Here is a 72,089-nt window from a genome sequence, read left to right on the forward strand (position 1 = left end):
ACTGACTTTTTGCACTGCCCTAAAAACTGCTGCCATCCATACATTGCCCTACATCCTACTGACTTTTTGCACTGCCCTAAAAACTGCTGCCATCCATACATCGCCCTACATCCTACTGATCTTTGTGCACTGCCCTAACTACTGCTGCCATCCATACATCGCCCTACATCCTACTGACTTTTTGCACTGCCCTAACTACTGCTGCCATCCATACATCGCCCTACATCCTACTGACCTTTGTGCACTGCCCTAACTACTGCTACCATCCATACATCGCCATACATACTATTATTATTATTATACAGGATTTATATAGCGCCAACAGTTTGTTCAGCGCTTTACAATATAACGGGAGACAATACAGCAACAATAAAGTTCAATACAAGAGGGAAAGGAGGGCCCTGTTCCTTGGAGCTTACAATCTAGGAGGGAGGGGCTAGTGGTACAAAAGGTAGTAACTGTGGGGGATGGACTAGTAGGAAGAGTAGAAGCTTCCATTATTAGCTGAGGGCAGGATAGGCTTCCCTGAAGAGATAGGTTTTCAGAGATTGCCTAAAAGTGAGCAGAGTAGGCTATAGTCTGATAAATTGGGGTAGAGAGTTCCAGAGGATGGGGGAAGCTCTGGAGAAGTCCTGGAGACGAGCATGGGAGGAGGAGACAAGGGGCTAGAGAGCAGGAGGTCTTGCGAGGAGCGGAGAGTATGGTTCGGGTGATATTTAGAGACAAGATTGGTGATGTAATTTGGGGCAGAGTTATAAATGGCTTTATACGTTATTGTTAATGTTTTAACTACTGCTGCCACCCATACATCGCACTACATCCTACTGACCTTTGTACACTGCCCTACCCGCTACTGACCTCTGGTGCCTTTCGGGTTTAAAAAAAAAAAGCTGCAGCACCCTGGTGGTCTTTGCTCTCTTCCATGTTGTCAAGGTAGATCTCCACCTCTCAAAGGTTGACTACCCCTGATGTAAAGATTCCTAAGAACTGCTGTATGCCTAAATGAGAAAAAACAAACAATTAAAAAAAAAACACTCAAAGTATTCCATTAAAATAGAAATCCCTGTTCTGTGGGGTCTCAGCGGGAAAGTTGTAGAGCCGTAGGAGAGAGAGAGGCCTGAGTTTTCTTTACAGCCATCCAATCAGGCCATCACAGAAAATACAGTATTTCAGCATTCTTATACAAAATTTCTATACAGAAGCACATACAAAACATATGTCTTGAGCAAAAGTGAAAGCACTATGCAAAGCTTTATTATTGAACAGTAAGCACCACAGCGATTTTACAAGTGGTATATAAAACATGGAAATACATAGTAAACTACAATTCACTAAAGATCTCCCAAACAAAATAAATTTTGAAAGCAAAGAAGTATTATTGATTGTGTACATCTGAGGATTCTCCTGTACATTTTTCTTGCAACCATATTCCTAAGAAAAGTATTACACCAAAATCATTATTGACAAAAAAAGGACACATTAAGATATTAAATCCTGTGTGTTGGCATAACTATGCAGAATGATACTGTATATTTAAAGCTGTATTAAACGCAAAACCTAAAATTTAATATAGTGCAGTTCACCAATCATTAGATGTGGTGGATGCGTCAGTTTTCTTTGGCTTTTTCCTTCTGTTTTCACCTTGTGATCTGGCCATTAATAAGACGCCACTCTGGATGAATGAGCACAGGAGCCATAGCAGGCAGCAGCATTGTCAGTCTGGGGGGGGGGGGGGGGGTGGTTGTAGCATTAATGTATTAGCAGATTTAATCACACTAAACAAAATGAAGCCAAACTCCAGCTCACACTTTATAATCAGTTACAGCAAACAGCTTTTTACTCGTTTTGGGATAAATGTTTTGCACAAATAAATAAAAACTGATAGTTTTAATCACCCCTGCCAGTGTTAAGTGGATTCTGCTGCAGAGCTTGTGCTTTTGCAAAACAACAAACTTGCTGGCTGGATCACCAATGAAAATAGAAAAGAAATGAAACCCTAAAAAAAGGAAACCAATACAGCCATCACATCTAAAAATTGGTAAGCTGGAATATAATGCTTGCTTTTGGGTTTAATATTGCTTTAATGTTTAACTAAATTGATGCCCCTAAATTATACAATATAAATCTAATATGGACTGCGATGTCTGATATAAAGTGCCTTGAAAAAGTATTCATATCCCTTGAAATTTTCCACATTTTGTCATGTTACAACCAAAAATGTAAATGTATTTTATTGGGATTTTATGTGCTAGACCAACATAAAGTGGCACATAATTGTGAAGTGGAAGGAAAATGATAAATGGTTTTCAAAATTTTTTACAAATAAATATGTGAAAAATGTGGTATTTGTATTCAGCCCCCTTTACTCTGACACCCCTAACTACAATCTGGTGAAAGCAATTGAGAAGTTGCCTAATTAGTAAATAGAGTCCATATTTGTGTAATTTAATCTCAGTATAAATACACGTTCTGTGAAGCCCTCAGCGGTTTGTTAGAGAACATTAGGGAACAAACAGCATCAAGGAAGGCCAAGGAACACACTAGATAGGTCAGGGATAAAGTTGTGGAGAAGTTTAAAGCAGGTTTAGGTTATACAAAAATATTCCAAGCTTTGAATATCTCACGGAGCACTGTTCAATCCATCATCCAAAAATGGAAAGAGTATGGCACAACTACAAACCTACCAAGACATGGCTGTCCACCTAATCTGACAGCCTGGGCAAGGAGAGCATCAATCAGAGAAGCAGCCAAGAGGCCCATGGTAACTCTGGAGGAGCTGCAGAGATCTACAGCTCAGAAGGGAGAATCTGTCCACGGGACAACTATTAGTACACAAATATGGCCTTCATGGAAGAGTGGCAAGAAGAAAGCCATTGTTGAAAGAAAGCCATAGAAAGTCCCTTTTGCAGTTTGCGAGAAGCCATGTGGGGGACACAGCAAACATGTGGAAGAAGGTGCTCTGGTCAGATGTAACCAAAATTGAGTTTTTTGGCCTAAAAGCAAAGCGCTATTTGTGGCGGAATACTAGCACTGCACATCACCCTGAACACACCATCCCCACCGTGAACATGGTGGTGGCAGTATCATGTTGTGGGGATGCTTTTCTTCAGCAGGGACAGGCAAGCTGGTCAGAGTTGATGGGACGATTGATGGAGCCAAATACAGGCCACTCTTAGAAAAAAACCTGTTAGAGTCTGCAAAAGACTTGAGACTGGGGCAGAGGTTCACCTTTCAGCAGGACAACGACTCTAAACATACAGCCAGAGATATAATGGAATGGTTTAGATCAAAGCATATTTATGTGTTAGAATGGCCCAGTCAAAGTCCAGACCTAAATCCAATTGAGAATCTGTGGCAAGACTTGAAAAATGCTGTTCACATATGCTCTCTATTCAATCTGGCAGAGCTTGAGCTATTTTGCAAAAAAGAATGGGCAAAAATTTCACTCTCTAGATGTGCAAAGCTGGCAAGGGACATCCCCAAAAAGACTTGCAGCTGTAATTGCAGTGAAAGGTGTTTCTACAAAGTATTGACTCTGGAGAGCTGAATACAAATGCATGTCACACTTTTCAGATATTTGTAAAAAGTGATGAAAACCATTTATCATTTTCCTTCCACTTCACAGTTATGTGCCACTTTGTGTTGGTCTATCTCATAAAATCCCAATAAAATACATTTACGTTTTTGCTTGTAACACGACAAAATGTGGAATATTTCAAGGGGTTTGAATACTTTTTCAAGGCACTGTACACTATATTGCCAAAAATATTTGGCCAGCCCTCCAAATCACTGGATTCAGGTGTTCCAATCACCTCCATGGTCACAGGTGTATAAAATCAAGCACCTAGGCATGCAGACTGCTTCTATAAACATTTTTGAAAGAATGGGTCACTCTCAGTGAATTCAAGCGTGGTACCGTGATAGGTTGTCATCTGTGCAATAAGTCCATCTTTGACATTTCCTTGCTACTAAATATTCTACAGTCAACTGTTAGTGGTATTATAACAAAGTGGAAGCAACTGGGAACAACAGCAACTCAGCCACAAAGTGGTAGGCCACGTAAAATGACAGAGTGGGGACAGCACATGATGAAACGCACAGTGTGCAGAAGTCGCCAGCTGTCTGCAGAGTCAATAGCTAAAGACCTCCAAATTTCGTGTGGCCTTCAGATTAGCACAACAGTGCGTAGAGAGCTTCATGGAATGGGTTTCCATGGCCGAGCAGCTGCATTCAAGCCTTACATCACCAAGTGCAATGCAAAGCGTCGGATGCAGTGGTGTAAAGAATGCTGCCACTGGACTCTAGAGCAGTGGAAATGTGTTCTCCAGAGTGACGAATCACGCTTCTCTATCTGGCAATCTGATGGACATGTCTGGGTTTGGCAGTTGCCAGAACGGTACTTGCCTGACTGCATTTTGCCAAGTGTAACATTTTGTGGAGGGGGGATTATGGTGTGGGGTTGTTTTTCAGGGGTTGGGCTTGGTCCCTTAGTTCCAGTGAAGGGAATTCTTAAGGCGTCAGCATACCAAGACATTTTGCACAATTTCATGCTTCCAACTTTGTGGGAACAGTTTGTGGATGGCCCCTTCCTCTTCCAACAAGACTGTGCACCAGTGCACAAAGCAAAGTCCATAAAGACATGAATGAGCGAGTTTGGGGTGGAGGAACATGACTGGCCTACACCTCAACCCGATAGAACACAGACTGCAAGCCAGGCCTTCTAGTCCGACATCAGTGCCTGACCTCACAAATGTGCTTCGGGAAGAATGGTCAAACATTCCCATAGACACACTCCTAAACCATGTGGACAGCCTTCCAAGAAGAGTTGAAGCTGGTTAAGCTGCAAAGGGTGGGCCAACTCAATATTGAACTCTATGGACTAAGACTGGGATACCAAGTTTATGTGCGTATAAAGGCACGCTTCCCAATACTTTTGGCAATATAGTGTATGTAGCTCAGAAGACAATTTATGAATCTCCATGACTCCTAATTATCTGAATGAGTGTGTTTGGTATATACCTTTTTTATTTTTTACATAAAACCTTTTAGTGTCAAAAGGAAACTATCATGTCTTTAATGTGGTAGCATACAAGAGCCCTCCCATAGGAGAGCACTATGATCTTCTGGATTATCAGTAGTGATCAGTTTACTGTCAGGAACCTGGTCTGAATCAGACAGCAAGATCTAAACATACCTCTGAAGCAGAGATGCCCTGTTCAACTGGTTCTTGGTGATTTAACTTGAACTTGTCTTGAGGATCACGCACCTGTGTTTTCAGTCACTGTAGGATAATAGTGACTGGTAGCTCTGAATCACCAATACATTACTGAAGTCGCCATTGCATGAAAAACAACACAAGTAAGACTCTGTATTACCACTTCAAGTCCGGACACTTTCACCGCCTTCCTGTCCAGGCCAATTTTCAGCTTTCAGTGCTATCACACTTTGAATGACAATTGTGCGGTCATGCAACACTGTACCTATATGAATTTTTTAGCATTTTTTTGAGACAGATAAAATTTTGGTGGTATTTATTCACCACTGAGATTCTTATTTTTTTTCTATATAAATGAAAAAGTCGAAATTTTTTTTTTAAAAAAGTGTTTTTCTTATAAAATTTTGCAAATAACCTTTCTTCATAAATTTTGACCAAAATGTATTCAGTTATTGTTTTAGCATTATATATATATATACAGTGGGGATCGAAAGTTTGGGCACCCCAGCTAAAAATTTGTAATAATGTGCATAAAGAAGCCAAGGAAAGATGGAAAAATCTCCAAAAGGCATCAAATTACAGATTAGACATTCTTATAATATGTCAACACAAGTTAGATTTTATTTCCATCATTTACACTTTCAAAATAACAGAAAACAAAAAAATGGCGTCTGCAAAAGTTTGGGCACCCTGCAGAGTTAATATCTTGTACTGCCCCCTTTGGCAAGTATCACAGCTTGTAAACGCTTTTTGTAGCCAGCCAAGAGTCTTTCAATTCCTGTTTGAGGTATCTTTGCCCATTCTTCCTTACAAAAGTCTTCCAGTTCTTTGAGATTTCTGGGCTGTCTGTCACGCACTGCTCTTTAAAGGTCTATCCATAGATTTTCAATTATGTTGAGGTCAGGAGATTGTGAAGGCCATGGCAAAACCTTCAGTTTACGCCTCTTGATGTAATCCCCCGTGGATTTCGAGGTGTGTTTAGGATCATTATCCATTTGTAGAAGCCATCCTCTCTTTAACTTCAGCTTTTTCACAGATGGCATCAAGTTACCATCCAAAATTTGCTGAAATTTTATTGAATCCATTTTTCCTTCTACTCGTGAGATGTTCCCTGTGCCACTGGCTGCAACACAACCCCAAAGCATGATTGATCCAACCCCATGCTTAACAGTTGGACAGAGGTTCTTTTCATTAAATTCTGTGCCCCTTCTTCTCCAAACGTACCTTTGCTCATTCCGGCCAAAAAGTTCAATTTTAACCTCATCGGTCCACAGAACTTGTTTCCAAAATGCATCAGGCTTGTCTATATGTTCATTTGCAAAGTTCAAACGATGATTTTTGTGGTGAGGACGTAGAAGAGGTTTTCTTCTGATGACTCTTCCATGAAGACCATATTTGTACAAGTATCTCTTTATAGTGGAATAGTGTACCACAACTCCAGTGTCTGCCAGATCTTTCTGGAGGGATCGTGCAGTCAAACGTGGGTTTTGAATAGTTTTTCTCACAATCCTGCAAGCTGTTCTGTCTGATATTTTTCTTGGTCTTCCAGATCTTGCTTTAACTTCCACTGTTCCTGATGACTGCCATTTCTTAATTACATTCCGAACAGAGGATATTGACATCTGAAAACGCTTTGCTATCTTCTTATAGCCTTCTCCAGCTTTGTGAGCGTCAACTATTTTCAGTTTCAGTTTTCTAGACAACTGCTTAGAAGAACCCATGGTGCTGATTGTTGGGACAAGGTCAGATGAGTCTGGGCATTTAAAACCTTTTGAGATTGACATCACCTGGTCTTCCCAGACGATGATTGAGAACAATCCATGACACTGGCAGGTCTCAGCTTGGCAAAGGGGGCAGTGCATACTATAAATTTTGCAGGGTGCCCAAACTTTTGCAGACACCATTTTTTTGTTTTCTGTTATTTTGAAAGTGTAAATGATGGAAATAAAATCTAACTTTTGTTGACATATTATAAGAATGTCTAATCTGTAATTTGATGCCTTTTGGAGATTTTTCCATCTTTCCTTGGCTTCTTTATGCACATTAATACAAATTTTTAGCTGGGGTGCCCAAACTTTCGATCCCCACTGTATATATATATATATATATATATATATATATATATATATATATATATATATATATATATATTATATCCAAAATTAATTTATAACCAAAAATGATAATTTTTCAACATTTTTTTAATTTAAATTTTTTTATATTATTAATGTATTTTTTTTTACATACTGTCTCCTTAGCAGTAAAGTGTCACCATAGTGACACTGTACTACTTGTGGGGGGTAATGAAAGATTTTTTTTTTTTTTTTGCACTGATTGCTTTTACACCCATAAAGGCTGTAAAAACAATCATTTATCCTTCTCTCTGGCTGCATTCTTGCAGCCATTGAGAAATACTGTGTGAGCTGTGATTGGTCACAGCTTGTCACAGGGTACAAGGCTGTTGTGAATAGCCTTGTACCATGTGATCTCTGTGATTATTCACAGATTTCACATATAGTAAGCAATGTCGTCAGAAATGACATATTGCTTGCTACTATTCATGTGATCACTGATTGGCCAATCAGTGATCACATGATCGAGACCTCACACAGGAGGTCCCGTAGAAGGATCGGTGTTCCGCTGTGTTCGGAGGACACAGCAGGCACCCGATCGCAGTGCTGCACGCTCCCAGGGAGCGTGCACAAGCAGGGAAGTGGGGAGGACGTTTATAAAAGACCTCCCGCCCCTGCACTGCTCCCTTCCGGCTATTTATATACAGTTGCAAGAAAAAGTATGTGAACCCCTTGGGATTACGTTGAGTTTTGCATGAATTGGGCATAAAATGTGCTCTAAACGTCATCTAAGTCACAACAATAGAAGAACACAGTCTGCTGAACATAATACTACACAAACATTAGATGTTGCCATGGTTTAATTGAACATAACATGTAAACACTCACAGTGCAGGGAGGAAAAAGTATGTGAGGCCCTAGCTTAATGACTTCTCCCAGAGCTAATTGGAGCCAGGAGTGAGCCAACCTTGACTTCAATCAGTGTGATGATATTGGATGTGTTGCTGACAGCTGTCCTGCCCTTAAAAAACACACGCCTGTTTTGGGTTTACTGGTTTCAAGAAGCACTGTCTGATGTGAACCATGCCTCGCAGAAAAGAGCTCTCAGAAGACCTACGATCAAGAATTGTTGACTTGCATGAAGCTGGAAAGGGTTACAAAAGTATCTCCAAAAGCTTTGATGTTCATGTGTCCATGGTAAGATAGGCTGTCTACAAATGGAGAAAGTTTAGCACTGTTGCTACTCTCCCTAGGCGAGGTCGTCCTGTAAAAATGACTGCAAGAGCACAGCGCAGAATGCTGCATGGAGTAAAGAAGAATCCCACAGTGTCAGCTAAAGACCTACAGAAATCTCTGGCACATGCTAACATTTTTGTTGACACATCTACAATAAGGAAAACATTAAACAAGAATGGAGTACATGGGAGGACACCACGGAGGAAGCTATTGCTGTCCAAAAAGAATATTGCAGCACGTTTGAAGTTTGCAAAAGAGCACCTGGATGTTTCACAGCACTACTGGCAAAATATACTGTGGACAGATGACACCAAGATTGAGTTGTTTGGGAAGAACACACAACACTATGTGTGGAGAAAAAAAGGCACAGCACACCAACATCAAAACCTCATCCCCACTGTAAAACATGGCGGAGGGAGCATCATGGTTTGGGGCTGCTTTGCTGCCTCAGGGCCTGGATGGATTGTTGTCATTGATGGGAAAATGAATTCCAGAGTTTATCAAGACATTTTGCAGGAAAACGTACGACCATCTGTCCGCCAACTGAAGCTCCGCAGAGGATGGGTGATGCAACAGGACAATGACCCAAAGCATACAAGTAATTCAACAAAACAATGGCTGCAACAGCACAGAATAGGCCTTCTGGAGTGGCCCAGTCAGAGTCCTGACCTCAACCCGATTGAAATGCTGTGGCATGACCTTAAGAGAGTGATTCACACCAGACATCCCAAGAATATTGCTACACTGAAACAGTTTTGTGAAGAGAAGTGGTCCAAAATTACTCCAGATCGTTGTGCAGGTCTGATCTGCAAGTACAGGAAATGTTTGGTTGAGGTTATTGCTGCCAAAGGAGGGTCAACCAGTTATTAAGTCCAAAGGTTCACATACTTTTTCCTCCCTGCACTGTGAATGTTTACATGTTATGTGCAATTAAACCATGGCAACATCTAATGCTTGTGTAGTATTATGTTCAGCAGACTGTGTTCTTCTATTGTTGTGACTTAGATGACGTTCAGAGCACATTTTATGCCCAATTCATGCAAAACTCCACGTAATCCCAAGGGGTTCACATACTTTTTCTTGCCACTGTACATGGGCCAGACAGGAAGTGGTTAACAGGGAAAATATAATGGTTTATTTTAGTAACTAATGTGGTTATAAACTTGATTTTACGTTAATGCATTCTCTGTAGAGCTGTGTGTTCCTACAGGCATGCACAGTCCGGCTCAGGTACGCACCCGCATGTGCGCCCCCTTAGCACACAGCCTGTTATTGGGGCACACGCAGGAGATAAAAAGCAAATAGCGCTGATCTGGGGACTGCAGAACAAGAAGGGGCCACTTTGTGCAACACCATTACACAGACCAGGTAAATATAACATCTTTTTTAATTTAAAAAAAAAATTAGGTTTACAATCACTTTAGGTTTACACTCTTGTACATTTTGGCCAATGCTATTGAGCTCTGTGAACAGGATGCTTTCAACAAAAGGAGCTAAGGAGACATTAGATATTGATTCTGATCACAAGCAATAAAAATGGTGTTTATAGCCAAAACAAGGAGGCACTGTGATATGAAAATTGTGAGAATAGGTGATATATTGTATAAATGAGAACCTGAGAATGTACAGAGAAATTTACACTAAAATAAGCTTCGTATGACATAGACCCATATACCATACCCCACACAAAAAACAAAATAAATGTAATGGACCATGTATATCCCTGTTTAATTTTCACATAAAACTGAAAATAAAGGCAACGTCTATCATCACTTTTTTTTCTAAGGTCCATTACATGAACAAGCAATCATCTGAACAAACAGAAACTCATACGAGTGATTATTGCTAGCAGCTAAAGCCACTGGCAATGATTGCATGATAATTCCAACAGGCTGGCTGTACCCAAGTCATACAATTGAATTAGATACAATCAGCCCGCCCTGCACATAGATGGTCCCTTCTGAACCGGCTGCGGCTGAGATTCAAACCTTCTATGGCCGGCTTAACAGATGGGATTAAAACTAGGCAGTGGAAATTTGAGGGCTTCCAGAAGGAATGACTATCATCCTACAGTTATGATAGCACTAGCCTGTCTAAAAGAATTGCAGCAAAGTTGATGGTCCTCGTCCTTATACACGGATCATTTGAAGGGGTAAAACAACAGGTGGGGAAGATACTGTTGGAACGAGTAAAGGACAACTGCTGTTTTTTCAAAGAGCACTCAATTTTTAACAATGTTATATTTATTAGTCTCTAATGCTGTACTGAAGATGCCTTGGCAAACTTTCCATATGACAAGAAAAGCAGCAAAGGTGTGTGTGTAGGGGCAACTGAAATGTTCTCGGCCTACCCATGAAGCATTTGTCTTAGCCCAGTTTTATTTTTGCTACTCATAGTACATATCTTTGCAAGGTTCCATACCAAATTTCTCACAAATAGCTTTTTCTTTGTTTCAGTTATTGAAGACAGAAGCGCAGGTCATCATTGTCTGAAAGATGGAGAAAGTGAGCAAACGTGCTGTTATCCAATAACTGCTGAAAAAGGGAATGAGCGGACAGGACATCCACAAGGATATGATGGAAACATTAGGGGGAGAATGCCCCTTCCTATTCCACCGTTAAAAAGTGAGTGGCGGAATTCAAGAGGGGGAACCCCTCTGTTCAAGATGCCCCTCACAGTGGAAGGCCAGCAACTGCCTGTACGGAGGAAAACATCACAGCAGTCCAGGATCTTGTAATGGTAGACAGGCGTGTGACAGAACGTTTCATCACAGAGAAAGTGGGCATATCCCAGGAACGTGTTGGACACATTTTAAACAGTAGTGCAGGACATGCACAAGGTGTCAAGTCGGTGGGTCCTGAAAATGTGGACTGTTGAAAACAAATGCAACAGACACGTCACGTCTGCCTCAAACTTGACCCTCCTTGAGGCAGATCCTGTGAAATTTCTCAAATGTTTTGTGACCATGGACCAAGCATGGGTTCACCTCTTTCAGCCAGAGTCCAAGGTGCAATCAAAACAGTGGAAACACCCCTCCTCCCCCACCCTTAAAAAGTTCAAGTCAGTCCCATCAGCTGGCAAGTTTATGGTCTTTTTTGAGATGCGGGGGGGGTGTCATCTTGGCTGACTACCTCAAAAAGGGTGAAACTGTGAACGGTGCATATTATGCTGCTCAACTGAAGCATTTGCGGGAAGCCATCAAAGTGAAAGTCCTCGGAATGTTGAAGAAGCGTGTCCTTTTCCACCAAGACAACGCACAAGTCCACCATTGCAATGTCAGTCATCGAGTCCTGTGGCTTCGAACTGCTTCCACACCATCCCTACTCGACAGATTTGGCTCCCTTGGACTTTCATCTGTTCCCTAAGCTCAAGCAACATCTAGCTGGAACCCACTTTCCATCAGGTGACAATGTCATGGCTGCGGTGGAGTTTTTTGACATGCAGGAAGAAATGTTCTACAAGGAAGGAATAATGGGCCTGCAGCACCAGTGGCAAAAGTGTGTGGCTCTGAAAGGGGACTATGTTAAAAAATAGCCATGAACGATTGAGCTCCCAACAAGCTTTCATTGGTAGGCTGAGAACTTTTCAGCCGCCCCTCGTATATTTAAAAACTGGGCCTCACAGACAGATTTGCAAGATACATACCCAAGTGTGCGCCTACCCAAGCTACTGTAAACAGTTGATAAAAGGTGTTCCATCAATAACATTTTTCCATCTCATACTGATATTAAAACATTTATATTTATTTGGTTTTCAACTCACTTTTACATTAACTTTGGTCTAGTGCTGATCTGAAAAAAGAATGGCTCAAGGTGTCTATTGCTCCTTCATCCATAGTATAGGTACCCAATACAGGAAGCGTGTTACTGACCAGATCACCAAGTGAAAATAAAGGGAAGAAGCCTAAAAAAGACACTAAGACAGCCACAGCATTTAAGGATTGGTCAACTGCAATATATTACATTTTTTGTTTTGGGTTTAATGCCGCTTTAAGAATAGAGAGTGAAAAATCTGGTGCAGCTCTGTAAAGAAAAATCAGCTTTCAGGGTTTAGGTTTGGTTCACACTACTGCGACCTGAAAGTTTGCCAGGCGACTTCCTGGTGATTTGTTCGCAACTTGAGTCGGACTTTGACGCGACTTGATGTGTAACTTTCATGCCATGTGACTTTGCCTGGGTAATCTTCCAGTATGGTTGGATCCAAATCACATCAATATAGATGAGGATCTGACTTGGAGGCGCCTTCTATTAAAGTCTATGTGCACAAGTCGGATAGAAGACGCCTTTAAGTAGTATTGGAATCTTTTCTAAAGTCGGAGTGACTTCGATTGTGATAAATAAGACATTTGTCATTGACTAACATGGGATTTCAGATGTTATGCGACTTGGGATCTCACAATTCGGATCCCAAGTCCCGGCAGTGTGAGCAGAACCTTATTGTCAAAGCTTAATTTGACAAGCTGACAATAGAAGTTTCACATGTGCGGACCGTTTGTCCATTTTTCACTCATCCGTTGGATGAAATAAAACGGACATAAATGCATCACTATGGAAAAAACTTCTGTAAACAGATGATCATCTGTTTACATCTGCATCTGTCAACATCTGTTTTTTTGGAACTCAACAAAGCCCTATTCTTATTCTATTAAAAAAATGGAACGGATGAAAAAGGGATGTAATGGGACAAATGGTCCATTTTTGCATTGGTAGCGGATCTAAAAAACTGATGTAAAGACTGATGTAAACTGATGAAAAACAGATATAAACTTTTTCTTTGAAAAAACGAGACTGAACTAATGAAATGAAGGGTCCGTACATGTGAAAGTGGCTTTTTTTTCCCCCACTTTGAGTCACATAAAGGGACATTTATCAATCCTGTTGCAAGGTAGAGCTCCCATGCCTTCCCTAGGTCTTCTGAAATGTGGAAAGCTGTGAAAGTCAGCTGCAGCAGCAATTTTGCTTAGTATTTCAGTCTTTCATGATTATTAAAGTCCAACTATGGATGCAACTACTTGCATGATTTTTATCTTTAAAGTGTTACTAAACCAGGGACCCTGCATTCACTATATCCGGTCTCCCACAGTACACAGAACATGGAAATGCAATTATTTTAGTAAATATAAACTGCTAAATACCTTTTCTCACCAGCAGTTAGAGCAGTCTTGTGACTTCTATCAGTGTCCAGCTGAGCACTGGTTAAAGCTTGTAGTAGTTTTCATTCTGCCCTAGGATGCAGAACCCTTGACCCCTGTCTGTACAGTGCTGATTTGCCCTATGCTGATCACCCTCCCAAAAGAAAAAAAAAAACTCTCTAGCAATACATACTAAACTGAGCATGTGCTGCGTGACTCCTAGAGCTCTGTACTATCAGATGGATTGGGGACAGTAGAAGGGGAGGATCAGAGAAGACAGGATCAAACAGCACAACTTTTTACACAATGCAGATCATTAACCCCTTAGGTTCCACAGTAAATATATGCTTTATTGCATATACAGACTGATTTTACTTTTGTGGGTTTAGTAACACTGTAATTAACACATTATTAGTCTCCTGTTTTCACTTTTTTTTTTTTCTTTAGAAGCTCTCCAAACTCCTCTGGGATCTCCTGTAATATGCTCCCCACTGCCTCTATGAACAAGTTTCAGTGTTCGGTCTCTGCATCCTTTACTCTGCTGTGCCATTTATAAAGCACAACATAAATGTGACCACTATGCTGTGCTTTATGAAGGTGGAGGCACAGCACTAAAACTGGTGTCAGACACTGTTCGGATGCATTGTGATACCAAAAGTGTGATTTCTCACTGTAAATAACATGAGCTCTCAAAGGAGCTAAGAGAGCTCCTAAAGTAGTAAAACATGAGGATGTCAATATGCAAATTTACAAAAAAAAAAAAAAGTTGGGCTTTAATTCATGCATCCCAGCAAAGGTACATACCTGCTTTAAATAATCACAGGGAGCGTACATAAGGTTACGTAGAGGAAAAAGATTACATTCCTTTATGTATAGAACAAGTATTGGGTGACATATTTCAAGTGCTGTCTTATCTTACCCAAAAGTACACCAATGCTGGGATACAATATGAACTGCATCGTCAAATGCATATAGCAATGCTCCACAGCAATACTTTTCTGATTACTTCAGAAACCAATTAACCACTTCAATACCGGGCACTCTTACCCCCTTCCTGCCCAGGCCAATTTTCAGGTTTCAGCGCTCTCACACTTTGAATAACAATTGCGTGGTCATGCAACACTTTACCGAAACTAACATTTTATCATTTTGTTCACATTACTAGAGCTTTCTTTTGGTGGTATCACCACTGGGGTTTTAATTTTTTGCTAAATTAACAAAAAAAACCAAACTGAAAATTTAGGAAAAAAAATAAACACGTTTTTCTTTGTTTCTGTTATAAGTTTGTATATACATAATTGTTCTTCATAAATTTAGGCCAAGATGTATTCTGCTACATTTCTTTGGTGAAATTAACCCAAATTAGGATGTATTTTTTAGTTTGTAGGAAAGTTATAGAGTTCACAAACTATGGTATAGATCTGAAAATTGATCAATCCTGAAGTACTGACGGCCAATCTAAATTTCTTGAGGTCCAAGAATGTCAGAACAGTACAGATATCCCCCAAATTACCCCTTTCTGCAAAGTAGACAGTCCGACGTATTTCAAAAGAGGCATGGCGAGTTTTTTGAAGTTGTAATTTTTTTGTCATAATTTTTCGGAAATTAAGAAATTAAAAAAAAAATGTTCACAATTTTTTTTACATACTGTCACCAGTGCAGTACAGCGCCATCATATAACTGGTGTGGCAGTGATCAGGGACACTGACTGGTGACAGTACGAGAAAAAAAAGCATATTTTTTTCAATTTTTATATTTTTATTATTTTTTATTACATTTTTCCTCTTTAAGATTTATTTTTCATATTGTACTATGAGCAAAGTAGTATAATGTTACCATAGTAACATTGTACTACTTTGGGAAAGTGAGCAGTATTTTTTTTTTTTTACACAATTTGATTGCTTATAGCAAATAATTTCTTTGCTATAAGCAAGCATTTGACTGAATGAAAACGATTAATTCAGTTTTTTTTTTAGTGTGTGATTAGCTGTGATTGGCCACAGCTAATCACATCACACAGATGGGCTGTGATTGGCCCAGCCTGTGCATGTGATCGCTGTGACCATTCACAGCTAGACACAGTTGTATACAATGGATGGTATGAAAGGAAGCCATCCATTGTATACAACTGTCATGTAACCTGCTGTGATTGGTCACAGCAGGTCACATGGTACTGACAAAGGGGCCAGTACACAGATCTGTCATGTCATCGGCCGTGTCCGAGGTACATGGCCAGTGACAGATCTCTCCACAGTGCGGCCCTGCGGGCACGCACAAAGCGTGATCCAGGAAGGACATCATATGACGCGCTCCCAGAAGGATGAAGTGTTCCCCCAGCATTTGACCATAGGCCGGGCGGCAAGTGGTTGAAGAGACATATTGGTGGTATGGGTTGCTGGGAGCAAGTGCTGTAATCCAGGCTTTCCTGCATGTTACCTAAACTTGATAGAAATATTGAGTCTGGCTCTTCTCTGGCCACATTACATGTACTTTCTTCTGGTGAACAGCAATAGTGCTGCCACCAGGATGCAGAACTAATTACTGTTGCAGATAGATCAGTAAAAAAATAAAAAAAATGTGATTCTCCTCCTTTAACCACTTGCCCTTCAGAAGGTTTTACCCCCTTCATGACCAAAGCATTTTTGCTACTCAGTACTGTGCTACTTTAACTGGCAATTGCTCTGTCATGCAATACTGTACCCTAATTACATTTCTATAATTTTTTCACACAAATAGAGCTTTCTTTTGGTAGTATTTGATCACCACTGGGTTCTTTTATTTTCTGCGATATAAACGAAAAAAAAAAAAACTGAAAATGTTGAAAAAAAATATTTTCTACTTTCTATTAAAAAAAACAAATTTCTTCATAAATTTAGACCAAAATGTATTCTGCTACATGTCTTTGGTAGGCAGAAAAAACCAAATAAGTGTATATTAATTGGTTTGTGTGAAGTAGAAAGTAGACAGTCCAAGGTATTAGTAAGAGACTTGGCGAGTTTTTTGAAGTTGTAATTTTAAATAAAAAATTTTCACAATTTTTTACTTTTACATACTGTCAGCAGTGCAGTACAGTACAGCATCATCATATGACTGGTGTGTTGGTGATCAGGAACACTGACTGGTGACAGTATGTAAAACAAAATATAAAATAAAAAAAATAAATACATGTTGTTAAACATTTGAAAACATTTTTTATTTTTTTACATCCGGTCATCAGAGTAGCTCAGTACCACCATAGTGACACAGTACTACCCTGGGGGGGGGGGGGGGGGGGGGTTCAGGGATTTTTTTTGTTTACACTGTTATTGCTTATACAGTGATGGTCACTGTATAAGCAATAGCTTTAGCTGTCACAAATGGATTTTCCATTCATGAACAGCTTGTGATCTGTGACTGGCTACAGCTAATGGTACAGGTAGCCAAGTACCATGTGACTGCTGTGAGCCAATCACAGATTACAACAGTAAGCAAGCTGTTAATTAATGGAAAGCCATTCATGACAGGTTGTTTACATTGTTATCATGTGATCGCTATGACCAATCATAGTGATCATGATACCCGGTTACAGTAACTGGTCGCAGGAGAGGCGCGCTGGGCGCTCCTAACCTTGAGCAGGCTGATTCACGTATATATGTGACTGTGCCTTCGGCTGCCTCCCTGTCTCAGTAAATATACTGTGACAGGGACACAAAGTCTCTAAGTGGTTACAGACTTTGTCACAACTTAGAAAATGCAGGGAAAGAAATTTTTAATGTTTATTTGCAGTGTTCTTCCTTACCATTCATTTATTTTTATTCACCTGCAACGTGCCTTTGAATGTGTTAGAAAATATGACTACTCCAGGACAGTCATTTACCTGCAAAGACCCTTCCCTCTCCTGAGAATGTCTAACTACTCTCTGTGCTGGCCAACTTTTTCCACCACTCCCTTCACCTCCCTACATAATATTTTATGTAGCGGTCGACTTCACAGTGAAGATGGCGGCACTCAGTGGCACGCTCAGGTTTTTTTGGGGGGCTTTTACACAAAAGTAACATGAATAAAATATGTTAAATGCACACATAATCCTTTTCTGTTGAAATGAAAATGGTAACAGGGTCTCTTTAATACGTTAGAATGACCTTCTTAGCATTTTATCAGTAACTCCAGATGACTGGTTCCTGTGATTTCTTTCGTTGTAATGCATATTCACAATAAAAACAGTGATTATAGTCTCAATAAAGTGCCTTACAAACTTTTAGCAGTTTTTTCCTACGATTCGCTAGCATATGCCTTTCCTTCCAGGCCATTCAAGGAGGCCTGGCAAATGTGCTTGATGCTTTGTAAAAGGTATCGTCCCAATTGCATTGAGTGAAGCAGAACTGGACATCCATCTACCCTCAATTGACAAATTTTAAGGATGAATAGCTAATTTTTGTGCACATATACACTGCTTTAAATAAACAAAGCCATAGATAAGTCCATTCATCTACAGATGTTAAACATTTTTACAATATGTTCATTAGGTCCCATCAAAAAGCATCCTTGATGTTTTTCAATTGTCGCACAGCAAGATCCACTGGTAGGTTGAACTTCAGGTTGCTGAGTCGGCTGAGGATGTTTAAAGCGCTTTCAAAACCAGTGCTTGCCATGTAACTCCAAGGCTGGTAGTGAGACTGTATCAACACCCCAGATTTGCAGAGCAAGTTCAGCCAAGAGACAAGACGTTGTTCATTCAATGCCATGCAGAGAAGAGCCTTAAATTCAGAGTCTGCACCCCGCTTGAAAGGATCGTGTTCTGTTAAAACTGTGTGAATGGCAGAGAGGAGGCTCTGTTTGGGGGTAACCTTAGTACTCCCTGAAACGGGGAGGGAAAAGGACTGTGAGAGCTTACGGGCAGGAGAGTCAACAAATGCTTTTCCATTTTTCTCATTGTAGTATTTGACAAAAAGTTCCCAGGGGTGCATAGTGGGTGGAGAGGTAGAGAAGACAGGTATGAGACAGGCAATGGGTGCAAGAACCAAACTCATTCCTTGAGATGTAGCATAAAGACCATGTGACAGTAGATCTCTGATTGCAAGTGCCAGCTCTTTCCTCACGACTACTGTTAGCTCATCTTTGCCTCCCAGTGCAATTTCCTGCATGTTGGCATAGCTGATAACATGCTCCTGAGGCTGCTGTCGCACTGCCAACTGCTTCACTTTTTCTACAGAAGCCTCCAGCTTCTTTAACAATGGAGTGAAGTCCCTGTTGTGTTCATCCTGCTTCCAGAGGTTTTGTGGCACATGTCCTGTACCACAACCAAGCTGGCTGACTGCAAAGATCTGTAGGACAGCCAGGGCACGACGTAACAGATGTAGTCCCGTTTCTCTCATTTGCTTTGCCTGCTCTGGACTCACTGTTGGAAAAGAAGCAGTACATGTTTTTATTCAGAAATGTGAATTTAATTGACATTAACAGATAATGGGCGAGCTTACTGACAAACTGCAGCATTATCGTAAAAACAGTCCTTGAAAAAAAAAAAAAAAATTATATATATATATATATATATATATATATATATATATATATATATATATATATATATATATATATATACACACACACACAAACACACATACTCTGTATGTATGCATATATATAGATTTTTTATTTTCCTAAAGTGTATGTCTAGGTAAAAAAAAAATGGAGATTTTTACATTGTGTAAATTCTTTTTCTTGAAGTCCATTAAAGTGGTTGTAAACCTTTACATATACCCAGTGAAGCCACTAGCCTCAAGTGATACACAGAGTTGAATAAAATCCTCCTATGTACATTGTACCTGTTTATGCGCAGCTCTTTCTTCTCTACAGCATTCTGTATGAGAATTTATACAGCTTTTCTGAGCTTTCAGAAAGCAGGGGGCAGGATTCTGAAGTTACACGCTGCAGAGTTCAGTGAGAGGGGATTGGAGCACACAGCACACAGAAACAGAGCTGAGCTGTCAATCACAGGCTGTGTGCCTGAGCTCCCTCCTCGGTCACCTTTTTATCTCTTGGTGTCAGGAAAACTGGTCAGAAGTGACTCATGCAGATACCAGAAGAATGAGGCAGCATACAACTATAATAGAATATGCTTTGTTCATATTTCATGTCATAGGTTTACAACCACTTTAAGGGAAGCAGGAGTTTAGCCATTCTTAAACAGTCAGGTTATACTGTTACTTACAGAAGGTTGAGACATTGGCCAACAAAAACCATCGAGCCAGCCCTCGTGTAAACCTGCCTATAGCGATCATGCTTTAGTTTTGTGAGCAAGTAGTACAAGAAGCCAATAACACAGATGGGGAGGATATGCGTCCCTCAAATGATGAAAAAATCTTATTTTCATATTCATTTGTTCAGGGGTACAGGAATGTTGGAATTCTTAGGCCTCATGTACACTGGACATTATAAAATGCCAGTAGCATTAGCTGTATAATGCCATGTTAAAAACATGAGTTTTGTTGTGTTTTTTGTAGCGTTTTTTTTTTTTTTTTTTTAAGTAAAACTATACACCCACCAAAGCTTGAGGCTCAAGAACATTTATAAACACCAGATAACGGCGTTTTTCAGTGCTAGAGAGTAAATAGAGTAAAGTGCAACAGCGCTAGGTGTCTAATAATTGATACGAGAAATAAATGAATAAATAAATAAATTAGACAAGCAGCTAGCATAGAAAGTAAACCTCGAGAACTTCGGATAGTGAATTGACCATAAAAATAAGCAGCGCTCATATGTTAGATAATATGATCGCATAAATAGAACAAAGATTCATGATTAAAATAAAGCATTAAAATATTAAACTAGTGACTTCTGTGGTGCATCCAAGGTTGAGAAACCAGTAGAAAGTTCGTGACTCTTGTGGTAAATAACTGAGAATAGTTTGCACTAACCAGATGTCTCAGCACATGGAGTATGGAGTAATTAAGACCTACTCCTGGTACTCTGAAAGGGAAGCCACTGGAGAGGATGATGTCATCTTATCTCTCGCCACTAGATGTCATGTTCCCAGGACAGCAGGGCAGAGATCCCAGAGGTGTACATCAGCCAATGGAGGGATTAATCCAGCACATCAGACAGCAACCCACAGAAAGCCAGGAAGAATCGAGCACCTTCAAAAAGCCCGTGCTCCCTCCATAATAAGAGAGCCACAGGCCAGAAGCTTTGATAGTGTAGTAGGTATTTATTTGTGTAGTAATTTCAAATAGTATAAAACACACTTACAAAATTCAAATTGCAGGAACCAGGGGGCAGCTATATAATAAGTCCAGACAGTTGGGGGGCACCTCCCTGACGTGTTTCGTGTGACACACACGTTTTCAAAGGGGATTTTTACAGCTGAAAATCTGAAAATGCCCCTGCCAAAAAATGCTGACAAAAGTCTATGTGCATGGACACATAGGATAACATGCTGGGGAGTTACTGGCTGTAGAATAAAAACACCTGGCACCCAAAACAGCAGCTGTAAAAAATGCCCAGTGTGCATGAGGCCTGAAAGTCAAGATGTTGACAAGCATTCCAAGTGAGGGGTCAGCAACAGCCACTGAGAGATGCAAAACCAGCTTGGTGCCTTGCCCAAATTCCAGACTCGCTAACACAGAGAGCGACTGAAAGGGACTGAGTGGCCACAGAGAAGGGTAATGATGCTAAATGGTTCCTCAATAATACTATAAACCCCACTAACAGGTAAATGGGAAAAAGTCTGTTACACATAAGGAAAGGATCAAGGGGTCAAAGGTCCAAAAGGAGTGGACTTTCTTAACAAGGACTTTAGCCAAAGAGCTCCACTTAAAATGGATCCAAGATTACCAGTGCTAGATAGTTGACAAATCATATCTAAATAAGGTTTGCAGATGAAAGGATCCTCGGCATTGCACGAACTGTGAGAATTTGGAAAACTCTTTTTATGAAAGATCTCCTGAGCATTTCACAATGGGGGATGCAAGAAAACAAACAACAGGGTCAGTGTTATGAACAGGGTTTGTAACTGTGGGAGCACACAGAAGAGTCAGATCTCTCCTTGATAGGCAAGTGAGCTGCAGGGACTGATCCCTGTGGACCTTGTATGTAAGTTTCTCAGGAGAGGATTAGGGACGTCAAGCACTGCAAAAGGGTGCAAACACCTGTGAGTGAAAAGGACTCCACTGGAAGAATGTGAAATTGAGTGGGAAACATCCCTGAGGATAGGCTCCTACTAAATTAGGAAACAGAAATATAAAAGTAAAGTAGGAAACAGAGGTCCCAGAGTGTGGGGAACTCAAACAAACTTGGGAAGGTGCACATAGGGGTGCAGTAATTCCAGAAGAGTAAGGAACGGCAGCTGAAGAAGGTGCTTGACTGAAAGGTCTAATGTGGAGGCAAAAGAAGGGAATTTTGAGCATCCAAATTGTGGGGAAATACATTACCAAGGGACTCAGCATGATGGCAAACATGGCCCAACTTAAAGAAGTGAAAGCACCTTCATGCAGAAAGCTGAGCAGACTAAGCTGGCTCCGAGACCTGTGGCTTGAGTTGGATGTAGGCTCTGTCCATTGAGGAATTACTACTGCAGTAGCAGATGAAGACTGGGGGTTACTATGCCTTGTCAACGGATTTTGTGCACTGAGACAGGAACACACTTCAAATCACCAGTGATCTCACTAAAGACACCCAGAAGGGGGAGGAGCCTTAAGTACCAGTTGGGGACCACAGAAGAGGAGGATCGGGGCTGCTCTGTACAAAACCACTGCACAGAGCAGGTAAGTATAACATGTTTGTTAATATTATTTATTTATTTTTTTTTAAAAGGGCAAATGGAAAAGTTATTTGATCTTATTCTAGGTGTCCCAGGTGCATAGCCAAATGCCCTACAAATTTAACAGATGGGGGGTATCCCTCATGTAAGACACAAAGTGTCTGCAAGAAGGTATCACAGCTGAAGTGTGGGGCTACAGATATCTGCTGCATATGCTCTAGGACACAAGAGCTAGCTCTGCTGATGAAAGGGATTTTATCCAAAGTGACATGGTTTCATAAATCAGTCACCACCAACAAAGTCACTCCAGTTAATTCAAACTGAAACCTAAGTATAGATTGAGAGAACACCATCAACTCATTTGCTTCTCTGCTTGTTAGGGTAGATCACTGGAGCATCTACAGAATGCAGAAACCACAAAAAAAAAAATCCTTTTCAAAAGGGAAAAACCACCACATTGTTAGGAGGAGCCCAGGACCCTATAGGTAGTTTCCAGCCCTTGCAGAGGAATTTTTTAAATACTAGGTGTAGTAGGCAGCTGTAAAAGCTCCCAAAGACCCTAGGTCTAAAACAGGAGGCTGAATCTAAATGTAGGGCAGTATGTGCAGCATCAACAAGGTTGAAACAACTTCTTGTAAATTCTATGGAGTTTGCTCAAAAACAACCTTTACAAGAGCAGACTATATAGAATCTGAAACAGGGATAATAAAAGGGTCCTAGTACCCAGGCACTATTAAATATGGAGGCCTAGAATGGTTACAGTGAGGCTTTAGGCAGAATTCTACATAAGGACATAAGGGTCCTTGTTGACACAGGAAGAGATGTCTTGTCCTCACCTGATGAAGCTGAAGAAGACTCCAATGAGGACAATCCTATAATAATAGGGGGTCTCAGGATCTAGGCTACACCCACTGGTTCCTTTAAAGAATATGGAGAAATCGCACTTAGAAGTAGTAGGGAAGTAGGGGATGAGGTCACCCATTGCTGAGAGAATGTCCTCTGTGCATCTTTGAAAAAGAGGGATTTTGACGTACACGTATAGTTCCATATTCTGAAGTACAGTACAGGACACAGGCAAAGTATTCATAGACCCTGTGCTCATACCTTCAAGTGATTGGACACTGGCAAAACTTTCAAGGACTAGTTCCCAGTGTGTCTCTCCTATAAGCCTGCTTCACTACTCAGTTGTGCACAAGCAATGCAGAGTAATCAAGGAATGGTAGGGAGCGTGGCCTGTGCCCTGTATTGTACTCTAAGATATGGAATTTACAGGAAAGTCAGAATTCCTAAATCAAAATCATACAGGACACAGGAACAGTATTCATAGATCCTAGGAAGTCCCTAAGCAAAGAATAAGAAGGATGGGCAACAACTGTGCAAACAGGCCCAACAACAAGGGTCAACAGACCCAACTTCAGAGTGCTAATGCAAGAAAAGGGGCAGAAAGCTGCATCCGTAGAAAAATGGACATCCAGCTTGTAGAATTTTTAAACGTAAGAACAGAGGACCTGATGGTGGCGTTAGAAAGCTGGTTACAGAGGCCCGAAGCTGGAAAGCCCAGCAAACTGAAAACCAATTTGGTGGAATGGGCATGCAAAAGTGCTGAAAGATATTTCAGAGTGCGATTTTAAGTTCCAGTGATCAGATTTTTTATTTATCGAGCAATGGTGGACTTGGAAGCAGAGTGTCCCTCACGACATCCAGAGGACAGGACAAAACAGGGAGTCTGTATTTCTTATCGAGAGGTTGCTTTATGGTAGGCTCTAGTAGTCCTGACTATGTCCAAGCAATGAAGAGAGGTTTCCTTTTGATGCTTTGGAGCAGATCATAAGGTTGGTAAGATTATGTCCTCATTAAGGTGTGAGATTGACACCACCACAGGAAGAACGAATGATCTTGGGTGAGAAACTGATACCACTTTAGGAAGAACAAATAGTCTTGGGCATAAGACTACCTTGTCATTGTGAAGGATAAGGAACAGTTTATTACAGGAGAGAACTGCCAGCTCAGAGGTACGCCTGAGAGATGTAATAGGAACCAAAAAAGCCACTTTGCAGAAGAGGTCATCTGGAAGAATACCCCCGATGGGTTCAAAAGGTGGTTTCTGCAGGCCAAAGAGAATCAAGTTGAGATCCAAAGAAAGCGCAGGGTCCTGCAAGGGGAGCTTGATGCAATTTTACTAAAGGTTTTTAAAAGCGAGCACAAAGCCAGAGGTCTTTGAAAAAGAATGGACATGGCCAAAACCTGACCTTTTAGAGTAGTTAATGCAAAATTCTGGAAAGGACCGGATTGTAGGTAGGCCAGAATGTAAGGTACCGAATAATCTCTGCAGTTAAATTGCCTATGTTCACACCAGGCAGAGAAAGATTTCCATTTATGACAGTAGTTTTTTTTTTTGGAAGTGACTTTTCTTGCTTTCAGCAAGGTAGGAATAACAGACTCAGAGACACCTCTATCTACTACAGGGTTACTAGTAAAATAAGTCTGCATATGCAGTAAAGCATGCTTGTTATGATCACTGTGGAACCTAAGGGGTTAATCCTCTGCATTGTGTAAAAAGGCTGTTTGATCTTGACTTCTCTGATCCTCCCCTTCTTCCAATGCCCCCTTCTTATCTCCTGATAAAACATATCGTGTGGAGACACTCTGCACATACTCAGTTTGGGGTGTATTGCTAGAGAGGTTTTGGTTTTTCTTGGGAGAGTGCATTTGATCCACGCAGGGCCAATTAGCACTGCTCAGACAGAGGTCAGGGGTTCTGCATCCTCCTATAGCAAAAAGAAAACTCCTCCTACAAGCCTTAACCAGTACACTGATAGAACTCATAAGACTGCTCTAACTGCTGATGAGAAAAGGTATTAAGCAGTTTATATTTACTAAAATAATTGCATTTCCATGTAGTGTGTACTGTGGGAGAGAAGATAGAGTTAATGCAGGGTCCTGGGTTTAGTAACACTTTAAGACCTGGACTTCAACAGCCATGCCATTAAAACTAAAGACTGAGAAGCAGAATGGAATAGTGGGCCCAGAGAAAACAGATTTGGCCTTTGGGGAGAGGCCAACAGTCATCTGCTAGACGTCCGAGTATGTCTGCGTACCAGGTTCTTCTGGGCCAGTTTGGTGTAATGAAAATCACAGTCTTCTTCTCTTGTTCTCTCTTTTTGAGCAGCCTTGAAGAAGGCTACCACGAGGCCTAAAACCCGCATGAGGAATCTGACTGTGGCTCTGAAAGAATTTTCTATTCTGGAAAGAAAACCTTTGCTTGGGTTGTGTCCAGGACCAGACTTAAGTATTCCAGGCGAAGAGAAGGCTGGACAGCAAATTTCTGGAAATTGATCACCCAACTAGAGGCCTGGAGCATCTGAATTGTTCTGTGGGCATTTGTAGACAGCTTGTAAGAGAAGAGTCCTTCAGGAGAAAGTCATCTAGATCACCTGTGAAATGGACACCCTGAGACCTGATAATGGCAAAAAGAGATAAATACTCTGGAAACAGAGGATAGGCTGAAGGGCAACGTGACCAAATGGAAAGGGATTTTTGCCACTGCAAAACACAGAAAGCGCTGATGGGGTAGATCAATGGGAATATGCAGAGTGGCATCTTGGATGTGTACAGATGCTAGGTATTCTCCTTGTCTCAGGGGGTGATGGCGACCCTATGGTTTCCATGCACAATTTCAGAATTTGAAGATATGTTTTGAGGGATTTTTTTTAATACTATTCTTTATTTTAAAGACTTTCAGCAGGAAAAAAAGTAAGGAGTGACAAACATGTCAAAATTGAGGGCCCATAGGTAGCATTAATATGGAGACATATTTGTAGGTTACAGAAGAAGCAGTTACATATGCAAGCAATATGCACGATAAACCATAAAGACCTCATTAAGAAACAAATCCTTTATTGCGAAACTAATGACTGAAAAAGCCCACTGCTTACCATTTTGTTGTTGAGGGATTTTGAAGCGGAACTAAACTCTCTCAATCAACATTAACTATTTTTAATCCTTATGCTGCTAGTATTATTAGATACCTAGGAAGGTATATTAGATTTACTTGTTTCAAATCTTTTTTTTTATTCAGTTGCTTCCTTTCTGGCCAAGGCCAAAAGGATGTCATACATCCCAGGAGTCTTCATGGGCATTTTTTTCCTTTCTCCTGGAGGATGGGAGAAGAGAGTTTTCTTAGCTAAGCACACCATCCTGCCTGCATGCATGAGCTAAGGGCAGATAGATTCCAGGTAGGAAATGCTGTATGAATCATTTGCCCTTACTTAAGATGACCAGGGCTAGAAATTCTAGAGGGTGTTTTTCAAAGTGATTTCTCAAAATAAAGTGTGGAGACACGGATGAATGATTGATTGTGCTTTGAATAGAAAAAATGAATTAACCAGCACTTTCACTTTATGGTGCTCAAATACCATCAAGTTTAAGTTCAGAATAGGAAGAATACCACCCTGCTCAGCTTTGGTATCATGAGCAGGTTTAAACAGAATCCTTCAAATCTGTTATGTGGAGGTACTGGCACAACAATTCTGGGGAAAAGAGATGGTTCAAAGCATTCTGAAGATCTGACTGTCTTTGGGCAGTGTATGGTTGATTTGAGAGAAGAAATTGGTGAGGGGGTAGAGTTTTGAACTCTATTTTGTACCATTTAGAAATAACATATTGAACACTCAGGTCTGGAATATCTGTGATCCAAAGAGAGGCAAACTGTAACAGACATTTCCCATTCCTAGGAATGAGGGTGTCCCTTAATTGGGATGACTTGCTGGGCTTACTGAACCAAGTCTTGCATCGAAAGGAAGGACTGAACTTAGGTTTTGAAGCTGAAGCCTGGGTACAGGGGATAGGTACTCTGCATTTTTAGAAGGTAGAAGCTCCTGAAGAGGAAGATGTGATGGTTAAACACACACACACTGCCTTAAAAGGGAATATGTGTGAGGCACTTTTTGCAGACGGCATCAGCTGTTCAGTCACAAGATTTTGTACATTTGAATGGAGATTAGAGCCATTCTGGAAATTTGTCTCCTCAAATATTCTAGTGCATCCACACAAAAGAGTATAGCAGAAGGCAAGCATGGTCATAGAATACAGGAACCTCTTGGTTGTTCATTGCCCTAATTTAGTTGGCTGTAGTTTGACATACGGATATTGCAGCCAGAGCTTGTTGTAAGGCTGGGCCTGCCAGAGTAAAAGAGTGAACTCTTTACCAGTGGATAAAGTTTGAAGGACCTATAACCTCTTCTGGAGTGATCCAATCATTATAGATTGCTCATTGTTCATGAATAGGGAATGTCATAGTGATTATAAAGGCTTCCATTTTTTTCAAATAACAAACATGCTTACGCTTACCTGCTCTGTGAAATGGTATTGCACAGAGCTGCCCCGATCCACCTCTTCTCAGGTCCACCGCCAGCACTCTAGGCTCCTCCTCTTCTTGGTGTGCCATCATAGCAAGCCGCTTCCTATGGGGGATCACTCCCAAGTCAGGCTGTGTGTGTCTATTTACACATATAGCATGGCTCGTCCCCACCTACCGCTCCCTCCTCACAGCATTTGATTGACAGGAGCAGGAGTCAATGATTTCTGCTGCTGGCTTTGTGCCTGTGTGAAGTGCTGGATCGATACAGGATTCAGGTTAGTATACACCAAGGAGAGGGGATCATACACGCGGAGACATTTTTTTACCTTAATGCAGGGAATACTTTAAGGTAAAAAATGTTTTGCCTTTAGAACTACTTTAAAGCGGAACTACATTGTATCTGGGTACTACAAAAAAATCTAATTCATTTTTATTATTAAAACTCCTCCATCCATCTATGTCTCCCATGCTTTATTTGGCTGAGAAATCACTTACAAAACACCCCCTAGCATTTCTGGCTGTGCCCATCTTGAGTAAGGGCAGATGATTCATGTAGCATTTACTTCCTGGAATCCATCTGCCCATAGCTCAGGTACGCAGGCAGGAGGGAGGGTGTGCTTATCTGAGAAAACCCCTCCTCCCTTCCTGAAGACTCTGGGATGTAAGACATCATCATTTAACTAGACATGGAAACCAGGAAGTAACTGAAGAAATGTAAAAAAGTTTAAAACAAGTAAATATGATATACTAGTTGTTAACTATTTTCATAATCGTTTAGTTGGTCAGCCGATTAGTTGGCCTGCATACAGGGTGCATTATTTGTTTACATATCAGGAAATACAGTGCTGCACACATACAGCTCAGCACAACATCCATACATGTCAGTATACACAGTGCACCACACACTGTATGTCAATACATCAGTAAGTGCCTGAGAACTTATTATTATTATTATTCAACCTGTGAATCTGTGGGAAGCAATGCCTCATGGGACATGTAGTCCTTGGCAGGAAAAGGAAGTGATATAAAGTTATTCTAGGCAAAAGTGTTTTTTTTGCCTTGCTACAGGGCACTCTACGTTTGCAGTTTGCACTCTGAAGGCAATATATATATATATATATATATATATATATATATATATATATATATATATAGAGAGAGAGAGAGAGAGAGTATAAATTAACCCCATATAGTAGTAATTACTTGCTGTGTTTTTACTATAAAAGAGCTGTTTTTTGTTTAATCCCATCATGACAGTGGATATACAAAAACAAAAAATACAACATGCTGCTGCTACTAAATGGCTTATGCTAACCATACATGTAGCAATTTTTGGAAAAGAATATTCGTACGAATATTCATATGAAAATTCTTTGTACATTCGATGAATGGACTAATGCCATTCAAAAATGTCACTTGCTTTTAACATTCAATTTAAAAATGACTGCAATTTCTGAATGAAAACCATATACACTGTCCAAAAATTAGTTAAATCAAGAAAAATTTGCTATTCTGCTCCTTCGAATTTTCCCGTCACTGTGGTCGAAAACAAAGGTCAATTTGATCCCACTAATGATTAGAATATTGAACAAATGTTCTTAAAAATGAAATTTTCAAACACAACAAATGTGTTAGTGTATGGCCAGCAGATGCAGTTAGCTTTTATCAAGCTAACTGCCTATGACAAGCGAGTCTGTCATGTATAATATTATGCAAAACAGTGTTGTAGATCTTTTTAAATTTTTTTTTTTCTTTAAATAAAAATTTTGATTTTTCAGTCTGATGATTTGTGCCAGATTCAAGTTCTAAAAATATATATACATCTTCTGTCTGTTATTCTCAGAGTGGAATAGATATTTTGTTCCCTAGCCATATAGCAGTTATTTATATTTACAACTACATATAGATATTCAAGAATAAATTGTCTTTTTTAAACTTTACATATTAGCTAAATTATACACCTTTTTTGAGGTTTTTATCCGATTCATCGAAATAACAATAGGCAAACTAATCGATAATTAAAATAATCGTTAGTTGCAGCCCTACTTTCCTATTTATTAATGCTAGAAGCAGTGGTGTATTTAGGTTTCCAACAATTGACCAACAACACCTCCCCCCCAACCGAGAGAGCCTTCCACTACCACCGCCCCATTCATACTGGCAACCCCCACACCCTGGCAGGAGAGAAGACCCTTACCTTCACAGCTGCCGGACATCCCCAGGAACAAGAGTCGGGCACTGCATACACCATTAAGCAGCCTGCAGCCTCTCTCAGATCCCACCTGGTCCCCATGCTGCGTGCGTCCTTTCTTTCTTCCACCCCTTCTTTTGGGGGGCGACGCTGCTCCCCTGAAAAATGCTGCTGTCCCTCTGAAAAAATGTCGCTCTAGGCACATGCCTTATTTGCCTTGTGGTAAATATGCCCCAGGCTAGGAGCAAAAGGATTTAAAATAGTCAATGTTGACTGACAGAACGAAGTTTCACTACAGTTTTTACAGATCTCTTTCTACCCAAGAGGGTCTGGTGAGATGGACAAGAATCAAGGACTGTGATGCCGAGGCTTTTGCGCACGGCAGCAGCGAGCCTATCCACTTTAGTAAGCATATTGTGCTTTTGCAATAGATGTAAAGAATATAGAGGAGAAAAATCTTACGCAGCTTCTTCTAATGTAGGCCATATAGAGGAGAAAAATCTTTTCTGTAGCAACACGAGGTGAAATTGAAGGCTTGGTAGGTCAAATTTAAAAATCAATGGTGGCATCATTGGATTACGAAACGCACAAAATTTCCGGGCGAGTGGGTGGATTGTTCATGGGGCTGGAGCCGCCTGTTACTCTAAGGAGACAAACACAGCCACAGGTCCTAATTTGGCAAGTGAGGTCGGTGAGAGGCCCTGAATACACACTGTCCTTGTTTGGGACTGTACACCTCCACCCAAACACACCTGTCAGATTAGGACCTGTGGCTGTTTTCATACAGCTGCTGCGTCCCCATAGCATAACATAGGCTGCCTGCACACAGCTCAGAAATGATCTGCCAGAAATGCACTCAACCCTAATTCCTTTTGTGGGCTGACAACAAGCAGCATTTTTTTTTTACACAAACTAATGTGTGTGTATAGCAGAGATACACCGCATATGTTTTTTTTTTCTTTATAGTCCATTGAGGGGCACATAAATTTAGGAATTCTTAAACAGTGGTGTCAGCTTTGCCTAGTTGTGTTTTGAGATGAAGCAGGAAGTGTGCACAGAAAACAGGACAGCTCTGTTTAATTCAATTGGTAGGTTTTTGCACCTACTGAACATTTATATATATATATATATATATAAAAACAAACACTTTCAATGGTCTATTTAACAGGTAAAAAGGCATGAATAGGAACTTCATAAGTTTGCCCACTTACAAAGAAATGAAGGGTCTATATTTGTTATCATAGCTGTATTTTAAATGATAGGGACAGAATATCAACCAAAAACCCAGTAAAAAAACTAAAGATACAAATGTTATAAATTGAGTTGCAGCTCAGTGAGTAAAATAAGTATTTGATCCCCTACCAACCAACAATTCTGGCTCCCACAGACTGGCTATTTGCTCATGTGGTACACAGATTAGTTCTGTCAATTTAAGAAGGTGCTCCTAAAGACAACTCGTTATGTGTGCAAAAGAGACACCTGTCCACAGAATCGCTTTCTTCCATTCAAACCTCACCACCATGGCAAGACCAAAGAGCTGTCAAAGGACATCAGGGACAATACTATAGACCTGCACAAGGCTGGAATGGGTTACAAGACCATCAGTAAGAAGCTTGGTGAGAAGGAGACAACTGTTGGAGTGATTATTCGCAAATGGAAGAAATACAAAATAACCAGCAATTGCCCACGGTCAGGAGCTTCATGCAAGATTTCACCTCATGGGGGAAGGATGATCATGAGAAAAGTTAGGGATCAGCCCAGAACTACACAGGAGGAGCTCGTGAAGGATCTCAAGGCAGTTGGGACTGCAGTCACCAAACAAACCATTGGTAATACAATACGCCGTTATGGATTAAAATCCTGCAGCACCCGCAAAAAATCACCCTGCTCAAGAAGGCACATGTACAGGCCCATCTGAAGTTTGCCAATGAACATCTAAATGATTCAGAGAAGGATTGGGAAAAAGTGATGTGGTCAGATGAGACCAAAATTAGGCTCTTTGGCATTAACATGACTCGCCGTGTTTGGAGGAAATAAAATGCTGACTATAACCCTAAGAACACCATCCCTAGAGTCAATGGTAAAATATGAAAGTGCAGCGCTAACTTAAAACAATGATTACACATAAGATAGATCCCATATGAATGTGGATCGGCAAAAAAGACGGCGTCAGTTCATCAGATGTGCTAAATACGTATACAGTCTCCAACACTTGAGGAGCCAGGGATAGTAGATATCAGAAATGATAAAGAAAAGCCAAGTAATGCACTGACCAGATAGCGCATGTTAAAGCGCATGGGACATTTAAGACCTGTCCCTGGTACTCAGCCACTGTATCACTGGAGCAAGGCGGTGTCATCTATAGGGTGACCACTAGATGTCATCTGTCCGGATGGAAGCTGTGTCCAGCCACTGTGTTGATGGATCAGGTGGGTGTTGTCTATAGGGTGACCACTAGATGTCATCGGTTCCAGGAGAAGCTGTATCACGGATCCAGGGATGTCACTGCAGATGTGTTCTTGTTAGGCACAGTCCCAGGACCTACTGGATTTACAGGCTCCCCAGAAATAAAGAGCCCGTGGAAAAAGGCCTCAAATAGTGTGATAACGTTTATTTAAAAATGAACAATCAGAAAAGAACTTACTTAGCAAAGGTACAGCTGCTTATAAACGGCCAGACCGGAGGTACATGTACATAAGATAAACATAGCTTGGCACTTCCCTAACGCGTATCGTGTAAGTACACATCATCAGAGGCGCCCCTCTGATGATGTGTACTTACACGATACGCGTTAGGGAAGTGCCAAGCTATGTTTATCTTATGTACATGTACCTCCAGTCTGGCCGTTTATAAGCAGCTGTACCTTTGCTAAGTAAGTTCTTTTCTGATTGTTCATTTTTAAATAAACGTTATCACACTATTTGAGGCCTTTTTCCACGGGCTCTTTATTTCTGGGGAGCCTGTAAATCCAGTAGGTCCTGGGACTGTGCCTAACAAGAACACATCTGCAGTGACATCCCTGGATCCGTGATACAGCTTCTCCTGGAACCGATGACATCTAGTGGTCACCCTATAGACAACACCCACCTGATCCATCAACACAGTGGCTGGACACAGCTTCCATCCGGACAGATGACATCTAGTGGTCACCCTATAGATGACACCGCCTTGCTCCAGTGATACAGTGGCTGAGTACCAGGGACAGGTCTTAAATGTCCCATGCGCTTTAACATGAGCTATCTGGTCAGTGCATTACTTGGCTTTTCTTTATCATTTCTGATATCTACTATCCCTGGCTCCTCAAGTGTTGGAGACTGTATACGTATTTAGCACATCTGATAAACTGACGCCGTCTTTTTTGCCGATCCACATTCATATGGGATCTATCTTATGTGTAATCATTGTTTTAAGTTAGCGCTGCACTTTCATATTTTACCATTTACTCTGGAGGTTCACGAGGTGCCTTTTAGTGCCAGCAGCTACCCTATCTACATCCACATACTGCGCTCGATTTTATATATATATTTTATATATAAGTTTATTTTATCCATCCCTAGAGTCAAGCACGGAGGTGGAAACATTATGCTTTGGGGTGGTTTCTCTGCTAAAGATACAGGTTGACTTTGCCGCATTAATGGGCCAATGGATGGGACCATGTATTGTAAAATCTTGGATGAGAACCTTCTGTTCAGCATGACAATGACCGAAAACATACCGCCAAGGCAACAAATGAGTTAAGAAGAAGCACATTAAGGTCATGGAGAGGCCTAGCCAGTCTCCAGACCTTAATCCTATAGAAAATTTATGGAGGGAGCTGAAACTTCGAGTTGCCAAGCGACAGGCAAGAAACCTTAAGGATTCAGAGAAGATCTGTAAAGAACAGTGAACCAAAATCCCTCCTGAGATGTGTGCAAACCTGGTAACCAACTACAAGAAACGTCTTACCTCTGTGCTTGCCAACAAGGGTTTCTCCACCAAGTACTAAGTCATGTTTTGCTTGGGGATCAAATACTTATTTTACTCACTGAATGGCAACTCAATTTATAACATTTGTATCTTGTGTTTTTTCTAGATTTTTGGTTGATATTCTGTCTCTATCATTTAAAATACATCTATGATAAAAATTATAGACCTTTCAATTCTTTGTAAGTAGGCAAACCTACAAAATCTGCAGGGGATCGAATAATTATTTTCCCCATTGTGTACATATTCATAAAAATATAAATAAAGGAATGTGAACTAAAAAAGAAATTAATCTACTGAATATTATAAGTTATACAGTTGTCCGAATACAATCTGTTTTATTTCTTTCATACATACAAATACACCAATGCACAAATCTTACCATTGCTTCGAGCATTTGAGCTGGAATTTTGAGGGTAACTTGTTGCTCCACTGGTAGCAGTATCAGGTGGGCTGCCAATTTCATCTACAGGGGAAAAAAAAATTATATTATATTTAATATTTACATTTTTGCGTTTGAGACTGGATTCAGAATGTTGGGCTCTGGTTGCAATGGCATTGATTTACTGAAACTGGAGTGCGCACAATCTGGTGTAGCTGTGCATAGAAACCATTCAGCTTCCAGATTTTTTGTCAGACCTTAATTGAAGAAGCTGAAGTTAGAAGCTGATTGGCTACCATGCACAGCTGCACCAGATTTTGCACTCTCCAGTTTTAGTAAAACAATCCTATGTATTACTGTAACGCATGAAAAACTACCGCAGAGAAAAACAGTGCATGCATCTTTTTGGGGTGTCAAGCACCCCATTCAAATGATCAGGCCATCTTAATGCAATGCTCGCTAACGGGCAGCATAACATACTGCACTTACGCATCGTAACAGTGTGAATTCAAAAGTGCTGGCTTCTAAGTTAAAGATGGAGTTTAGGTATGGACTAATTTGCATAGCTTGGAGCAGTGTGAATATGCTAGACACCGCTACTACAGTGACTTCCTTTAGCTTCAGGGTTAGTTTTATCTCACCTTTATTTTACAGTTTATACACTTTTACATGATATTAAAAATGCATTTTTACAATTTAAATTTTATTTTTTGCTTATTAGTTGAAGTAAACATTTAATATGAGTAAATTAACAATGTACCTTGCGCTTCTTAAATTAATCACCCCCTAAAATGTGGTCTCTGCTGCCCCTTTATAAGTGCACTTTAGTTTGTTGTGAATCTGTAACTAAAAGGAGGCACTATAAAACACTTCTATTATAATTTTACATGCCAATATGTTCAAAAATTCAAACTCAAGCGTATAAAGAGCTAATGATGTAAAAAAGACCTCATATAGACGCAATGTGTTAGAGGTAGAACTTCTGGTTGTCACTTCCGGTTAAGTCAGTTCCAGTACATGGTTTCCTGTAATTGGAGTGCACGTAAGCCCTGGATGAGAGCGGAGTGATGGCGCTTCCAAAATAAAAGCAGGCTGATTGTTTTGGTACTGAGGTGGGCACATTTAAATGTGGGTGAGCTACCTATATGTGATTTTATGTGGGCATGTTTTTTTTAATAAATACAATGCAATGAAAGCTTTTTTTTGGTCTTTGTGAAATCTCTGGTGGCATGATGAGGAGATGAAGAGACCCTGGGTTGCATGGTGAATATATGGTGAGCTAAGCACTGGGAGACTTGGCATATTTGGAGCAAGTGAATTGAAAAGATATTTCCAATAAAACAAAGTGCACATTGACCTGCCTATTATAAAGGGGTAATTTTCCACCAAATACAGTTGAGTGCAGTTTCACCATAGTGGAGAATAATACAGTTGCAAGAAAAAGTATGTGAACCCCTTGGGATTACGTGAAGTTTTGCATGAATTGGGCATAAAATGTGCTCTGAACGTCATCTAAGTCACAACAATAGAAGAACACAGTCTGCTGAACATAATACTACACAAACATTAGATGTTGCCATGGTTTAATTGCACATAACATGTAAACATTCACAGTGCAGGGAGGAAAATGTATGTGAGGCCCTAGCTTAATGACTTCTCCCAGAGCTAATTGGAGCCAGGAGTGAGCCAACCTTGACTCCAATCAGTGTGATGATATTGGATGCGTTGCTTACAGCTGTCCTGCCCTTAAAAAACACACACCTGTTTTGGGTTTACTGGTTTCAAGAAGCACTGTCTGTTGTGAACCATTCCTCGCAGAAAAGAGCTCTCAGAAGACCTACGATCAAGAATTCTTGACTTGCATGAAGCTGGAAAGGGTTACAAAGGTATCTCCAAAAGCCTTGATGTTCATGTGTCCACGGTAAGACAGACTGTCTACAAACGGAGAAAGTTTAGCACTGTTGCTACTCTCCCTAGGCGTGGTCGTCCTGTAAAAATGACTGCAAGAGCACAACGCAGAATGCTGCATGAGGCAAAGAACAATCCCAGAGTGTCAGCTAAAGACCTACAGAAATCTCTGGCACATGATAACATTTTTGTTGACACATCTACAATAAGGAAAACATTAAACAAGAATGGAGTACATGGGAGGACACCACGGAGGAAGCCATTGCTGTCCAAAAAGAATATTGCAGCACGTTTGAAGTTTGCAAAAGAGCACCTGGATGTTCCACAGCACTACTGGCAAAATATACTGTGGACAGATGAAACCAAGATTGAGTTGTTTGGGAAGAACACACAACACTATGTGTGGAGAAAAAAAGGCACAGCACACCAACATCAAAACCTCATCCCCACTGTAAAACATGGCGGAGGGAGCATCATGGTTTGGGGCTGCTTTGCTGCCTCAGGGCCTGGACAGATTGTTGTCATTGATGGGAAAATGAATTCCAGAGTTTATCAAGACATTTTGCAGGAAAACGTACGACCATCTGTCTGCCAACTGAAGCTCCGCAGAGGATGGGTGATGCAACAGGACAATGACCCAAAGCATAAAAGTAATTCAACAAAACAATGGCTGCAACAGCACAGAATACGCCTTCTGGAGTGGCCCAGTCAGAGTCCTGACCTCAACCCGATTGAAATGCTGTGGCATGACCTTAAGAGAGCGATTCACACCAGACATCCCAAGAATATTGCTACACTGAAACAGTTTTGTGAAGAGGAGTGGTCCAAAATTACTCCAGATCGTTGTGCAGGTCTGATCTGCAACTACAGGAAACGTTTGGTTGAGGTTATTGCTGCCAAAAGGAGGGTTAACCAGTTATTAAGTCCAAAGGTTCACATACTTTTTCCTCCCTGCACTGTGAATGTTACATGTTATGTGCAATTAAACCATGGCAACATCTAATGTTTGTGTAGTATTATGTTCAGCAGACTGTGTTCTTCTATTGTTGTGACTTAGATGACGTTCGGAGCACATTTAATGCCCAATTCATGCAAAACTCCACGTAATCCCAAGGGGTTCACATACTTTTTCTTGCAACTGTAAGAATTTGTCAATTATCACCAAATGCTTTTTTTTTATGGACACGTGAAGATTTATGTGGATTATTGCAGGTACATTTTTTCACTGCTTTTGTATATTGTTAATACTTTAAACATTTGTATTTGAACTTTTCCGCATATTGGCATATAGGATCATAACAAAAGTGTGCATAGTGCCATCTTTTAATTACGGATTCACAAAACATTTAACATGGATTTGTATTCATAACCCAGATAGGTTTCAAAAATGGATTATAGAGAGAAAGATTTTTTTTACTTACTATTTAATACAACTTCTGTTTTTACAAATAACATTCAGTTACACCGAATACACTGGATTCCAACTGTATAATAGACTTTCTAAAAAGCGAGAGTACAGTAGAATCTGTTGCAGCATCTGTACACAGATACAATTATCCACTTTCCACTGCACAATTATTCCACACCATTGCCTACATTTTTTATCCCATTCATAGAATGCAGACAGTGGTGTGGAGCACTGACTGAGTAGTGTCACCAACTGCTTAAAGTAGAGAGAGCCCTAACTGCAAGAAATGTCATACGACTACAAGTTCATTAAACCAGGCTCTCCACTGGTCTTTTATATCCTTTACTTTTTCCTCCCAAGCATTCCAACAGCACTCTATGCTAACCAAATTTGTAAACCACATCCCTGTGCTTTAAAACTTTTTGTAAGTATTCCTAAAAGTATAGTCCACAAAATTCCCCAATAAAGAGACAGTGCTGCAGTGTAATCCATATATTGGAATTTTTTTTTCTCACAGATGCAATTTATATAGAGCAAGGCTTAGACTTATTTCTCACTTTTATTGATTTCTTTCTTTCACAGTGACATGTTGGTTAAGAGCTGCTATCCGTATGATACTTTATAGTAGTTAACAATGTTCAGGTCTTGCCCCTGTTCTAACAACCCATTGTGAAATTCATGCAAATACTGGACTGTCCTAGACTAATCTGTTGACAAGAATATGTGCATTCAACACAAGGAATGCTCATTATCACTTACAGACTTGTTACAAAATGTCTGCATAAAAGGGATAAAGCCTTAGGCTTCTCAGTGACAAGACAGAGAAGTAGCAGACAGCCCAGACTCCCTTTGCTTGCTTTTCCATTCCTCCTTTCTGTGTTTGCCTAAATACCACCCAAACCGTACTCTCCGCTCCTCGCAAGACCTCCTACTCTCTAGCTCCCTTGTCTCCTCCTCCCATGCTCATCTCCAGGATTTCTCAAGGGCTTCACCCATCCTCTGGAACTCCCTACCCCAGGCTATCAGGCTATCGCCTACTCTGCTCACCTTTAGGCGCACTCTGAAAACCCATCTCTTCAGGGAAGCTTACCCCGCCCCCAGCTAATACTGGAATCCTCTACTCCTCCTACCACTCCATCCCCCACAGCTAATTACCTCTTGTACCACTATCCCCTCCCTCCTAGATTGTAAACTCCAAGGAGCAGGGCCCTCCAATCCCTCTTGTATTGAACTGTATTGTTACTGTACTGTCTCCCTCCATAATGTAAAGCGCTGAGCAAACTGTTGGCGCTATATAAGTCCTGTATAATAATAATAATATTGTTGGCTGTGGCTGATTACAAGCATGCCACCTCTGAAAGCACCTTCTGCTTCCCCCAGCACCCTCACCTACTGTATCCTGTGCATGGTTGGAGACTAACAGAAGGGCAAAGAGTGCACCCAGCTCTTGAATTAGTTCCTTTATGCAGACTTTCTTACTTAGACTTTTTATTGATCTGGTAATATCGTATTTTTTTTTTATGTACCTCCGTAAAAACGTAATTTGCTCACACTTCAACACATGATACATGAAAGCTATATTTTTCATAGCTGGCCACACCTGCACAGTTAGCCCTTAGACTTGTGCTGACCCAATAGTGTAAATACTTTAGAGTACTCGTTCAGAAAAATTATGAAAATCAGGAGTCCTAAGCACTTACAGTATATGCATGCTTATTCAAAATCAGGAATTTATCAAACCAGGAAGTCATACAGTGGCAAAAATAATTATTTGATGCCCTGCAGATTTTGTAAGTTTGTCCACTTACAACAAAATGAAGGGTCTATAATTTTTATCATAGAAGTATTTTAAATGGCAGAGACAGAATAAAAACACATGATACAAATGTTATAAACTGAGTTGCAGTTCAGTGAGTAAAATAAGTATTTGATACCCTACCAACCAACAATAATTATGGATCCCACAGAGTGGCTATGTGCTCATGTGGTACACAGATTAGTCCTGTCAATTTAAGAAGGTGGTCCCGATGACAATGTATATAAAAGAAAGACACCTGTCCACAGACTCTTCCATTCAAACCTCACCCACATGAACAAAACCAAAGAGCTGTCAAAGGATGTCAGCGACAAGACTGTAGACCTGCACAAGGCTGTAATGGGCTACAAGACCATCAGCAAAAAGCTTGGTAAGAAGGAGACAACTGTTGAAGTGGTTATTCGCAAGAAGAAATACAAAATAACCATCAATCGCCCTTGGTCTGGAGCTCCATGCAAGATTTTGCCTCATGGGGTAAGGAGGATAATGAGAAAAGTGAGGAATCAGTCCAGAACAACATGGAGGAGCTTGTGAATGATCTCAAGACAGTTGGGACCACAGTCACCAAACAAATCATTGGTAACACAATACTCCACCATGGGTTTAAATCGATCAGCGCCCACAAGGTCCCCCTCCTCAAGAAGGCACATGTACAGGCCCATCTGAAGTTTGTCAATGAACATCTAAAGGATTCAGAGAAGGTATGAGAGATGAGACCAAAATTGAGCTCTTTGGCATTAACCCAACTCACTGTGTTTTGAGGAAGAAAAATGGTAACTATGACCCTAAGAACACCATCCCTACAGTCAAGCATGGAGGTGGAAACATTATGCCTTGGGACTGTTTCTCTGTTAAAGGTATAGGCAGACTTTGGCACATTGAGGGGCCAATGGGTGGGGCCACGTATTGTAAAATCTTGGATGAGAACTTTCTTCCCTCGGCCAGAACACTGAAGATGGGTCGTGGATGGGTCCTTCCAGCATGACAATGACCCAAAACCTACCGCCAAGAAAACAAAGGAGTGGCTCAAGAAGAAGCACTTTAAAGTCATGGAGTAGCCTAGCCAGTCTCCAGACCTTAATCCTTAAACTTCGAGTTGCCAAGCAACAGCCAAGAAACCTTAAGGATTTAGAGAAGATCTGTAAAGAGCAGTGGACCAAAATCCCTCCTGAGATGTGTGCAAACCTGGTAACCAACTACAAGAAACATCTTACTTCTGTGTTTGCCAACAAGGGATTCTCCATCAAGTATTAAATCATGTTTTGCTTGGGGATGAAAAACTTTTTTATGCACTGAACTGCAACTCAAATTATAAAGTTTGTATCATGTGTTTTTTCTGGATTTTGGTTGATATTCTCTATCATGTAAAATACACCTATGATAAAAATTACAGACCCTTCATTTCTTTGTAAGTAGACAAACTTACAAAATCTGCAGGGGATCAAATAATTATTTATCCCACTGTACATTTACTACTATGATCTCAAAGCTAATGTTGTTTTCAAGGGTTTTTGATTTTAAGATATAATTTTCCTAAATTCTTTAAAAAGTTACTGACCTTGAATAAATTGTATGAACATCTCCAGGTCTCTGATCTGAGTCTTCAACTGTTCCACCAACTGCTCCTTCACTCTAGCTGGGTTGACAATTTGAGCAATGGCAGCATCTACCCTCTGCCGCAACTCTTCTGGAGACAGGCAACTAATGTCCTCATTCAAATTTACATCCAGCTTCTTAATCAACTCATCAATGATTACCTGGAGAAATTAGAGGTCATATATATAGTGCAATGATAACATGGCTAGCAAAGAAATTCTCTAATGTTCAGCATAATTTTAATTTATCTTATATAAACGAGGCAAAATCCTTTAATTTAGTAAAGTGCTATTTTTTATCATGGTAGCTTTCCATAAACACTTCTTCAGTGTTTGGTCTTGATTGACTCTGTGATACTAATATTATCTGGTATAATATAACTATAGTGTGCTCTTGCACCAATTGTTGTAGGACGTAAACTCCAATGCTATCCTATGTGTAACTGATGTATGTAACTGAAGGTATTACAAGGACATATACTAGAGAACCATCTTACGAATCCTTGCAATTTTTTTCATCTGACCTAGAAATATGGTTAAAGCTATAGTGCCTAAATTACACAACTCAAAATTGAAAGGGTTAATTAAAAAAAAAAAAAAATTTAAATTACCCGTTGTTTCTCCATGACCATGGACTGGGGCAGAGAATCATAATTGCCTTCTTGGTAAGCAAAGTTCTCTAAATCATCCAGCTGGTTTTTGAGCTGAACAATGAGTTCCCTTTGCTTTTTTCTTTGTGCCTCAATGCGTTCCCGTTTTTCCCATTCACTCTGCAATAAAATGAAATATTGTGAACATACTTGAATTAGCGTGTTAAAAAAAATCATAAGGTGTTCTACAAAACTCCCCCTCACCTCCATCTTCTGCAGTTATACAAATGCTACATGGGACAGTCAAACACTATAGTCTACTACTTCATACTGATTTTGGGAGAATCACTCTGCATTTGAGAACTGATCTACAAACTGCCTGCGCACAACTAGGGGGACAGACCCTTGGTCACATTTTAACAGATTCAGACATCTGGAAAAAGGCAAGCTCTTTAGCCAAATATATAAAAAAAAATTTCAATCATGATTGATGAAATAACCACCCTCAGTCTAGAGCTGACCATCACAGTACTGCATTCAGGAGGCACACCAAACCCGCAGGATATAACAGAAGTCTATGGCTCAGTGCAGCTAACCCGCAGGATCAGTGTGGGTTCAGTGTGAAAGCAGTCTGATAACCTTTTTTTTATAACTGCGAATATGCCCATTGTAAATGTGCAGTGTATGTGACGTTTAACACATTGACCTTTTCTTACAGCTTCTGCTGGCATAGCTCTCCCGGCTGCTAAAAAGGTCCCAGAGGACATAAACTTTTTTTTTTTTTTTTATTTCTTCATTTCCCACAATAGTATGACAAAAAACTCGCCATGTCTCTTATTAAATACCTCAGACTGTCTGCGTTCCAAAAAGCGGTCAATTTGGGGGTATTTGTACTGTTCTAGCATTTGTGGACCACAAGAAATGAGATCAACCATCAGAATTTATCAATTTTTAGACATATTCCATAGTTTGTGGACTTAATAACTTTCCTACCAACTAAACAATAAACACTGATTTTGGTTATTTTCACCAAAGACATGTAGCAGAATACATTTTGGCCTACATTTGTGTAGAAAGATTTATTTGCAAAATGTTCTAACAGAAATGAAGAAAAACGCATTTTGTTTTTTTCTTTTCAAAATTTATGGTCTTTTTTTTTTTTATTTATAGTGTAAAAATAACCCAGTGGTGATTAAATACCACCAAAAAAATGTATATGTGGAAAAAAATGATCAAAATTTAATATGGGTACAGCGTTGCATGACTGTGCAATTGTCATTTAAAGTGCAACAGCACTGAAAGGTGAAAACTGGCCTGGGCAGGAAGGGGGGTAGGCAAGTGGTTAAAAAGCTGACCACTACTGATCTAGGGGATATGAAAAGCCAGGGCTTACACTTTTTGCATGCATAAATTCATTTGTCAATCCTTAGTAGATATGTTTCCATATATGCATAACTGTTTCAAAAGTACACACTGATGAGAGGACAGACTTACTAACCCATGTCAGGCTTATAAAAAACACAAATAACCAATTTACCATACACTTACCAATTCCTGGAAAGGTCAGCATTAAAAAAAAAAAAAGAGGAAAATTAAAAATCATGAAGTAAAACCACAGCTTACAAGTCCAACCAGTTTTACAGGTTGATAACAGAGACTAGGTGTGTTATTTGTTTTAAGGCAAAAGCTGGCTTGTACAGCCAAGAACTTAAAAAATGAAAGTTACATTGTCGTTTTAGAGTAATAAGATTCTACTTGTGTGTATTTATTATTTATCTATAGGTACAGTATGTACTGTACATAGAACTGTCAATTCACCAGAACTTTAGCACATTACATACTGTACATTCACATCGGTACTGCCCTCAAGGAGCTTACAATCTAAGGTTCCTATCTCACATGCATACATAAATTTGTATTGTAATTGTATTGTCTGCCCTTATGTTGTAAAGCACTGTGTAAACTGTTGGCGCTATATAAACCCTGTATAATAATAATAATAATAATACACCACATAGTAGGGCCAATTTAAACAGGAACCAATAACCTACTAGCTTGTCTTTGGGGTGTGGGAGAAAACTGGAGTGCCGGGAGAAAACTGGAGTGCCGGGAGAAAACTGGAGTGCCGGGAGAAAACTGGAGTGCCGGGAGAAAACTGGAGTGCCGGGAGAAAACTGGAGTACTGGAGTGCTGGCAGAAAACTGGAGTGCCGGGAGAAAACTGAAGAACTGGAGTGCCAGGAAAAAACTGGAGAGCCGACAGGAAACTGGAGAGCCGGCAGGAAACTGGAGAGCCGGCAGGAAACTGGAGAGCCGGCAGGAAACTGGAGAGTCGGCAGGAAACTGGAGTGCCGGCAGGAAACCCATGCAAGCACAGGGGGAACAAGGCAGAAGTGCTAACCACTAAACCACCGTGTATTGCCAAGTGGTCAAAATGATCTTTCAAGCTGCCTCAACAAACAGCAAGAATTCCTATAGATTCCCCTTTTTCAGTGATTAGTTGCACAATGCCTCTAGAAATCCACTATGACTGCATGTAGAGACTAAGTACAGCCTAGGTGAACAACTTTCTTGGATTATTTCTTGGTTTTTCCCTATTGTTGGAAGTCATGCTATTTACCTAGGACACAATACTCCTACTTGGGGTTCCCAAACAATTGCAACCATTGAAGGGTTGATAAAATTGTGACACTAAAGCCCAGTATACACCATGAGCATATCGGATGAATGATCGACCGTTTTTTTTTTCTTCTGCATGCTAGTCTCATATCGATAGTGAAGAAATTACTAAAATTGCAAAAATTCTTGTATGACAGAAAGAAAATTCGGAAGTGATGTAATGTATTTGTATTGTATCTTCGGATGAAAACTGTACTGATTAAATGGAAATCATACGATCTAGTATCATATGAGAAAAATTTTTGTGTTTGTCCCTTCAAATAATTTCAGATGAAAGCTGTGTACTAATGATCACATTATTGTTCGATCGCTCCAACAGAGTTTTTTTTTTTCGTACAATTTTCTGATCATGTGTACTTAAAGGGATTATGTATAAAAAAAATTGCCGTATGATTCTCACAGCATTTGCACAGCTGTCATGAATGTTCTCTGTAATGTGTCTAATGTTTATCTCCTATGGCCATCAGCTCCATCTACAGGCCATAATGTGGTATTTTCCTGAAATATCTCACTCAGGAAAATAGACAACTTACAGGGATTATTTGTGATAGCTGTGAGAATGTTACTTTTTTTTTTAAATATATCCCCAACAAATAAACATTAAAAAAGATTAAAGGATAAAATCACCTATGGAATATGTAATGTTTCATACATTTTCAGGGTGGAACATATAACATGTTCTAGCAACAGCACCCCGCACCCTCGATCCCCCCTTCCCACAGTCTTCTGTGAATGAATAGCCTACAAGTACTGTCAGCCATTGTGGATGTCGGCTTGTAGTTTTCAACAAACTATGAGGGCGCTAGTGAGCACTTTGGCAGTTCATTGATTCTTCATTGATCCTTCCTGATCTAGCCATCCTGAGAGTCCACAGGAGACTGAGACAGCCCAAAAATGTGCATTTATTATTCAAGGTGAACGTAGCCTTTACGCATCTGTGCTATAGATATTCTTCAGGAAAGTCTAGTTAGTGTCCTTTCACAATATCTGATATTGCTGACCAAGCAATTGTTTATGTTTATTACAAAGTTACCTTCTCTATGAAATATTTCACAGCATTTTTTAACCACTTGAAGACTAGGTCTATTTTAACACTTCTCACATATATGTAAACATCAGCATTTTTTAGCTAGAAAATTAGTAGAAACCCCCAAACTTATATATGTTTTAAGCAGAGGCCCTAGAGAATAAACTGGTGGGCATTGCAATTTTGTTATATCAGTGGTTTTTACAATGCAAATTTTTTGGAAAAAAATACACTTTAATGAATTTTAATGCATGCAAACACAATTTTTGGTAAAATATAAAATAGGATGTTATGTCGAATAAATAGATACCAAACAACACGCTTTAAAATTGCGCACATTCGTGGAATGGAGACAAACTAGGGTACATTAAATTATCCACAGGTGACGTAAAAGCCAGGTTACTACTTTAGATTTACACAGGAGGTCTAGTGCTAGAATTATTGCTCTCGATCAGACGTTCGCAGTGATACCTCAAATCTTTCCTCTACTCTTAAAAAGCATTAGATCTAACCCAGACTGATTTGATCAGATGCTTTCACAAGCCAAATAATGGTTTGTTTACATCCGGCAAAACCGGAAATGATGAAATAATTGTCGCTTCCAGTATTTTAGACTGTAGAGATGATCAGGGACGTTTCAGTCCTCGATCATCTCTATGGTCAGTCGGAGGAACCGCTGACTGCAGTTTTGGGCTCCCCTGTGGGACAGGAGAGCCCGAGAAGGAGGAGAGATGGGGGGACTCCCTCCCACTGCCTGTAAAAGTGGTCTAGTGGCTAATTAACTGTTAGTATTGCTTTTACAAAAAAAGGGCAATGACAGCCAAAAAAAAAAAAAAAGATACCGGAATGGTTAGCACTTTATAGCGCAGCACCATCTGAAAGGCAACCTGCTGTCCTCTAGTTACAGGAAAACTGGATGGTGTAGAAGAGAAGTGGATAGGCATGATGGAAAAACTTGCCGAGGACTACTGCTTTCTTCTTAACCTTTCAGGCCATATATATATGTGGTGTCAGGAAAAGTGAGCTTTAACCACTTGCCCTCCAGAGGACCTAACCCTCTTGTATTGAACTGTATTGTTGCTGTACTGTCTCCCGTTATACTGTAAAGCGCCTAGCAAACTGTTGGCACTATATAAATCCTGTATAATAATAATAATCTACACCCCCCCCTCCTTTCTGACCAGGCCATTTTTTGTGATACGGTGCTGCGTTATTTTAACTGGCAATTGAGCTGTCATGCAACACTGCACCCAAATGAAATTGATGTCCTTTTTTTTACCACAAGTAAAGCTTTCTTTCGGTGGTATTTGATCGCCTCTGCGGTTTTTATTTTTTTGCGCTATAAACAAAAAAAGACCGCCAATTTTGAAAAAAAAAAACCCCCAAACAATATTTTTGCTATAAAACATATCCAGTAAAAAAAAAGCTAATTTTATCATAAATTTAAGCCAAAATGTATTCTGCTATATCTCTTTGCTAAAAAAAATCCCAATACGTGCAAATTAATTGGTTTACCTGAAAGTTATAGCGTCTACAAATAGCGGTATATATACTGTATTTTTTTAATACTAGTAATGGCGGTGATCAGCGACTTATAGTGGGACTGTGGCAGACATTCTGATACTGGGGGGAACTGACTAACTGCCACTGACATCCCCAGTGACACCAATACAGTGATCAATGCTAATAAAAAGCACTGACACTGTACTAATGACACTGGGGAGGAAGGGGTTAACATCTGAGTTGATCAAAGGGTTAACTGTGTGCTGTTTTACTGTGTATGTGTATGCAGAGCAATACAAAGCAGCATGTCGGTGCTGACAGGGGAGAGATCTGTGTTGTTTACACACAGACCTCTTCCCTTTCACTGTCCCCCTGTGATCGCCGGGTGCTTGTGATCTCCGGCTAGTATTCGGTGATTGACAATTGTAACTGCCAATGGGGGCACAGGTAGGGCGGTGCACACCCCCTACCCAGAAATGCAAAATCACATATATATATATATATATATATATATATATATATACACGATTTTGCGCAGCCTGCTGCCCTGTAGCAGTAGTTCTGCTATAGGATGGTGAGGAACTGGTTAACCCTAGCACTATCACCCCCCCCTGTATGTCATATGGTGGTGGCAGCAGGGAGTTTTAAACACACTCCGGGATGCTACAGCAGCTAGGAGGGTGTGCACATTGTACAAGCCAACCTTTGGCTTTCATACAAAGATGATCCAGTGAGCGTACAGCTGCTTTATTGCTTTCTGAGATCCCTGAAACTGACAAAAGCAAAAAAAAAAAAAAAAAAGCAAAAAAAAAAAAAAACACAAAAACACCCAAGCACTTAGAAACACCTCAAAAATTTAGAGCTTGCAGCACCTCCATATACACGCACTTGCAAATGTAAACACACCTGGTGGGGGGGATTGCTTGCACTACACGTTAGATATCACTGCACACGCTAGAGTGTAAGCAATAATTCTAAGGCCAATATCCATGGTTAACTCTAAAGTGATGACCTGTAGGGGCTTTTAAAGCATCACCTAAGGAATAAATAGGGTACTGAAGTTCATTGCAGTCATTATTTATTTATTTATTTCAGGTACTTATATAGCGCCATCAATTTACGCAGCACTTTACATATATATTGTACATTCACATCAGTCCCTAACCCTCAAGAGGTGTACAATCTAAGGTCCCTAACTTACATTCATACATACACATACTAGGGACAATTTAGACAGGAGCCAATTATCCTACCAGCATGTCTTTGGAATGTGGGAGGAAACCGGGGTAACCCAGAGGAAACCCACGCAGGCACAGGGAGAACGTGCAAACTCCAGGCAGGAGGTGCCGTGGTTGGGATTCGAACCAACGACCCTAGTACTGCCCGGTGAAAGTGCTAACCATTTAGCCACTGTGCTGCCCACAGTCATGCAAGCACAAGTAATTTTAAAGCTTGACATGTTGGCTATCTATTTACTTATCGCAACTTAATATTATATTCCATCAAAAATAAGGTTCTATATTGCATTTGTGTGCTCCAAAATTAACTTTAGAGTTTTCGTTTCTGAAAATTTGTGCTTGATAATCTGTTGCATAAATAGTGTGTGTTATACAACATAAATCTACCACCACTTTATTTTTCATGGCCTCTGTTTTCAGAAAATATTTAACACTAAGATTTTTAACTAATCTTCAGGTCTAAGATTATTTCGTAAAAGCGTAAAAAAAAAAAAAAAAAAAAAAAAAAAAGCTCAAAAATGGCACCAGCAAAAAAAGGGTTAAAGGGGCTTTACAGGCTGAGGGTTTTTTTACCTTGATGAATTTTATTTATTTTTTTTAATATGGAACACTTCACGAATGTGCGTGTCATCTCTGCGCAGGGGCCATGCTAATCTTCTCTGTATCGTTCCAATTTGTTTTTTAGTATATGTCCTGCTGAAGCGAGGACATCCTTCATGCATTCTATGCATGAAGGCAAAAAGCCTTCTTTGTGCAGCATCCCCCTGCCCCCCTAATACTCACCTAAGCCCACTCTCGATCCTACGATCTGCACAGGAGTCTCGGCTATCCTGGGACTCCCTCTCCTCACTGGCTGAGATAGCAGTGGGAGCTGCTGCTGTCAACCATAGCCAGTGAGCCAATGAGAAGAGAGGGGGTGGTGCCATGCTGCGGCTCCATGCGTGAATGAACACAAGGAGCAGCGGGTGCCCCCATAGCAACCTGCTTGCTGTGGGGGCACCCAACAGGAGGGAGGGGCCATGAGCGCCGTCAGAGGACCGGAAAAGAGGAGGATCCGGGCTGCTCTGTACAAAAGCACTGCACACAGCAGGTAAGTAAGTTTGTTTTTTTTATTTAGGCCTTTAGTATCACTTTAATGCCCAGTTGCCACATATGTGTCCATTGTGGTGTGAGGTTGTGTACATTGCCTGCAGTGCATGCACAGTACAATGTACATTCTTGGCATCTGTGAAATGGTTAAGAGTTTAAGTGCTGTGATAGTTCAGCTTAATTGCACTTACCAAAGAAGGAAAATATCAGAGGTGGAAAAAGGGCCGACAGCAACGGCAAAGGAGAACACACAGCTGTCATCACTCGAAGAGTGCAAATTCAGAGGCACATCAGACACAATTGGGTTGATTTACTAAAGGCAAATAGACTGTTCACTTTGTAAGCTGATTTTCTCTTAGCTTAGTGAATGAAGTGCAGCGGTGCGGACTTGCATCATCCAATCATGTGCAACCAAAAATGCATTTTTTTTAAAAATTTCCTTTCATCCGATTGGATATTCGTTACAAAGTGAGTTTTCGCCACATTCACTAACTCAAGGTAAAAATTCTCCTTGCAAAGTTAACTGCCTTAAGTAAATGAACCCCAATGTGCAGGTGTGCTGATGCATCATGAGAAACAAAGCCAGGGGCGGACCGACAACTCATGGGGCCCCCGGGCAATAGAGGATCATCATAGGGCCCCTGTGCCCTTGACAAAACTCAAAAAAGCCTATGAAAAAGGTACCAGGGGCATGTCCTGGGGCCCCCTACTGACCCTGGGCCCTCGGGCAGTGCCTGAGTTTCCAAATGGTCAGTCCACCCCTGAACAAAGCAACCATTCCAGTTTAATGGTCTGGCAACATACATAAATGCCTGAGGGTTGACAGCTGTTGCTATAACTCACAGCGCACGTGCACATTATTGAAGACTAACTTGTTTGTTCTCCTTCAGAGCTGACAGTTTAGAGCTGTCCCTCACCGCTCCACCCCCCACTATATTCAGTGTTTCTCCACTGATGATGTAACGCCCACACACAGGAATGACATCATCTGCTTCTACTCGCTCTAATGGTAACTGCCTGGACCTCGTGTTCTCCTACCTATGCACTCCTTGCAACCTCACCAACTTTCCCTTTCCTCTCTCTGATCACTCCCTTATTACCTTCACTCTCTCCTTGCCTTCCTCCTCCTTGTCTTCTAACTACTGAACAGTTACCCGTAGAAACCTTCTATATCTCAACCCCTCTCTTCTTTTTTCTGCAACAGATTGTCTCTATGACAAAATCTCAGCCCTGTCCTGCCCCAACCTGGCCACTTCTGTCTACAACAGTTCACTGTCATCCACCATGGACACATTGGCCCCCTCACTACACACAGAATTAGGTCCCGATCACTACAGCCCTGGCAGGCAGACAATACCAGATGCCTCAAAAATCCTAGCCGTGCTCTTCAGTGTTTATGGCATAAGACTAATGCAGGCCATAGACGGGTCGAAAATCGGCCGATTTTTCGGCCGAAAATAAAATTGGCCGATTTTCGGATCGTTAGTGGGCTAATTGTTTGGCCGTTTTTTGGTATTTTGGCAGATTTTTTTTATCGGTAAAGTTGGAAAAAAAATCGGCCGATTTTCACGGCAATGATGGGCAAATCGGCCAATCTTTTTACCGATAAAAAAATCTGCGCATGAGCAGTGACCTGCAAGAAGAAGAAGAAAAGGAGGAAGAAGAAGAAGAAGAGGAGGAAGAAGAAGAAGAGGAGGAGGAAGAAGAAGAATAGGAAGCAGAAGAAGAAGAGGATGATGAAGAAGAGGATGAAGAAGAGGATGAAGAAGAAGAGGAAGAAGAGGAAGATGAAGAAGAGGATGAAGAAGAAGAAGAGGATGAAGAAGAAGAAGAGGATGAAGAAGAAGAAGAGGATGAAGAAGAAGAGGAAGAGGACGAAGAGGATGAAGAAGAAGAGGAATTCCAGTCCGGCAAAAAGTGTCCCTGCAGAAAGCTCCGCTATTTCTTTGACAGTTCTTTGACAGTTCCTTGACATTTATAGCGGTTACAACATTGTATCTATTTGTTTCCGAATAAAAACATCTGTATCCTAAATGGATACAAATACATTGTTGCAACCGCTATAAATGTCAAGGAACTGTGAAAGAAATAGCAGAGCTCTCTGCAGGGACACTTTTTGCCAGCTGTAGACGGGATGAAAATCGGCCGATTTTTTTTTACCGTTGCTGGTAACGTCGGCCGCTTGAACGACCGATTTTTTGTTTTTTTTAAAGAAAAATCGGCCGATTTTCGACCCGTCTATGGCCTGCATTAGACCTAGCAAGACTTTGACCAATATAAATCTGCCCTTCAAAAATACAATTCCTGTCTCCACACTGCCAAACACCCTCTCATGCAGTCCCCATCAACTCTTTTCTACCTTTAACACTCTACTTCGTCCTTCATTTTTGGTGCAGTTGTAATGCTTGGCAAACCGCCTCAAAACTGCACATAGGGTGTTTGGGGAGCGTAAAAAATGCTTCCCAAATGCCTGTCTAATGCCTATCAAACGCTATAGGGGCGTTTGGCAAGTTTTAGAAATAAAAACAAGTGTGAACGAGCCCTAACAACTTTTTTTTAGCTTTTTTTCCCCCTCTACATGTACTCTAAAAATGCTAACACTACTAATTACCAGCGTTTTTTTATCAAGCGTTTTTTGAGCAAGTGTGCATGGAGCCTATTAGTGCCCCAAATATCTCAGGAGTGTACGGCTTGCATGGATTGCAGGCAGTATATAGTTAAAAAAAAAAGCAAGAAATTTGCTAAGAACAAAAGGAAAGAGTTTTTGGCAGCAGAAACAAACATTCAGAGTAGCTTCTGCCAAAAAAACTTTTTTTTTTTTGAGGGCTCGTTCACAGCTCTCCAGTGCATTGTTTTAATGTACTGTAATGCATACTTGTACATGTGTACGGCACACCAGAACATACAGTAATGCAATATTGTGAGTTGTGTTATACTGGAAAAAAACAGTGGATGTCCAATTTTTTTCTTTATTTTGGTGCATTTGCAGCCACATTCATTTGAATGGGCTCCCCTAAAGGATAAGTGAACCTTCAGAACATGTTCCATCCATTTTTAGGGTGGAACATGTAACATGTTCCCATAGCCACAGCAGCACCTGCCGCCCCCCCTCCTTCTGACAGATAGTACGGGGAAAAGTCTCCCCGTACTATCTGTCAGATTTGAAAACAGCGTGGCCATGCGGGGCTCCACCCACATGGCAGCATCATTTAGTTCTGTGAAAGAGTTCATTGAAGCTTCCTGTCAGAATATCTGCTGGATCACACATCCCATACAGCAAGCAGATTCTGACAGGTCTGCAGGAGACCTGCATGGCATCAGTGATCTACTGATCGCTGGTGCAATGCATCACAGGCTCCTTTGGACAAAAATAATAAATTAACAATTTTTTTTCCTGCAAAAAAATATGCATTTATTATTTTTGTCCAAAAGGTGAACTTATCCTTTAATGCAGATCATAATACAAAGGCACCATAATGAACAAGTGTGCGACCAGCCTAACAGAAGATCTGACTTGTGTCCATTCACAGGATGTGATTTGCCCAATGCAAAATTAAGCCAAAAACCATTGTTTCCAATGGGCTCAGTTCACACCAATACAATGGGGTTGGTTTACTAAAACAGGAGAGTTCAATATCTGGTGCAGCTGTGCATGGTAGCCAATCGGCTTCTAACTTCAGCTTGTTTAATCAGCTAGTTCCCTACCATCTATAGTGCAGTCATCCAGTTCTGGGGGGGGGCGTCCATGGACATACTCCCAGAACCACATCCTCCTTCAGACACATATGATCACAGATCGTAGTAAAAGGGCCAATCACAGCAGCCCTTTACCATGTGATCGGTTGTGTCCAAACATGTAAATGAAATTATTAGTTATCGGCATTCCTTTCCTCACGCACTGTCACAGTGATTCTGCATCACACTGCTTGGTTTTTCCAACCTGTTTTGAAGTGTCACATGTCACTGCCCTGTAGACTGGTGCGCTTCGCTTCTGTGCAGTCACATGCAGTGCCATCCAGTGTGATAATAATATGGGGGCACCCAAGCAGGTCTTCCTGGTAATTTCCCCAGCCAGCCTGGCCAGGAACAAAATTAATGCAGTGCATCAAGTTATCTGTCACCAAAATGCAAAAATGCATCACACAGGAAAATGCATAAAAGCCAAAGAAAAAAAAAGTGTAAACAAATAAAGTTACTCACAGGCAATGAAACCCCCCCCAATATTTTGGAGGCACCCCGCTTCCCCCACATACACACACGTATGAACACAAATGCACTCGTTGGGGGTGCCTATGCACACAAACATTGATTGCACAACACAATACACATTGCCACGTACAACGGAGTGAGACCATTATTCATGGTTAAAGGATAAATGAACCCTTGGCCACATGTTACATATTCCTCCCGTTATTAGGGTGGAACATGTAACGTTCTCACTGCTGCAGCCGCCGGCTTCTCTCTCTTCCTGCGACAGCAGTATTGGGAGAAGTTTCCTGTACTAGCTGTCACTAAACAGTGCAGCTGGGCAGGGCTCTGACCACATGGCCGCATCCTTCATTCACAGAGTTCTATGAATGAATCAACTACAAGTCCCGACAGCCTTTGCAGCTATCAGCTTCCGGTTCTCAATGAACTGCCACGGTGCTATTGAGTGCTGTGGTACTAGTTCATTGAGTCTTCCCGTCAGACTGTATCTGCTTGCCAATAGGGGATGTACGGGCAGACAGATAGACTGACAGGTTTGCAGGAGTCTTGCTGTTCACTGGTGCAATGTTTTCCAGGCTCCAAAAAATAATAATGGCCAATTATTTATTTTTTAAAGTAAACGTATCGTGTAGGGGCTTCTAAAGTGTCGCCTAAAGTTTGCTGCCATTTCACGGACACACACAATTTTAATACTTGACTTGTTGGGTAATCTATTTACTCACTGCAACCTCATCTTTTATATTTTACAAAAAAAAAATATTTTATTGCGCTTTTGTGCCCAAAAATTCACCTTAGTGCATCTTTTACTGCAATTTTGCATTTCATAAACTGTTGTGCTAATATTGTGTAGTATAAAAAATTTGCACTATCACTATTTTATTGTCCAGGGTGTCTGCTTTCAGAAAATATATAGCGTTTGGGAGTTTTACATAATCTTCATGCCTAAAATAATTTTTGTAAACATGCATGCAGAAAAATACAAATGTTGCTCTGGCACTGAAAGGGATAAAGCAGGTTGAGCCATGTTTAGATGGCATTAGTGTCTAAAACCAGCCACAGATGGTTTGAATCTCGGACGGTTCAGCAGGGACTGGCTGAAATCCATCTATGGGCAGGCTGACTGTACCCAAGTCGATCCGTCAATCCACATGGGTACAACCAGCATGCTGAATTGTTAGAATGAAATTATTGCCAGCAGTAGCCACTAGCAATATTAATTGTGTTCTCCTGGCAAGGACGGCTCCACAGGCCCCTCCACCGGGAGAACGTAATAGTTCTGCTGGAGGGAATCCCCCTATCAACATAATCAGTGTGATTTTCTTTCCTGCAACCCACCTGCCTAAGGCTCCTTTCACGCAGGGCAGACTACATTTCGATCAGTAGGAGACCTCTTTGATGATCAGAGCAGTGCAGGTGGATGATAGGCCCATGTCTGCTCCGTTTCTGCAGAGCGGACATGGACACAGCCAGCTCTGCTCTATGGGCAGTCGGGTGTAAACAGACTCTGCTGTTCATTTACACCCAACTGCCCCCTGATCTGTCTAGACGGAGGGGGATGGATCCCCTTCCATTCTTTTTTAGTGGACCAGATCAGATTGGAGGTCCATAGAGGTGAAAAGAGGGTACAGTCAGGTCCACCTAAAAACCAGGGTGGATAAAAATCGATTATTTAAACATTTTTTTTTTTATTTAAATCTGATTTTTTTTTATTTTTATCAAATTTATTTTAATAAAATGCTTTTGGAGTAAAATCTATGTAAAGATAGTTTTCTATTTAAGATACATTAATAATTGAGTTTCTTCAGCATGAAATGGAGCTTATGAGTTGTGTCGTTCTCCAGATGTGTGATTAACCTATTATCCTAAAATCGGTTCTGATATCGCTGTTTTACTAACCTGACACCTATTATTCTAAAAAGGAAACCTTCATTTGGTTTGCAAATATTAAAGATTCTAACTACCAGCAAGAATGAGTCGAATTCCTTACATTTAAAGAGCACCTGTCATTTTAGATCCATCATGGCAGTGCCTGTTAGTGGGCATCCACTCACCTGCTGCAGCCACGTCCCTCACCTTGTTGTGTCACTGCTGCATCACCAGCCATCCCATTAATCACTTGCCCTCCAGAGGATTTACCCCCCTTCCTGACCAGGCCATTTTTTCGTTACGGCGCTGCGTTAACTGACAATTGCGCGGTCATGCAACGCTGCACCCAAATGAAATTTACGTGTCCCCCCCCCCATGAATAGAGCTTTCTTTCGGTGGTATTTGATCGCCTGTGCAGTTTTTAATTTTTGCGCTATAAAAAAAAAAAAAAAGGCTGACAATTTTGAGAAAATTTTTTGCTATTAAACATGTCCAGTAAAGAAATTAAAAAAATCAAATTTCATCATACATTTAGGCCAAAATGTATTCTGTGACATGTCTTTGCTAAAAAAAAAAAAAAATCCCAATATATGTAAATTATTTGGTTTACGTGAAAGTTATAGCGTCTACAAATAGTGGTGTATATACTTGGATTTTTTGATTTTTACTAGTAATGGCGGCAATCAAAGACTTTATAGCGGGACTGCAGCAGGCATTCTGACACTGGGGGGGGGGGGGGGGGGGACTTACTTGGTGTCACTGACATCCCCAGTGGCCAGTGCCAATAAAAAGCACTGACACTTTACTAATGGTACTGGGCAGGAAGGGGTTAACATGTGGGGCAATCAAAGGGTTAACTGTGTGCTGTGTGTTTGTGCTTCATTGGAAGCACACTGCTTTGCATGGCTGTGCTATTCAAAGCCATGCATAGCAGTGTGTAGGAGCTGACAGAGGAGAGAACTGTTTTTTTACTTACAATTCTCCCCCTCCGACGGTAATCCTGCTCAATCACCGGGTGCCAGCGAGTAATAACCGACTGACAGCCAAGGCCACGAAAAGCAGCGCGGGTAAGGAGCACGCGCCCCATACCCGGCAATGCAAAATCACGTGTATATACGTGATTTTGCGCACCCCTGCCGTCCTGTAGCAGTATATCTGCTATAGGGCGGCAGGAAAGCGTTTAAAGTGAATGGGACTGTCGGTGACTCAACAGCGGGTCAGAGGAGCTACCGCTGCAGGACAGAGATGACAGTTGCTCTTTAAAAATTATGATTTAATTCAAACTTTTTCACTAGTGATTTCAATGAAACCCACCCTGCAAAAAACTGACAGGCGGACCTAAATCGGACCCTTCGGGCGAAAGGGGCCTAACAGAATCCTGACACAATATTGCCAACTCACACATTCCTGGAAAATGCCGTTCGGTGTCAGTGGGGTGCTGCAGTGACCCCTAGATGGAAATAGTAGACATTCAAAATGGAAAACATGTCACCAGCCCATCAGAGATTCTTCAAACGGGTCCAAAGCTTTATTCAGATCACATTCACAAAGGCAATGTTTCCAAGCCATGCAAGCCCCCTTCATTGGGAAAACGTCACTTGCCTGATGAAGGGGCCCTGTGTGGCCCCCAAATGTTGCCTTTGTAAATATGATGTGTGATTCACTTAGTTACGAATTGAAATCTGAACAAAATTTTCGTTACTCGGAGATTTGGATATATCTGAATCACAACAGGAATGAATTTCAAACTAATCCAAAATAAATAACAAAAACAATGCATCCATTCATGTGCGACTTCGAAGGGTTTTGTAAGTTCAGTGATATGTATCGCACTCTGTATGGTTATGATTGGCCAAAGCCACAAAACATCAAAGTCGCAAGCAAGGCGCACTGAAATCGCAAGCAAGTCGCAAAGTATCCAGGTGGCATTGAAGCTGCAAGTCACAATGTAAAGTTGCTTTGGAAACATAACAAATGAATCGGAATCTTCTGAAATAACTTCCAATAATACAAATCGATTTGGAACAATAAAAATACAAAACGAATTCTGAAAACAAATCGTTGGAACATAATGATTATGACATACCGAAACGATTTGACTTAACAAAAGAATCCAAAACAAGACAAATTCTTCTCTAAATAGACCCCACCTAAACTCACAACGTGAATGGCACCATGGAAAAATCATTACATGCATTCATGTCTGAGCCTAATGGGCTCAAATTGCAGTGCATCGAATCGCATGTGAATGGAACAGGAATGCGGTGCGGTTCCCGTACAATTCACATGTGGTGTACAGTGTGGAGCGAGGCTTTTTTTCTGTGGGGCCCATTCACACCTGTGCATTTACCTTCCATGTGTCTTTTTTTGGTGCGACAAGGTGTATGGTCTTCAATGGGAACATATTAAAAAATGCAGTAAAACAAAATGTACAAAAAACATAAATGGAGACAGCGAGTGTGACACGAGTCCTCGGGCCCCTTCACACAATGCTGAGCAGGAAAACCCACGTTCTGTGCCGGATTCCCACACTGCATTCCAATCGCACTGCCCTGGTGACCTGCTGCAGGTGTCAGTGCAAAGTTCACGATAGCCCAAACGCACCGTTTGCCTGCACTAGATCGCATGGTATAAAAGTGCCAAAAGTGCCATTCAATCTGGTTGCTGGGCATTTCCAAAAACACTTTTGGTGTGGTGTGATATGACCCCATTCAAAATGAATGATGCTGAAATCACACTGCACAGGAACCTCACAGAATTCCAGTGCGATTCACATGCAGTTCCTTGTGTGAATGGGCCCTCAAATCGCACCAAAGAAGTGCAGGCACCTTTATTGGAGCAACCGCACCTCATGATGGTTTTGGGCCATGTGTTCCAAGTGCAGGCTGGTGATCAGTTTGGGGGCATCATTAACTTTGTTTTCACACATTTTTGTGCAAATGTGAATCAAGAAACACGGAGCGATTGCTGCATTTACCGCACAGCATACATGTGAACCCAGGCTGGTCGGGTCAAATTGCAACTTTTTTGGAGCCGCACTGCAATCAGATCGCATAGTCGTTTTGTACCATGTGATCTGCTGCAGGCAAACGCACTACATTTGTGACCCGTGTTTGGGTGTCCTTACCTTTGTATTGTGACCACAGCGGACTGCAAGGGCAGTGTGTGGAGTGACGGATCATGGCGAATCCCGGACTGCAGTAGTGTGAACCTAGGAGTATGGTAATCGGCTTGTAGATGGCACACGTGTATACGGGGAACCACCACTGGGCACTCACCTCTGGGCACTCCCCACACCTGCACTCACCTCTGGGCACTCCTCACACCTGCACTCACCTCTGGGCACTCCTCACACCTGCACTCACCTCTGGGCAATCCCCACACCTGCACTCACCGCTAGGCACTCCCCACACCTGCACTCACCTCTGGGCACTTCCCACACCTGCACTCACCTCTGGGCACTTCCCACACCTGCACTCACTTCTGGGCAATCCCCACACCTGCACTCACCTCTGGGCACTTCCCACACCTGCACTCACCTCTGGGCACTTCCCACGCCTGCACTCACCTCTGGGCAATCCCCACGCCTGCACTCACCTCTGGGCAATCCCCACGCCTGCACTCACCTCTGGGCAATCCCCACACCTGCACTCACCTCTGGGCAATCCCCACACCTGCACTCACCTCTGGGCAATCCCCACGCCTGCACTCACCTTTGGGCAATCCCCACTCCTGCACTTACCTATGGGAATTCCCAAGCCGCAATCCCCACTGGACATTCACCAAACCTGCACTCACCTTTGGGCACTCCTCACTAGGCACTTCCCACACCTGCACTCACCACTGGGCAATCCCCACACCTGCACTCACCTCTGGGCACTCCCGACACCTTCAATCCCCACTGGGCAATCCCCACTGGGCACTCACCTCTGGGCACTCCCCACACCTGCAATCCCCACAGGGCACTCACCACACCTGCACTCACTTCTGGGCACTCACCACTGGGCACTTCCCACACCTGCACTCACCTCTGGGCATTTCCCACACCTGCACTCACCTCTGGGCACTCCCCAATGGGCACTTCCCTCACCTGCACTCACCTCTGGGCACTTCCCACACCTGCACTCACCTCTGGGCAATCCCCACACCTGCAAGCCCCACTGGGCACTCACCACACCTGCACTCACCTCTGGGCAATCCCCACTGGGCACTCACCTCTGGGCACTCACCACACCTGCACTCACCTCTGGGCACTCCCCACACCTGCACTCACCTCTGGGCACTCCCCACACCTGCACTCACCGAGTCATCCAGCACCTGCTGGCCGGGAATCCCGCAGGGCCCGTGTACATAGGGGCAGCCCTTGAAGGCGAAGTCCTCCAGCTCGGCCAGCAGCTTCTCCTTCTCCGATCCCTCAGCCCGAACGATCTGCTTCAGACGGAACTGCACCTGAGCGAAATGCGAGGTGAGGGCGAGCAGGGACGAGTTGAGCAGCTCCTGTTCCTCCTCCAGTCTGCGCAGCTTGTCCACCATCTCCCCACCACAGTGTATCCGGCCCGAGCTCTCCTCTCCTTCCGACTTCATCCCAGGCCCGGTCACCGTGCACCGCTCATCCGCCTCTTCTGCCACTGCCCCGACCGGAGCCCATCGCTCTCGTGTGGACGGCTCTCCATCGGACAGGGACGTTTCGTCAGCAGACATTGTGTCTACTCTACACTGCCATACTGCAAGGAAAGGGATCCTGCCGCTGACGTCAGCGCTTGTGCGTATCGGTGACACATCCCGGTTGTCCTGGAGACTGGAGGCACTTCCTGGTCGAGCTCTTCTCTCTTCATGGAGGGAGCTGGGCTGAGGGGAGCACCTTCTGTCAGGGCCAGGAGGTGACCATTGACCCCCAAGCCTGTGCTGACATTCCAATGCAAAAAGCTGTATTTTTTTGTGAGAAAATTACTTAGAAAACCCAAATATTTTCTATAATATAGTAATAATAATAATACAAAAATGTATATATATAATTTTAACCACTTGAAGACCAGGCCAAATCTGCCTTTTTTGTTTATACCTGAAAAATGGTATTTTTTACAAGAAAATTACTTAGAACCCCAAACCGTTATACAGGCTTACCTCAGTTTACAAACGTAATGCGTTCTCCGGGACGTTTTGTATTGCGAAAAATTTGTAAACGCGGTTTCCCATAGGAATGCATTGAAAACCAATGAATCTGTTCCAGAGGTCAGAAAAAAAGTTTAAAAACGTGTCTGTCACAATAGGGCAGTGTCGGTTTTTAAATGTAATTACCGCTTTTTTTTTTTTCTTCACTATAGCTCAGAGAATTAGCTGTCACTTTCCCCCCAGCTAAAAGAAAGAAAGTTTCCTTTTAGTTTATTTTCCCAGTTAAAAGAAACAATGTTTCCTTTTAGTTTGTTTCCAGAGATAAAAGAAACAATGTATCCTTTAGCTCCAGGGAAAGTGACAGCTAATTCTGTGAGCGATAGTGAAGAAAAAAAAGCCGAAAATTTGGCGCCGACATACATTTTGTATTGTGAAAAAATTTGTAAACCGAGGCATTATTTTCAATGGATTTTCATTTGTAAATCGAAAATTACGTTAACTGAGGCATTCGTAAACCGAGGTGCGCCTGTATACATACATTATATTGCCAGAAGTATTGGGCCCCCCCTCCAAATCATTGGATTCAGGTGTTCCAATCCCCTCCATGGCCACAGGTGTATAAAATCAAGCCCCTAGGCATGCAGACTGCTTCTCAAACATTTGTGAAAGAATGGGTCACTCTCAGGAGCTCGGTGACTCCAAGCATGGTCCCGTGATAGGTTGTCACCTGTGCAATAAGTCCATCCATGAAATTTCCTTGTTACTAAATATTCCACGGTCAACTGTTAGTGGTGGTGTAACAAAGTGGAAGCAACTGGGAACAACAGCACCTCAGCCACGAAGTGGTAGGCCAAGTAAAATGACAGAGCGGGGTCAGCGCATGCTGAAGCGCACAGTGCGCAGAAGTCGCCAACTGTCTGCAGAGTCAATAGCTAAAGACCTCCAAGCTTGGTGTGGCCTTCAGATTAACACAACAGTGTGTAGAGAGCTCCATGGAATGGGTTTCCATGGCCGAGCAGCTGCATCCAGGCCTTACATCACCAAGTGCAATGCAAAGCATCGGATGCAGTAGTGTAAAGCACGCCACCACTGGACTCTAGATCACGCTTCTCTGTCAATCCGATGGACATGTCTGGGTTTGGCTGTTGCCAGGAGAATGGCACTTGCCTGACTACATTGTGCCAAGTGTAAAGGTTGTTGGAGGGGGAATTATGGTGTGGGGTTTTTTTTCCAGTTTTTTTTCCAGTGAAGGGAACTCTTAAGGTGTCAGCATGCCAAGACATTTTGGACAATTTCATGCTCCCAACTTTGTGTGAACAGTTTGGAGATGGTCCCTTCCTGTTCCAACAGGACTGTGCACCAGTGCACAAAGCAAGGTCCATAAAGATATGGATGAGCGAGTTTGGGGTGGAGGAACTTGACTGACCTGCACAGAGTCCTGACCTCAACCCGATAGAACACCTTTGGGATGAATTAGAGCAGAGACTGCGAACCAGGCCTTCTTGTCTGACATCAGTGCCTGACCTCACAAATGCACTTCTGGAAGAATGGTCAAACATTCCCATAGACACACTCCTAAACCTTGTGGACAGCCTTCCCAGAAGAGTTGAAGCTGTTATAGCTGTAAAGGGTGGGCCAACTCAATATTGAACCCTACGGACTAAGACTGGGATGTCATTAACCTCCCTAGTGCTCTGATTATGTCAGTATTTCCATGCTCAAAGTGGTACATTTTTTTGCATGGAAATATGTTGTGTTTTTATTGTAGGCCTGTAATTTTTAGGAATAACTCACTGAAATCTGTCCAAACAAGAGTCTAGTAAACATCCCGGGTAGGATATGATTTGAAACACAAAATCATAAATTATAATATAAATAATCATAAAAAATATATAATAATAATAAATTTAATTCAATAATATAATCAAACCAAAAACATGGAAATTTGAAATAGAGCACCAAGTTCGCACATCACTGAGCTCAGTCGCAGAATCATTTTCAGTGTCTGATGACGAATTTCCCACGAATCATTATCACTCAATTCTGCAAGTGGTTCTAATTTACTATCGCTGTTCTCTAGCTGTTCTAAAATCACTTTTGACATAAATAAATAAATTCTTTATAAATCATACAATGTGATTTCCTGAATTTATTTTTAAAATTCTGTCTCTCAGAGTGGGAATGCACCTACAATGTGAATTTCAGACCCCTCCATGATTTCTAAGTGGGAGAACTTGCAAAATCGCAGGGTGTTCAAATACTTCTGTTCCTCACTGTATATATACACACACACATGCTGGACAGGGCTGTAGAAGGTCCTTAACCCATCAGCATGACCGGTATCTGCTCCTTTGTGCAAGGGGGAACAGGATGAGCACTTCCAGAACCATACAAAATGACCTCCAGCAGGTCACCGGTGTGAAAATCTCTGACCAAACAATCAGAAACAAACTTCATAAGGGTGGCCTGAGGGCCTGACGTCTTCTCATGGACCCTGTTCTCACTGTCCGGCACCATAGAGCTCGATTGGCATTTGCCATTAAACACCAGAATTGGCAGGTCCACCACTGGCGCCCTGTGCTTTTCACAGATGAGAGCAGGTTCACCTTGAGCACATGTGACAGACGTGACAGGGTCTGGAGAAGCTGTGGAGAACGTTATGCTGCCTGTAACATTGATCAGCATGACCATTTTGGTGGTGGGTCAGTGATGGTCTGGGGAGGAATATCCATGGAGGGACGCACATACCTCTACAGGCTAGACAATGGCACCCTGACTGCCATTAGGTATCGGGATGAAATTCTTGGACCCATTGTCAGACCCTATGTTGGTGCAGTGGGTCCTGGGTTCCTCCTGGTGCACGACAATGCCTGGCCTCATGTGGCAAGAGTATGCAAGCAGTTCCTGGAGGATGAAGGAATTGATACCATTGAATGGCCCCCATGCTTTTTCAGTCCATCTGACGCCACCAGGTTGCACCTCAGACTGTCCAGGAGCTCAGTGATGCCCTGGCCCAGATCTGGGAGGAAATACCCTAGGACATCATCCGTCGTCTCATTAGGAGCATGCCCCGACGTTGTCAGGCCTGCATACAAGCACGTGGGGGCCATACAAACCACTGAGTACCATTTTGAGTTGCTGCAATGAAATTTCAGCAAAATGGACTAGCCTGCTGTATAATTTTATCACTTTGATTTTAAGGTTGTCTTTGAATTCAGTCCTCTGTAGGTTGATCATTTTCATTTCCATCAAACGATGGGGCGTCCTTACGTTCCTAACACATTACCCAGTCCATATCAGTATAGATATCCTGCATAATATTTTTCCCTATTGAGAACTGATGTGTTTTCAAAGTGTTCCTTTAATTTTTGTATAAGCAGTGTAGGTATATATATATACTGTAGTAGTTTTTCATACACTTCTTTTTTTTTGTTTGCACATTAATGAATTTTAATGCACAGTAACACAATATGATACCCAATTGTCCATTAAATAAAAAAGATAATATTACACTGAGAAAATGGATACCTAACATTGTCACGCTTTAAAATTTGTGCATGCTTATAGAATGACACCAAACAACGGTACTTAACCACTTCCCAACGAGACCAATCCTGACATTTCTCTGCTACATGTAAAAAAAATCAGTATTTTTTCTTTTGCTAGAAAATTACTTAGAACCCCCCACAAATATATATATATATATATATATATATATTTTAAGAAGAGGTCCTGGAGAATAAAGTGGTGATATTTGCACTTTTTTATGTCACACATTTGCACAGCTAATTTTCAAACACAATTTCTTTGGAAAAAATACTCTTTAATGAATTTTAATGCACAAAAACACAATATAACACACTACCGTTTGATATAAAAGATGGTGTTACGCTTAGTAAATAGATACCTAGCATGTCACACTTTAAAATTGCACACACTTAAGGAATGGCATCAAATTACCATATTTCCACCCAGGCCAATTCTGACATTTCTTTCGTACATGTAAAAATTAGTACTTTTTTACAGGAGAATTACTTAGAACCCGCAAGCATTATATATTTTTAAGCAGAGGCCCTATGGTGAGTTTTGCAATTTTTTATGTCACATGGTATTTGTGCAGCTGTTTTTTTTTTTTTTTTAAAGAAACACTTTAATGAATTTCAATGCACAAAAACAAAAAAAGCACTTTCTTCGCTGAGCCTGCAAAGCAAATGAAGTGGGGGGAATGATAAATGGTTTTCAAATTTTTTTTACAAATAAATAACTGAACAGTAAGCTGTCCATTTGTATTCAGCTCTCCCAAGTCAATACTTTGTAGAACCACCTTTCGCTGCAATTACAGCTGCAAGTCTTTTTGGGTATGTCTCTACCAGCTTTGCACATCTAGAAAATGAAATTTTTCCCCATTCATTGCAAAATAGCTCAAGCTCTGTCAGATGGATCTGTGAACTGCAATTTCCAAGTCTTGCCACAGATTCTCAATTGGATTTAGGTCTAGACTTTGACTGGGCCATTCTAATACATGAATATGCTTTGATCTAAACCATTCCATTGCAGCTCTGGCTATATGTTTAGTGTTGTTGTCCTACTAGAAGGTGAACCTCCGCCCCAGTCTCAAGTCTTTTGAAAACACGTTTTCTGGTAAGATTTCCCTGTATGTGACTCTATCCATCTTCCCATCAACTCTGACCAGCTTCCCTGTCCCTACTGCAGAAAAGCATCCCACAACATAATGCTGTCACCACCATGTTTCACGGTAAGGATGGTGTGTTCAGGGTGATGTGCAGTGCTAGTTTTCTACCACACATAGCGTTTTGCTTTTAGGCCAAAAAATTTAATTGTGGGTCTCATCTGACAAGAGCACCTTCTTCCACTTGTTTGCTGTGTCCCTCACATGGCTTCTCACAAACTGCAAATGGGAATTCCTATGGCTTTCTTGCAACAATGGCTTTATTCTTGCCACGCTTCCATAAAGGCCAGATTTGTGGAGTGCATGACTAATAGTTGTCCTGTGGACAGGTTCTCCCATCTGAGCTGTTGTTCTCTGCAGATCCTCCAGAGTTATTATGGGCCTCTTGGCTGCTTCTTTGATTATTGCTCTCCTTGTCTGACCTGTCAGTTTAGGTGGACGGCCATGTCTTGGTAGGTGTGCAGTTGTGCCATACTCTTTCCATTTTCGGATGATGGATTGAACAGTGCTCCATGAGATGTTCAAAGCTTAAGATATTTTTTATAACATAACCCTGCATTAATCTTCACCACAACTTTATCCCTGACCTTTCTGGTGTGTTCCTTGGCCTTCTTAATGCAGTTTGTTCACTAATGTTCTTTAACAAACCTCTGAGGGCTTCACAGAACAGCTGTACTTATACTGAGATTAAATTACACACAGGTAGATTCTATCTACTAATTAGGTGACTTCTGAAGGCAATTAGTTCCCATAGGGCTGAATACAAATGCATGCCACACTTTTCAGATATTTATTTGTAAATAAAATGTGAAAACCATTTGTCATTTTCCTTCCACTTCACAATTATGTGCCATTTTGTGTTACGTTAACGTTTTTGGTTGTAACATGACAAAATGTGGAAAATTTCAAGGGGGGTGAAAACTTTGTCAAGGCACTGTACATCAGTCTGGGAAGAGGAAACCGTACCAAATTTATCATATAAACTTATTAAAACCCTGGAGAGACAAAGAACAGGTATCCGCTGTGATAGGTGTCAACTCAGGGAACCCTGCAGGGGTTGACCTGGTGCAGGTTGCCTCTACCTTGTCTAAGCCACAAACCCAAAAAGAAAAGAGTTTCTGCAGAGAAATAAAGAAATGTTTTTCAGAATTGCCTGGTCTCACCAACGTCATTGAGCATGACATTGTAACAGAGCCCAATGTAAAGATCTGTTTAAAGCCATATGGTATCCCAGAAGCACAAAGAGTAGCAGTGTCTGAAAAGGTGAAAAGAATGCTTAGGCTTGATGTCATTGAAGAGCCACAGAGTGAGTGATCAAGTCCAATCATTTTGGTACCAAAACACAACGGCACCCTGTGCTTGTCCAATGACTTTAAGAAACTTAATGAAGTTTCCAATTTTGATGCCTATCTGATGCCAAGGGGAGATAAGTTAATTAAGAGGTTGGGTTCCGTCTGGTACATCACTACATTGGACCTCACAAAAGGCTACTGGCAGATTCCCCTCACCAAGGAAACCAGGGAGAAAACAGTTTTTCCCACCCCTGAAGGCCACTTTTAGTATAAAAGGATGCCATTCGGCTTACAGTCTACCCTAGCCACATTCCAAAGGGCAATGGACAAATCATTGCATCCCATCGACAATACATTTCGGTCTACATAGATGATATTGTCAATTTCAGTATTGATTGGGAGCCCCATCTTCCACAGGTTCAGGCAGTCATAGACTCCTTGAAGAAAGCAGGATTCACATTCAATCCTGAGAAGTGTGCAATGGGGATGGAGGAAGCCAATTACCTGGGGTACATTGCGGGTAGGGGGCTAGTGAAACCTCAAATGACTATGGTGGAAGCCATACAGAACCGGTCCTGTCCTCTAACTAAAAAACAGGTCAGAGCATTTTTGGGCATAGTTGTAAACAGAAGTTTGTCCCCAACTTTGCCACCATTGCTGCACCATTAACTGACTGAACAAAAGGCAAGAAGTCAGCAATGATACAGTGGAATGCAGATGCTAACAAAGCTTAAGACTGCATTGTGCCAGCATCCGATGCTTGTGGCTCCTGATTTTTTAAAGAGTTTGTGGTGCAGACAGATGACTCCAGTGAGGACTTAGGAGCAGTGTTGTCTCAAGTGGTCAATGGAGCACTCCGTAGTTTTTCTTTGTAGGAAACTGACAGTGATGGTGAAAAATAACGCTGTGGTGGAGCGAGAGTGCCTCACAATCAAATGGGCTTTTGACTCTCTGCAGTACTTTCTGCTAGGCATAAGGTTTTGTCTGGTGTCAGACCTGTGATGTGGATGAGACAAAACAAGCAGGCCCATGCCAGGGTGACAAGATGGTACCTTTCTCTCCAGGAGTTCAACTGTGGAGTAGAGCACAGACCCGGGAGACAGCATTAAAATGCCAATGCCCTCTCCTGAGTACACTAATGTCAAAGAGTGCCTCAAACACCTCCACGTTGAGTCAGAGGGGGGAGATATGTACTGAACACCAAGAGTGGGTCTTGGATGGGTGTTAAGTGGCACTGATATTTGGGTTGTGGTCCCTTTAAGGGGGATAGGTGGATGTACTCAGAGGTTTTACCCATACAGGATGAGGGATTCTGGGACAGCTGTACAAAGGAGATGATTGACTTGTAATTCTCTTGGCTTTTAGTGGTAGATATTTTGGGACCCGGTACTTTGGAGGTCCGGAGTGACATTCAGGTAGGAAAAGGACCTCCACTCCTGACTACCAGGACGCTGGGCCCTACAGGGTTAAGCAGCTTCCAGGAAGCAACACATAAGGCAGGAAGTTCCCAGTGCTAAGGTGTGGGGAGTAGGAGTTTGAGAAAGAGACCTGCTGCACATGTGCTTGAAGCTGCCAAACAACAATTGGACTGTGCTAACCCTGTCAAATCTTGTAGATGAGCTTTACATTTCTTTATGTTTCCTTTATGATGCTTATGCCAAAGATGACTTTTGTGTTATGTTTTCTGGAATTAAGTCCACTCCGTGTTGCTGCTGAAAGTACTGTTTGGTTTCCTTAGAAAGAAATAATAAACACTTTTATGTTTAAGACAAATGACTTTGAATGTGGTCCTGAGGAGCTATACACTTGAACTTTACACTTGCTACAAAACTGAGGAGCACTTGGTGAGAGGAGTTATATGTGGGAGCGTCTAGAACTTTGAGTAGAAATAATCATTTTAGGGTATAATTATTTTAGACAAAATATGGCAAATTTTAATTTTGGCAGTACTGTTTGTCACATTTATGCAGTGATTTTTTTTAATTGCAATTGCTTTATCTGAATTTTTGTGAAAGTATGGTAGAATTGCTGCAGAATTGCCTCAAATTTAACAATTTGTTGCAACGTCCCTAATGCTCTGTGTCAGTGTGCTTTGAGCTTTTGTTGATGACGTCAGCTTGAGATGCTTCTGAGATCATTCATGATTCATTGACAGGTGCATTTGACCTACTTCAAGTGGGTTTTGTTTTCCCATACAAATACTGTATATGGGGATACAATACCTGCTTGAATTTAACAAAAGCCATCGACATGAGCTCTAAAATCAGTTCTCCTGTGCCGGTTTAAGAAATGGTCCATGTCACTTCCTAATGTTGTGACAGATCACCATCTTAATGTGGTTGTAAACCTCTGAAATGACAAATGAACAAAGCATATCTTTCTATAGTGTGTACTTGCCTCAGTTCTAAGCACCTAGTGTGATCTCTGGCTGCTCCCTCTTTTTCTATCTGCATGAATCACTTCTGAGAGTTTATATGGACACCAGGGAATCCCAGATGATGGCCCCACCCCCCCCCCCCAGCACACAGTAGGTGATTGAACCTCAGCTGTGCATGTTTCTTTATGAGAGTGTGTAGAGGGGGAGTGTTTCCATTCCCTCCACTCAGGTCTCAGATTACATTCAGCTCCCTGCTCTATGCTGTGCAGTGTGTGACATCAGATCCCCAATCCCTGCCTTCTGGAGCTAACAAATGCTGTTTAAATGCTGTACTTTGAGGGTTTGTTTAGGAGAAAGCGCTACAGATAAACAGGTACAACTTATATAGGAGGATTTGTTTAATCTCTGTGTATCAATTAAGGCTATTCACTAAGGGTTTACAACTGTAGTAGCAATTTTGGCAAACCAGGAAACTCCAGACACGGACTTCTGAGGAAAACAAGTGATTTATTAAAACAGCGCTGAGTGACCCAGCTAGGCTCATGCCTGCAAAGCCAAGTTATTTGTATCTACTTCTTACAAGCGTATATACCAATGATTATGTCACAATGCATACATTCCTTCTTTCACTTTCTATACACTCAAAAGGCTTTCTAAACTCTGCAAAATATAACCTTGGAATAGCAGCTGCAGATAAGGGTACTAGCTACAAGCTGGTACATATCATTCACAGGAAATGAGAGACGGAGGAAGTGAGTCGAAAACCTTGCAAGCAGATACTGTTAGGAATGTTACAGTTTAAATGGGAACTCTGCCAAATCTGGGTGCTACCACACAACCACTTTAATTCTGCTGCAAACCAGTTTAGAGTACTTGTGTTGCACAGCAACCTTCACAAATATATCATAGCATTCTGGCATACATTCTCAAAGTTAGAAGTGACATGCTACTAACAAAATTTCAGCTGCAACTGGAAGATTATGGGGGTTATTAACTAAGCGCTGGTTTACAAATAGCAACTGAAGTCACATCTAATGTATTATTATGGCACTGTCTTAATAGGTGCCATTTCAAGTACTGTAGTACCATTTGAAAAATAGTTCCTGCATTACTTTTTCACCACTTCAGTGCGATTTAACTGTCATAGACTATAAAGTAAGTGGCACTGAAATCACACTGCCTATATCAGCTCTACTTTGAAGTCACCACTTTAAAATCACATTCGGTGTGAACCAAGGCTAAAACTGCATGCTGCAAAGTCTGGTGAAGCTCTGCATAGAAACCAATGAGCTTCCAGGTTTTATTGTCAAAGCTTAATTGAACAAGCTGAAATTAGAAGCGGAGTGGCTACCATGCAAAGCTGAGTGCTACAGTTTTAGTAAATCTCCCCCTATGTACTGCAAATGTTTCGCATACTGTATATCTGCATGCTATAAAACAGTGCACCTGTGTTCATAAATGTCCAACATTGAGTCTGAACCAGGGGTGGACTGACAACTCATGGGGCCCTCAGGCAACAGGGGATCATGGGGCCCCTGTGTCCTCGCCCACAATCAAACCACACCCAAAAAAGCCTATGAAAAAGGTACCAGGGGCATCTCATGGGGCCCCCTACTGACCCTGGGCCCTCGGGCAGTGCCCGAGTTTCCAAATGGTCAGTCCACCCCTGGTCTGAACGTTTGCTAGATTTTGATAAATAAGTGCAGATTATCATGGTGTGGTTTTTTTTAGATTTGCATCCCCTGGTCCATTGCAAGGGTAATATTTTTTTTCCAAAGTTAATGAAGACTTTGCTGGGTACAGCATTTACAGTGGTCTGACCTTTTCCTATTCCTTCTGTTTCATGTTCTAATGTTGATGTGAAAAGAGATCACTTACCAGCCATCTATCACTGAAAATCCACCCTTATTTGCTCAGTGCTAATAGCAGTGATTGTTGCTTTGTATACTTTCCAGCCTGCTTTTCTTTTCCATGACACAAGTAGAGTCAATGGCACGTATTACTAAGGTGTTGTTTGTATCATATTTGAGCTTGAAAGGAATGCATTTGTAATAGATAAATCATTTTTTATTTCTAAGATTTTCTATGGAGAAAAATTAGTGAATTTTCTTCCTGTACACTTCTCATGCAATGATATATTAATAAAAATGATGTGAAAGCAAGATCTGTCTGAAATGTCATCACAAACAATTTTTTTTATCTCCTAGCACACGTTCAAGCTAGCCTGCAAACCCCCCCCCCCCCCCAAAAAAAAACCCCCATGTTTATTAATTCACTTTAAAAACACAAGGTTTTGTTGCACAGATTTGCAAATATATGTGGAAGCCACACTGCCACACCGCCACACCAAGGCTCCTATGTATAGTGCGGTCCAAATCTATATTTGAGATTCTCTGAGGTTTATATAGCAGTGGATTCATTAACCCCTTGACCTCCATAAGTATTTACCCCCTTTGTTTGCTATTCAGCACTGTGCACCTTTTTTTTTTTAACAGTTGCATTTATTGAAATGTTACAAAAGTATAGCAAAGCAAGGTACATAAGAACAGGCAAACTTATGGCAATCAGTAGAGATACAATACACATGGCATTCCAACACTAAAGATCATACGGAGTCAACTGGTCATCTTGAGTGAATGGGAGGGGAGGAGGGGAGGGAGAGGGGGGAAAAAAAGAAGGGGGGCAAAGAGGAAAAGCGAATCATAAACATAATCAATAGCCAAGCAAATAAACAGTACAAATTGGATATACCCGCAAGAGAATAATCCAAGTGAGGCCCTTAGCCTCCACCCACCCAGCCCATATTCTATCAAATTTGGCTGGACAATTACGACTAGTATAAGTAAGTTTGTACAACGGAAGCGCCGTTGATTGCTGATTTCCATCCCGAGACTGTTGGTGGAGCCGACTGTTTCCATTTCAACTAAATTTTTCTTCTAGCATAGTAGAAAGCATAGAAGACAAACAGTCTATTATGCTTAGATGTCTCCACGAGGTCCAAGAGACCTAGCAACATAATCAGCGGGTCCCTGGCAATAGACAGTTTACTATCAGCATAATTGGTCAATTAAGACAGCGCTCCTCACTAATAATATAGCTCTTAGTGCAATGGTGCAAATAAATAAAAAAAATCGATAAATGAATAAATTGATGCAACTAAACAAATCATAAACCATGCAAAAACAGTGACTCCATGACTCTGTAAATCAATAAATCAATATTCAAAAATAAATGTCCAAAGAAATTGTCCATAAAAATAAATTGTGAAAAATAATAATATATTCTCCTCTGAAATTCTTCTTATTAAACTTTCTGTGTTGTATAACCCAACACCATGTGAAATCTATCACCACCAAACGAATTAAATACACTCACCAGAGCTCCATGCTGATAAAGTTATAAACCAGC

The 72,089-nt window shown here is 41.3% G+C and overlaps 1 protein-coding gene and 1 pseudogene across 1 annotated transcript; both read right to left on the reverse strand.

Annotated features, from left to right (window-relative positions):
* Positions 1-9,892: 9,892 nt before the first annotated feature.
* On the reverse strand, positions 9,893-59,988 carry RUNDC1 (RUN domain containing 1). The gene is made up of 5 exons (XM_089654881.1): positions 59,513-59,988; positions 41,622-41,780; positions 40,974-41,172; positions 34,284-34,367; positions 9,893-19,031 (listed from the first exon to the last, which is right to left on the reverse strand). The coding sequence occupies exons 1-5, from the start codon at positions 59,909-59,911 to the stop codon at positions 18,166-18,168; spliced, it is 1,707 nt and encodes a 568-aa protein (XP_089511007.1). The 5' UTR covers positions 59,912-59,988; the 3' UTR covers positions 9,893-18,165.
* LOC149444124 (U6 spliceosomal RNA) lies at positions 48,643-48,755 on the reverse strand (annotated as a pseudogene).
* Positions 59,989-72,089: the final 12,101 nt, after the last annotated feature.

The sequence above is a fragment of the Staurois parvus genome, unplaced genomic scaffold, assembly GCF_062004578.1.
Source record: "Staurois parvus isolate SC_StPar_1 unplaced genomic scaffold, SC_StPar_1.0 ptg000813l, whole genome shotgun sequence".
Classification (NCBI taxonomy): Eukaryota; Metazoa; Chordata; class Amphibia; order Anura; family Ranidae; genus Staurois; species Staurois parvus.

Excerpts from the sequence above, each read along its gene's own strand:
- RUNDC1 (XM_089654881.1), bottom strand. The coding sequence starts at position 59,911 with ATGTCTGCTGACGAAACGTCCCTGTCCGATGGAGAGCCGTCCACACGA. Across the intron at positions 41,173-41,621 it reads TGGTCATGGAGAAACAACGG|GTAATCATTGATGAGTTGAT; the intron begins GTAATTTAAATT and ends TAATTTCTCCAG. Across the intron at positions 19,032-34,283 it reads CTCAAATGCTCGAAGCAATG|TGAGTCCAGAGCAGGCAAAG; the intron begins GTAAGATTTGTG and ends CTTTTCCAACAG.